The sequence below is a fragment of the Coptis chinensis genome, chromosome 4 (assembly GCF_015680905.1).
Source record: "Coptis chinensis isolate HL-2020 chromosome 4, ASM1568090v1, whole genome shotgun sequence".
NCBI lineage: Eukaryota > Viridiplantae > Streptophyta > Magnoliopsida > Ranunculales > Ranunculaceae > Coptis > Coptis chinensis.
In genome coordinates, this window is record NC_141459.1 from 57,469,089 (window position 1) to 57,540,523 (window position 71,435).

A 71,435-nucleotide genomic window follows, 5' to 3' on the forward strand; every position below is an offset into this window, starting at 1 on the left:
GATTAACCATTAGTTTAGTATTTTTTTGTATCAAGAATGTCAAGTTCTTCATTGTGAGTGTCTAGAGATAGAGCTCATAATGGAGAACTAGAGTTTAGAGTCACCACCAAAGAGTTTGGTGGTGACTCTAAACTCTCATGCTAGTGAAGCCTTGATCTGAGAGGACTTGGTGTTCACTAGGGATTAACACAAGCAATTCGATATTAACTAATAGTCAATTGAATCGCGTGGCGGATTAAACCCCTTCTAATATCTTTCCTTTTCATTTAATTCACTGTTTATCTACTATTTTCATATCATATTACTTTCACTAGTAAAAACACAAGTCTAATCTAAACTTGCATTCAACTAATGTACAACTAGAGTGGTACGAACACAACTACTCTCCTCTTTATCACATGATTTAGAGAATTTCATATCTTGATAATTACTGTTCCTCCACATTCAATCTACTGTTTTCTAATCAATTAAAGATATTTATTATCAATAAGCCCTACAAAATACAAGTCTCAAAATACAACGCAAAACAAACAAGTCACCCTTTAAGAGTACATTTAGTCAGTGAATCTATAGTATGTAGTATCCGGCAAATCCCATCTTCAAAGCCAATGGGGCCTTCCTTCCTCTAACTCCGTTATCATCTCTGTCGCACTAGCTCCATGTTTAACAGCACACTCTGTAGCCATATTCACTTCCCTCCAAGTTGAGGTGAGATAAATTTGTTGAATCTTAGATTTACACTTGTTCCACCTAGGAGTGACGAATTAAACCAAGGCAGCCTATTATGTTCGAGAGCATGTACAACAGCTGTGGAATCAGATTCTAACCAAAGTATATACTAACCCCTTTGTACTGCTAGTTCAATGCACTTTATGATGGCAAACACCTCAGCCATGAAGTTGGTCTGGTTTCCAATGTTTCTACTCATCACCAACTTAAATTGACCCATATAGTCTCTGTATATAACTCCCACACCCTCTTGACCTAGATTACCTCTTGAAGAGCCATCCACATTTGCCTTAATCATCCCTTGGTCTGGTAAGAACCATTTGCAACTTTGCACTTTGGGTGCCATCCTGGGCTTGGGCTGAAGACCCCAGCTTCTTAGAATGCTTTCATCGGTTAAGCTCGACATAGACTTTGTGGACAGTTTATATGCCATATGAATGTTGGCAGTTAGCATTTTCTGACATGTTTGTGAAGTTGGCCTGCAATCATCATGATACACCATATTTCTATGTTTCCATAGAACCACAATGCCGCTAACCAACGCCGTGTGCCATAATTGCTTAATGATACCATTCTTAGAAGTTGTTGCTGCTCTCCCTTCTTGAAGAGAAGAGAAATTTGTAGTAATACCAAATTTTTGAGCCACCCATCCCCACAAGTGTTTGGCGATATCACATTCCCATAGAATATGATGGAGAGATTCTTCTTTTGCACACCCACAATAGCATTTAGAAGCCTATTTAACACCTCTTAGCTTAACTGCATCATCTGTAGCTGCACCTTTAGAGCATAGTTTCCAAGTCGTGGCAGAGATGTTACGATGGATAGTAGGATCCCAGACCATAGAAGCCCAATTGACTTGAGGTTTCTTTGTCCTGATTAATTCAAATGCTGAGACAACACTAAAGTGTCCTTCGGAATCCGACATCCACACTCTTGAATCTTGTACTGAAACATCTTGCACATGCAAGTGATCCAAGTCGATTCCAGCTTGCACAAAAACATGCTGAATAGGAATTGGAATTTTCCACTCACCTTCTCTTATTACCTGGTCAAGTCTTGCATTGCATCCTTTAATCAGGACTAGTCAGTCCCAATTCTTGCATTATACTTGAATTTCCCGACCAATTATGTCTCCATACATCAATTTTTTAACCATCTCCAATATTCCATTGGCAATTCTGCTCTATATGTTCTAAAGCCCACTTAATACCTGACTAGATAGAGGATCGGGCGCTGTATTTAATACGGTCTTCATCTCGGGAAAAGTACTTGTGCCTCATGAACTGGGCAAAGTCATCATCTACTGTAAGAACATGCCAAGCTAATTTCATAAGTAATGCAAGATTCATCTCTTTCAGTCTTCGAGTACCAAGTCCCCCTTCACTAATGAGTTTGCAACACCTATCCCATGCCACCACCACTTTCTTCCTGATAGCTGGATTACCACTCCAAAGAAAATTTCTTAAGAGAGTTTCTGCTTCATGAATAAGTCATTTTGGCCATCTATATATAGCCATATAATGTAATGGAATGCTCGAGAGAATAGACTTGACTAGTATCAATCTTCCTTGGAATGACAAGAGTTTGCCTTTCCACCTTGAAATTTTGCCTTTAATCTTATCAAGCAGAGACCTCACATTAGCTCTAGTTACCCTACCTTGAAGTAGAGGGACTCCAATGTATTTTTCAGGTAAGCCACCAACTTGAAACCCCAACTCTTCTTCAATGTTTTGCAACCTCTCTTGGTTAATACGCCCCACAAACATCTGGCTCTTAGCTTTATTTATCTCTTGACCTGAAGTCATTTGATATCTATGTAAGAGTGCAACAATATTTGACACAGAGTTCATTGTACCATCACTAAAAATCATCACATCTTCGGCAAACAACAAGTGTGAAGGGCCATGGAATCCTTTAACAGTCACCATAGGCTTGGTTAGCCCCCAACTCCTGCAATTTATTAATGCCCCTGCTTAGTGCATACTCTGCCAAAGCAAATAAGAGTGGTGATAAGAGGTAGCCTTGCTGAAGGCCCCTACTAGCTGTGAAGAAACCACACGGGCCACCATTAACTAAGATAGAGATACGAGTTGATTTGATTAAGACCTCCACTCTTTGAACCCAAAGATCAGAGAAACCAAATTTTTTAAGGACGGCCACCAAGAACTCCATACTTAGAGTATCATAAGCTTGTGAAATATCCACTTTAACAGCTATATTACCTCCAAACTTTTTCTTCTTGAGCTCATTGATCATCTCTGAAGCCAACCCAATACTAGCTTGAGGCAACCTCCCTTGAATGAAACCTACTTGTTCCTTAGACACCAACTTACAAATAATGTTATTCAATCTAACTTGTAAGATTTTTGAGAAAATTTTAATCAAAAAATTACCCATGCATATTGGCCTATACTGAGAGATTTTGGTTGCATTCTTGACCTTAGGAATGAGAGAAATGAAGTTTGAATTCACTCCACAATGGCTTCTCTAAAAAAAAAAGTCCACTACATTGATGAGGTCCTCCTTGATAACAGTCCAACAAGCTTGATAGAAGTAGCCATGAAAACCATCAGGTCCGAGGGCACTATCTTGACTAATTGCGAACACCACCTATCTAATTTCATTCCTTGTCGGCATAACATCCAACATAAGATTGTCTTCATGAGTGACTATGTTCGGGATTAGTTGCAACAAATCTTCATCCAGCTACACTTCTTTATACTAGAATTTATGTTCATAATATATACAATATGCTCCTGTACAAGCCTTGGCTCAGAGATATTGTTATCTTGTTCTTCATGAAGTTTGATGATAAAAGCATATCCTTGCTTGATATTTCACATCTTGTGAAAGAATGAATTGTTCCTTGAATCATCAACTTCCCAGTTTGTTATGCTTTTTTGTTTTCAAAATTTGCCTTTGTTATTCATTGCTTGATCCAGGTTCAGCTCCTTCTCAAACATCTGTAACTCTAGCTGATCATTGAAAGGGTCATCATCAACTAGCTGTTGAAGGAAAATTAGTTCCTTTTGAGCATCAATCACATTACTATCCACATTCCCATATGTATGCTTGTTCCAATCCTTCAGTGCGTGTTTGAGCCTCTTTAACTTCTCTGAGAAGATATGTATCGGAGTGCCCACAACTTCCCAACCCCAAACCTGCTCAGCTAACCCCATAAAGGATTCATGTTCAATCCAACATTGATTGAATCTGAAAGGAGCATTATGAGGACTTGACACTACCATATTAGATCCCAAGAGTGGTGCATGATCTGATCCCTGTCTACTTAGTACCTTGTATTGCCTACCCGGATACTTATCAACCCAAAATTTGTTAAAAAAGGCCCTATCCAGTTTAGAGAGCACCTTCATGAACCCCTTCTGCTTGTTTGACCACGGAAACTTAATTTAAACACGAGTATGTACTCTCTTGAAGTTCACACAACAAGTTTACTGAATTATAGAACTCTTGCATAACAATCCTAATAGGTGGAAGTCTTCCCTTCTTTTCTTCATGCCTTAACACAACATAAAAATCTCTGATGACCAACCATGGCATATTAGTATTGAGAGCATTGAGTTCATCCCATAACATTCTTCTTTCCCTATGCACACATTTGGCATGCACCGCCATGACCATATTACCATCCATGAGAAAGGTAATTTGCTGCTACTTAATACAAACTAGAGTAACATCGAGGCCCCTTTTCCCCAGGATCCAAATATTGCCCAATTTATCAGCAGTGTCATTTTGAATAAAATTACAATCAAAATAAGATACAGCTAAGTTCCTTACAAGCAAGCAATTAGGCTTAATCTTAGGTTCTGCTACACACACAAGATCCGGCTTAAAGGAGAAAACCATATCTTTGAGTCTTTCAACTACATTCACTTTCCTTATCCCTCTAACGTTCCAAAAAAAGATCTTTATTTAAAAGATGTTTAGTGGTTTTTGTTACCTTTTGCTCTAGTGGCTGGTGGAGAGCCATCATTATAATAGTTTTTCTTTCCTTTGCCCTTCTTGACTGGAATAAACGAACTTTGATTACCCTCCTCCATGTCTCCCCATCTCCATGTGATGTGGAGTGCTTCATTTACTATTTGCTCCTGGCTTTGATTCACAGATTCATTGCCAACTGATGACTCTCCCATTAGTACTCCTTCAGTAAAAGGCACCTCTGGATTGTTAGAACTAGAAATCATATGTTGTTTAGAGATTTCACAAGGGCTATGCACATTCACAATAAGGTGGGGACAATTAGCACTTCCATTAAGGTTGTCAGGACCAACCAAATGGATATAGAATCCCCCATCAATGATGTTAACCTCATGTTGTTGCACGACATCCTTTACATTAGGAGAGTCTGCTAGTTCAATATCAATCTGTTCATCATGTTGTAACATACTCGGCTGAGTCCCACAACTTTCTTGAACTATCTTAACGACCATATCTTCAATACTTTGCCCCACTTGGGCTACCATCTCTGTTTGTAAATTCACAACTATGTCAACAATCGGCGTAGGTGTAATGATAAGAGAATTAAATTAGATGTAAAAACAGTGTTTCTACATACTAAAATTATGCAATCAATCAATATATTATACTCTCAATATCGTGTGATAAATAGGAGAGTAATCATTTTCGATCCACTCTTGTTTGCACGTACTTGTAACAAATCTAGAATAAACTACTATTAACTAATGACGAGAGTAATATAATAAAAACAATAAATTTATGATGCTAAAACAGTGAATTAAATTGATGAGAGAAGGATATATAGAGGGGTAATCTACCAGGCAATTCGATTGACAATTAGTTAGTTGTCGAATTACTTGTTTAATCCCTAGTGAATACCAAGTCATCTTTGATCAAGGTTTCTCTAGCAAGAGAGATTAGCACCCCACAAATCTTTTTGATAGGGTTTCTAATCTCTAGTTCTCCGTTATGAGTTCTATCTCTAGAAACTTACAACGAAGAATTTTAAGTGCTAATTACAAATCAATAACTAAACTACTAACAATCATCTTCATGTAGCTTCATAAACCCCCTCTAATGGGAGTGGCATCAGATTGAAACTAACTAAACAATAGAATAAATACATAATAAACTAAGACAATAATTTAATGGAATAAGAGTTAAAGCTTTTATTGAGAGGTTTTAATGGAGGCTACAAACCCTAACCCTAAACTATACTAAACTATACTAAAGAAAAGTGGAGAGAGAGAGACCTAAATTATCACTAAACTAATAAGGGAGTAGCCAAGTTAGGTTTAGCCTTAATACTCTTTATATAAGAGAGGATTAGGGTTACATTTTCGTACATAGACCGGAAGACTAGACTTTGGGTCTCTAATGTGAGCACAAAGTCCATTAGGTTAAGTCTAAAAGGACCAATTCTGCTAAAAATTACTTCAGTGCCCTTTTCGTCTACTTATACAGCTTTGATTAGGGCAAGAGCAAGTCCATTGAAAATCTTATTCTGAGCCAGTCGTTTTGACATAAAGTAGGCACAATCCTGAGGTCCGAATCCAAAGATACGCCCTTTTGAAGTTCTGATGGCTTTTTGTTCTTTTTCTACCTGAATTGACTTTGACTTCCCAGCTTTGACTAGGCTTGAAAATGCTTTTTCTTCTTGATTCTTGGCTTTAAAAATATAACTCTTCTAGCAATCATCTTGACTCATTTTCCATACAAAATGGCGTATTTAAGTACATAAACAGCTTCAAGATCTGAAATACATAAAAACACGTAAACAGTACTAACTTTTATTTATTATAAACATAATTGGCCTAAGTAAAATACTATTAAGGGGTTTAAACTACAATTTTGGGTGCTTATCACACCACCCACAAATAGTATTTTTCTTTTCCTCAAGCAAAGATGATAAATAAAAATAGATAAGTGGCAAAAAATGTGATCATAACTAATCTCATTTCGTAGAGTGCAATTGCATTTACCATATGCAATAAGGCCTTAAACCACTAGGAATTCCCTAGTGAACGAGTTATAGTCTCGTGAGAGTTTTCCAAAGAAGATACTCGCAAACTTCATTTATACTACGACGACTAAATAATAAAATTAATGTCCCCAAATTTATCTCAGATATCTATACACCTCACTAGCAGTTAAACAAGGATAGTCAATCTAACTCCTAAATTAATACATGCATAATAATCAAATCATCTTAAGATAAACAACTATACAATGAACTATGTTATAAAATGCAATGGTAGGTTTTTTTTTGAAATTTTTAGGTAGCGTGCTTAAGTAGGTTCTCACAAGGAATGTGTCAAGACACATATCACTCTAACTTTTTCTACTCAAGTTTTCTAACTCCAGTGTGCAGTGGGCATATATTTCCTCATAATATATCTTAATGACAATCCAAGGAAGTCGAGGTCGATCAAACACATCTACCACTTACTATCACACCAACCTATTCCTAATTGAGCTAGAGGTCTTTATTAGGTGATATGGGGCGTAGGTGTTGGTTAACGAAGGAAGGAAATGGATATTCAAAAAGGCAAGTCTGAGATAATAGGGTCTTCCAAATATGTAACTAAGAGAAAACCTTGTTCTTACTTTGCTTCTACACTTTGTTTTCATCCTTAGCCATTTTGTTTTGGCTTTTGACTCCTTTGATTCTGTTTTTGGAGTTCTAACTTTTATTTTATTTTTCTTTTCTTTATTTTATTTTTCTTTTTCTTTTTCTTTTGAAGCAACTAACTAATTTTTGTTTACATAGGTTTTTCTTTTCTCTTTTCTTCACTCATCCTATTTCTCAGACTTATCCAGATAGGTAGGCTGGTTTTATTTTTTATTTTGTTTCATTGGGTAAAGGATTTGTGGTTTGTGAAAAGGCTAATGGAAGGCTCAGTGGGGCGACTAGCGGAAAAATATACTTAGGTCAGAATTTCTAGCTATATCGATCCAAAAAGGGCCTAAATTATCGCTTAGGGTATGTTATGGTGATCGAGCAAGTGGATGTGTGATTTCTCTACTCGGATTTGACTTCTCCCTTATGTCATCACTCATATATTAATTCATATGGGCTTTTTGGGCTAGATGCTCACAGGATATATATTAAGTACTCTAACCTAGGTCTCAGAAAAATACTGCCAAGTACAATCATAAATGCTCATGCAAGATGTTCATGAAAAGATGAAATGACTATTACCTACATATTAATCTAAGTTTCAAAAATTAAATCATAATTCAAGTACTACGTGAGATTTCTAGACTAATATCATCATGGAGAAGGGAACAATATCATTATCACTAAGTGCATAGTATAAACTATTTTTATGATTTTTATACTTTTCTAATTTTTATACAACAAATAATACGTAATATACAACTTACTATGTGTTTAAACATTTATAACGTGTTTCTATACCACCCCCAAACAGAATCATGCTTTGTCCCCAAAGTATGGAATGCAAATAAATGATAGAGAGTACCATAGAATGAGATTGACTGGAATGCAAACAATGAGGGGCACACAATCAGCACTCAGGAGGAGATTGGAGAGTTCGTGGTTAAACAATATAAGGAGAAATTCAAAAAATCGGAGCATGAGATTGACTGGAGGCTAATTCAAAATATGCCTCAGGCAGTTTCAGATGAAGATAATGCAAAGATATCTTCCATCCCATCAGCACAAGAAGTGAGGGTAGCGGTTTTTCATCTTAAAGCCGGGCCGACTCCCAGCCCCTACGATGGTTTTCGAAGCTTTTTCTTTCAACAATGTTGGGACATTGTGGAAGATGATTTGGTCAGAGCTATAAGATATTTCTTCATCAAATCTCGGCTGCCTATGGGTGTTAACACGAACTTCATTGTGTTGATCCCTAAGGAAAAGAACACCAATCAGATTAGCAAATTTAGGCCTATTTGTCTCTCCAATTTTGTGTTCAAGATCATCACCAAGATTCTCGCCATAAGATTAAGACCAATTGCTGAAAGGATCATTAGCAAGGAGCAATATGGTTTCATACCAAACAGAAATTCTCAGCAAGCCATCGGGTTAGCCTCCGAGTTAATCAATGAGCTGCAAACACCTCGGCATGGAGGAAGTTTAGCAATCAAGCTCGACATTTCTCAAGCTTTTGATACAATGGATTGGGAATTTTTGTGGGCAGTCCTGCGGCATGTGGGATTCTGTGACATTTGGATTCAATGGCTACAAGGAGCCTTCTCTAGCAACTCAATGTCTATAATGATCAATGGTGGACCAAAAGGTCATTTTTCGGCGGAGAGAGGGCTGAAACAGGGGGATCCTCTCTCCCCAATGCTTTTTGCATTAGCAGAGGACTGTCTAAGCAGAAACATCAGCAAGCTTGTCCACGAGAAGAAGATTCGGCAAATGGTGGTTAATGGTAAATACTGCAGTCCATCACACCTAATGTTTGCAGATGATATTTTCTTGTTCAGTAATGCTAACATGAGATACATTAGACAGATTGTCAAGATTCTTAACAGATATCAAGACTCGTCGGGACAAATCATTAACAAGGACAAATGCAAGATTTTTCTTAGCCCAATGACAACCAGACGGAAGCAGAGTATATAGGAGACTCTGAAAATCAAGGAAGCTACCTTGCTTGAAAAGTACCTTGGGGTACCTCTAGTCATGGGGAGAGTAACGAAAGTAGCACTTGCTCCTTTGGTGGATAAGATCATAAGCAAAGCTTCGGGATGGGCCGGGAAATTACTATCTTTCCAAGGACGGGTAGTTCTTGCACGCGACCGCGTTCTAAACAAAGATCCCAAAGGCATAATATGGCTATCTACAAGTGGCGAGATCGTTGATAAAGGAATGTGAAGCTATTATCCGAAATTTCATTTGGAGCGGAAACCCAGCAGAACGGAAATCTATCACAGTATCATGGGAGAAAGCTTGCAAGCCTACAGAGGAAAGGGGACTGGGGTTAAGGAGATTACACGATATCAATCTCTCAATGCTTATGAAACAAGCATGGAGTCTTCTAACAGAGGATAGTGATTGGGCGTCATACATGAAAGTTAAATATACCAATCGAACAGGGGGATGGTCAAACTACAAAACCTCCACTGTTTGGAAAGGTATCAAATGGGCACTTAGTGAGATGAAGCATCTTCATGGCTAGATGGTGGGCAATGGAAACTCTATCAATCTTTGGAGAGAGAATTGGTTGTTGAATAAACCATTCTGCGATTTCTTTCAGGAAGAGAGCAAAAAGATTGTCAAATTTCAGTCAAAGCTCAGTGAGTGTATTTTGGGAGATACTTGAAATTTTTTGGTAAACATGTCTCAACTGCTGCAACAAATGGGCATAGAACTGGGCACTCTACAGTAGCCTAATAGTGCAAGAGAGGATACAAGGGTATGGTTAGGCAATTCTAATGGGAAATTCACAGTTTTAGAAGCGCATGAAGACATCCGAAAGAAATCAGCCAAACCAAAGATGGTGTAAATTCATATGGAACTCAAAGGTTCTACCAAAACTCAAGGAATTGCTTGAAAGGCGGGCGATGGCGCAACAAGAACGAGCGATCGACTCAAAAGGCGGAAAACGCAGTTGGCCTCTAGATGCTTTGCATCTGTCTCACTCGGCAAGAAACTCGGAGCATATACTCTTTCAATGTAATCGGCCAAAACAGTATGGAACTATGCTCGAGACATTTTCAAAGACTTACAAGAACCCTAATCATTTCGGGATGTGCGGCTGACAAGGTAAGCATTACAGCTCCCTCATTCTTGATATGTGGAAAGCTTGTTCTATCACTATGATGGTGAGTCTTTGGAAGAACGAGGACGAGTGCTCTACGACAATAAAGACTCAAGCTTATCGCATATTTGTTTTTTAGCTAGACGAGCAATCATTCGAGCTCACCACAGATCTGCGGGGCATATGGAGAACTTCGGTTCATGACTTAAAATTCTTAGAGTCTTCAATCTTCATCACAAGCTGAGAAAAGAGCACCGAAAATCATTGAATGCTTCCGGACTCTTCCTCCACCGAATAATAAAGGTAAATCTTGATGGGTGCTCGAGAGGGATCACCGGAGATAAGGTTGGGGAATAGTTATGAGAAACTATAAGGGTGAATTCTTAGGTGCAGCGGCAGGAGGTCTGGGGGTCAATACTAATTACATGGCGGAAACAGTGGAAGTTGTACACAAGGAGCTGGAAATGGGATGGAAGTATATATGGGTGGAGAGCGATTCGAAATCGGTAGTCCAAGCTTTTCAGGAGAATAAATTACATTGGAGAGTCAGGGAAAGGTGGCAAACTATGAAGGAGTAGGCAGAATGGATCAATGTCACAGTCACTTGGAGAGAGACCAACCTTGGTGCCGATAGCTGTTCTAAGCATGGGGCTAACTTGGTTCAAGGTGAAAGGAAATGGTGGGATAGTAGACCACTCTTCATGAAGAATCTAGAGAATCACTACACCACTTATTTTCGTTTTGTCCACTAGAGCATTGATGTTTTTAGGAAAGATACATATATGATGTAGCCTCCTATAAGCAGTTCTTAATATGTAACTCTCACTTTTGTAATCCTTATTCTTTATTAATCAATTACATTTAGCAAAAAAAGTACCATAGAAACATGCTTGTAAATGGGAGCACCTTAAAAAGAAGGTTAATCTATACTAATATAAAGAAATAAAAACATACCCAACTCCTATATGAGTTTCTCCCGTTATGGGGATAACATAAAATAATAAATAGCGCTTGGGACATAAGCAGACTCTAACATAAATAAAATAATACCACATGTTCCCATATCAAACATGTGCATATCGTGGCTCCTATAGGATTAGCTTCCGAAATTCCGCGAAATAATGGAATTTCACAAAATTAAGGTACCTAATTACATTATGCGTACCAATTAAATCAACAAGGCTCATGTGTTCTATATTTCAATATTTATACATACAATTTTAATACTTGAACGGACAATGTGCTAAAATATACCACCCCCAAATAATTTGGGAGAGGGGGGTTCATGAAATAATTCAATAACACAATTAAATTATGTAACTAACTAACCTATACTCTACTGGAGTAAACATGACAGGCAAATGGTGGCATAAAGTTTTGAAATGAAATACCAAAATATGCCACCCCCAACCAAAATTTGAAAACTTTTTTTAAGTTTGAAAAATTTTGTGGCATATACTCCATTAAGGTGGTATTTTACAAAAACTTTGGTCTTTTAAAGTCAGATTCCCTAGACTTACTAATCCATGCATGTTTATGTTTTTATTTTTATTTTTTTATTTTTTTAATGTTTGAGTTTTGGAAAAACAAAATTACAAGGAAAAAATGAAAATGAAACTCACTCTATAAAGAAACACTACTTAAATAACGAGAAAAACTGCAAAAGATGAATATGTGAGTTACATGAAATGTGGACCGAGGATCTGGCACTTACAACCACACACTCCGAAAGGAGGGTCCGATTACCTTAATGGTGCACTCATATAACATAAGATTGGAATTTAGTATAATGAAAAATAAAATGAGTCTTTTATAGTCAGATACTCGAGACTTTATCTAATATATATGTATTAACATACAGTTTACCATATATCAACAACCGAAAGAGTTGTGGGTCTTTCCATAAATAATTAACATAGAAAGCACCCCCAAACAAAATTAGGCACCAATATTTTCTACGATGTAGCTTAGTGGAATGAGAGTGAAGTCTGATGGACCTAGAACCTAGTCGAGCATGCAGTTTCTTCTTTTTGATCCAACAAAAGGGTCTCCAAGCAAATGATCGTGAGAAAATAGATGGTTGTGGAAGATACGTGGGATATGGATAAGTTTTCAAAGGAAGGAATGGAAAAATGAGAGCTTGGGTGCAACACAAAACTTATTCATGGTGTAGGTTTGAACTGTCTCATATTTGGAAATGAAGGTGTCAGGTGGCTCTTGCTTGGGTATTATGTCCTTACCAGATGGGTTTAGGAAGTCATGAAGCATAGGAGAAGCAAAAAGGTCAAGTGCAAACTCAAGGTTCCTTTAAAAAGGTGGAGGGAAGGGGAACATTGGTGATAGAAGGGGAATAAGTGATAGGATAATGTGAGGTGGGTGAATGGTGCTCAGCTAGTGTTCTTAGTTCTATATCATCAGAGGCCTTGAGATATGTAAAACATTCCTCAATAGGTGGGTTAGAAGAATCACTGGGATAGAGGGTGAATTTTTTTTCTCCTATCATGGTGTTAAGGGATGAATGGATGTTAATATGAGGGGACTCGCAAGGTGGTAAAGAAGGTTTGCAAAAGAGTTAAAGGAAATCTTCCTCGATTTCATCTATGTTTAGGGATTGAAATTATGATCTTTGTCTTCTTCCCTAAGAGAGGTATTTACTAGTGTGGGACGAAAGCATCGGCCTAGTACTTATGTGAGAGAAAAAACTCTCAAAGGACTTAACTTCTCCTTCTACAGGCAAACATAGTTGTCCCTGTTTGAGTCTAAACATGTTAACTTCCACAGAAAGATTTCCAAAGAAAAGAGTCATTGATCCATCCCAGCAATTGATTTGGGCATTGGTGGTTGCCAAGAAAGGACGCCCTAAGATGATAGGAATAGAGTCATGAACAACTTCTGTGTCAAGAATAACAAAATCAACCAGGTAGTAAAAATCCTAAACTTTAAAGAGAATATTTTCAACTACACCCTTGGGATACTTAATAGAACGATCGATTAACTGCAAAGTGATTTTGGTTTGTTTAAGTTCATGGAGACTAAGCTGTTTATATAAATAAAAAGGGAGTAAGTTAACACTTGCCCCTAGGTCTAATAGTGCAGTTATTATGAAGTAATCTCCCAAGGTGTATGGTACAGTAGGATGACTAGGGTCCTTGTACTTAACAATTCCGTTATGTTAAGATAAAGAGGGATATTGTTCAGTTAAGAAGGTTTATTTGGGTATGTTGGTTTTTCTCATTGTGGTGCATAACTCTTTTAGAAACTTAACGTGTCCAAATAGACTTTTTATAGCATTTAGAAAAGGTAGGTTTATAGTCAGTTTTTTAAACACTTCCCTAGTCTCATCAAAATTATCGTCTTTTTTAGACACAACTAGTCTCTGGGGAAACTGTGGTTTTTCTCTATACGTAGCATAAGGGTTAACAATATTATTAACCTTGTCTTTATCTTTAGCATGAGGGTGAACATATTTATGAACCGTTATTTTATCATTTGGTGGATTCCCTTTTGGTTGTAGTTTAACTGGTACTTTTACAGTTGTAGGGTCTTTAGTTTCTATGACAGTATGGGGTAAGGTTGTCCCTGTTGGTTGTGGGTGGACTGGAACTTCTACAGTTGTAGAGGTCGTCAGCTCCTATGACAGTATTAGATATGGTTTCTTTTTCAACTTCAATTTGTAGGCAATCTTCAGACATAGTTACTTTGTTATCAATTACTCTCCCTGAATGAAGGTTAGTAACTGCCTGTAGTTCCCCTTGGTTTATATTACCATTACACTTATGACTGTTTACTTCGAAGGCAGTGTTTGTTGACTTAGGATTAGGCACTACTTGACCTGAAAACACGCCTTTTTAGTTATTATTTTGGGTAGGAGACATACCAATAACCTTTTGGCACAAAGACTACTTCATTTACATCGTTTGTTGTAGCATGTTAGAGTTTTGATCATGCTGATCTTTCATAAATCTGGAGTTTTACTCATTTTGTTCCATCACCAAGTTGGAGTTTTGTTGCATAATTTGATTCTAATGTTGCAACAAAGTTACTACTACATCCTCTGTAAATTGTTTAAATGGTTGAGTGGTCATAGGAGGAGTGGCTAGAACTAAGGCTTGTTGAGTGTTCATGTCGTTTTGTTGATAGTTCTAGGTCATAGGCACTAAAATTCGATTCTGGTCACCTTGATGTCCTTTTCCTTGATGTTGATTAAAGTTTGTAGTGGGCCTAACATTTTGATTATTAAAACCTGGAGGTGTAACTTGTTGTTGTTGATTATAAATAGTCTTTTGCCTCCATTGTGTGTTAGGGTTGTTATTAAAAGCGCAGCCATTGTCTGGCTGTGGTGGTGGATGTGAGGACAGTTTTTCGTAGTTTTAATCTAAACACGCAATACGAAAACAAGCAAGATGGCAAGCGGTGCCATTTGATAAGAGAATTAATTGGATGTGAGGACAGTAGAGTAATGATATTAAAATAGTAGATTGAGATGGGAAAACAGTGATTTGAATGATATGAGAAAGGTAATAGAGAGGGGTAATCCACCACGCAATTTGATTGACTATTAGTTAGTTGTCGAATTGCTTGTTTAATCCCTAGTGAATACCAAGTCATCTCTGATCAAGGTTTCACTAGCATGAGAGATTAACACCCCCACAAATCTCTTTGATGGGGTTTCTAATCTCTAATTCTCCGTTATGAGTTCTATCTCTAGAAACTCACAACGAAGAACTTGAAGTGCTAATTACAAATCAATAACTAAACTACTAACAATCATCCTCATGTGGTTTCATAAAACCTCTCTAATGGGAGTTTAGACTTGTCTCATCGGATTGAAACAAACTAAATAATAGAATAAAGACATAATAAAGTAATACAAGAATTTAATTGAATAAGAACTAAAGCTTTTATTGAGAAGTTTTAATAGAGACTACAAACCCTAACCCTAAACTATACTAAACTATACTAAAGAAAGGGGGAGAGAGAGAGAGACCTAAATTATCACTAAACTAATGAGGAAGTAGCCAAGTTAGGTTTAGCCTTAATTCTTTTTATATAGGAGAGAATTAGGGTTACATTTTTTAGCATAGACTTGAAGGCTAGACTTTGGGCCTCTAATGTGAGCCCAAAGTCCATTAGGTTAAGTCTAAAAGGGCCAATTCTAGTGGAAATTACTTCAGTGCCCTTTTTGTCCACTTTTATAGCTTTGATTAGGGCAAGACTAGGTCTATTGGAAATCTTATTCTGGACCGGTCATTTTAACATAATGTAGGCCTAATTCTAAGGTATGAGTCCAAAGATACACCCTTTTGAAGTTCTGATGGCTTTTTATTCTTTTTCTACCCGAATTGACTTTGACTTCCCAGCTTTGACTGGGCTTGAAAATGTTTTTTCTTCTTGATTCTTGGGCTTTAAACATAGAACTCTTCTAGTAATCATCTTGACTCATTTTCCATGTAAAATGACGTCTTTAAGTATATAAACAGCTTCAAGACGTGAAATACACAAAAACACGTAAACAATATTATTTCTTATATATTTTAAACATAATTGGCCTAAGTAGAATACTATTAAGGGGTTTAAACTACAGTTTTGAGTGTTTATCATGTAACAGAGTCCACCTTATCACTTAATTGACCACCACCCTCTTCTTGAGCTTGTTGAACCACCAGATCCTCTTGAATCAATTTCTCAATCCTGACAACTCCTTGTGGTTCTGCTTGGTTCTTATTCTTCTTTCTTATTTTTTTTTTCTGGTTCTTAGAAAGGCTAGCAGCTATTACTTGTTATCCTGTCTTGTCACCTTCATTGTTTTGTTTGTCTTTACTCATCTCATTATTTTTCTCTAAATCCTCCTTCAAAAATTTGCATTGCCCCACCAAATGTCTTACACCTTTGCAATAACTATAAAAGTAAGGCATTTTACTTGTCGCAACCTTTTGCCAAAATGCAATTCCATGTTTCTTGGACTCGACTCAAATTTTGTCTGGAATAGGCTGTGAAAGATCAACATCAACCATGACACTGGCATAGAAACCTAGGTCTCTAGAAGTTGCTGTCTAATCAATATATAAGGGTCTTCCCAACACCCTACACATTGCCATTAAATTCCTCATTTCCCAGTATTCCAGACCAAGCCAAGGGAACCTAATCCAGATAGCAGCATGAGATTAAGCTTGCTTGTCAATGGAGAAGTTTGGAGTCCATTTGTTCAAGCGAAGCTGATGTAGACGTTGAAGTTGTTGTTGTCATTGTCAAGGCCATGCTAGTTCGAGTCCAAGCCCATGGTCGTGTTTTGTGTGTGCAATTAGGAATTCGTTAGTTATTATTTGCCACATGTCTATTTTATATTGGATTGCTTTGTTGTCAGGGTTAGTATAAATATGGGCTTATGGTTATGGTTTCAGGGAGTTGTTTTAGTTATGTTTATGTATGTTATGAATTATTGAGTGATTATAAATAAATGTGAGACTTTTAGAGTTTTATAAAGTGTAGATTTTGATTAGGTGTTGCTTCTGCAACTACAATCTACTTTATTTGGTATCAAAGTGTGTTGATTTTTGGGAGATTTGTGCAGAAATACTGTTCACGACAATGTTCACCGAACACTGATCACCCGGTTACTGCTCACCGCGAATCCAATTTTATTATTGTAGATCAAGATATGTCTACAATGTTAGAGATTGAGAAATCATGGAGAAATCATGGATTCATATTAACCCCTAGAGTTTGGGTTGCTCGATTAGAAGAGTGGAGAGAAGCCTTGATGCAAAACAGGTTTGATTGATTAGAAGAAGCGACTAGTCGACTTAGGGAGGCTATGGTGGAGCTTTTGCAGCCCAAACCCCCCATCGTTGGTGGAACTTCTATAGATAAAACACCGGTTGTTGTCGATGACGATAAAGAGATGGAAGTAATTTATAAAGTCGTTGTGTCATGTCTTGAGCATGATAACAAACAAAATCAGCAAGTTCATCACCTTCCTTTGCAACAAAGACGTCCTGCTGACCAGATCTATGAAGGTCTTATTCCTCCAATTCAGCAAGCACAAAGTGGTGATTATATTGATCATTTTCTAACCAATGTTGAGAAGGTTTTTGCTCGTAGCCACAAAGCACTTCAACACATACTTCGTGACTTTCAGTATCCGTTGTGTTTCAAAAAAGGAGTACTAGCAGCATTGTGGTGCCATGTTATCCGTTTGAGTCGATATTTGGACAAAATTCGCGGTCGAATTCCTCAGAACGATGGGAAGGTGACATATACAAGTTTTAAGTTTGGAGAGCTTTTGCATATTGGTGGGTTTTCATGTCAACAAGCTTGTGGACAAGCTTCTTCAACCTAGAGAGAATGATGTAAACGTTGAAGTTGTTGTTGTCAGTGTCAAGGGCGTGCACCCCTAGTTCAAGTCCAAGCCCATGGTCATGTTTTGTGTGTGCAATTAGGAGTCCATTAGTTATTATTTGCCACATATTTGTTTTATATTGGTTTGCTTTGTTGTTAGGGTTAGTATAAATAAGGGCTTATGGTTATGGTTTCAGGGAGTTGTTTTAGTTATGTTAATATGTGTTATGAATTATTGAGTGATTATCAATAAAGGTGAGACTTTTAGGGTTTTATAAAGTGTAGATTTTGATTAAGTGTTGCTTCCACCACTTCAATCTACATTAGAAGCACTTGGTTACTGATGAGCCAGGAACATTGTTCCCAAACCAGTTCAAAGTCGACTTCTAGCTCAAATCGGATCATGATATAACCTCGACCTAGTTGTGTGATTTTCATATTGCCTTTTGGTTTCCATAGATTAATTGCAAGTGAACGCAAAGTTTCAATCTTCAGTTTCATTAGATCTAAACGCCCCCACTAAGGAATACTTACAATACTCAAACCTTTATCTACTTCATCTTCTAGCAAGCATATCGTCGGATATTCCCTTTGCCATCCAGGTAGTGGCAACTTTGAAGTATCCACATTTCTTCCATACCGAGGTTTGACAGGAGCCGCATAGGACTTCTTCCTTACTCATTCACCATCAGTAACTGATAACTGTAAAAAAGAAGAATAGTTCTACTAATGAATAAAGCGATGAAACTCTAAACGTAAGTAAAACTAAACGATATTACGTTTCTAATTTATCAAAGTTTTCTACTCTCAATCCTATTGAGATATAGTGGAGTAGATGATTCGTTCCACTCCTAGTTCTTTCGCAAAGTAATGTTCTCTACATATAAATAATCTTAACTAAAGTCTAATGAGAGATTTACGAATTATAAGCTAGACTACGATGCAACTACCCACATGATGCAACTAGTCAACTAAATAAACAGCTATGAAAATACTACGTCGATTCTATGATAAGGAATTAGGGGGGGATTGATTCCACCTTAACTCAACTTAACTTACTAACGACGAATCGTCCTAATCTGAATTGAACTGCTACGCAGAACAATTGGTTCTTCCTAATCTTTAATTACACATGGCATTTCTACTAATTCATAACTAGCATGTGAATGATTAAACCCATTCTCATGGTGAACTAATTGTTTCTAGGGTGGAATAGAAATTACGACTATCCTACGCTAACACAAATCAAGCTTTCATCAAGGCTTCTCAACCCCCCTCTAATGGAGGTTTAGCCAAGAATCATTACGCAATCATTTCCGATTAAAATTAAACTAAACATACTATAAAGAATTGAAATTTACTAATCTAAATTAAACAATAATTAAAATCTAATTAATAATTAAGAAATGATATCAACAAGAATTTAAACTAGATCTATAAATATAATGACAGAAAAATGAATTGAATAAGAATCTACTAATTTATTTATCTAATCAATGAAGATCAATGATTTAAGAGTTTAATCTAAAACAAGAATTAGATTTGAAACTAAACTTAATTAAAAACAATTAAATCTAGATCTAGAAGCTATTCTAATGGTTACTTTCTATTCTAAGCTACTTTTATTTTCTAACCTAACTATCCATCATTTACCAAGAGTCAAGCTTTTGTTTTTATACTTTCAGATCCAAAAATCGTGCATGGGCTTGGAGCCATGTTTTGGGCTGGAAAATCGGGCCCAAAACCCAATTTTTTCAGTCCGAAAAGGGCATTTCAGTTGGATTTGGCTTCAATAGACTTTTCGTCCACTTTTGCTCCTCTGATTGGGTCAAGGCTTGGATCATTGGAAAGCTCTTTCCGAGCCGGTCGTTTTGACATAAGGTAGGCCTAATTCCGAGGTCTGAGTCCAAAGATTTGGTCTCATGGAAATTCTCACGACTTCGCGATCAAGTTTTCGCCCGTGTTGACTTTTTAGCTTTTGACCGGGCTTTACAAAGGCTTTATCTCCTTGAATCTTGGCATTTATTCACAGAACTCCTTAGCAACCGACCTTTTCTCCTTTATCTCGCTAAAGTGGCACATTTCTGCACATAATGGACTTTGAAGCCCTGAAATGCATAAAACACGTGTCGATTAACTCTTACTTATTATTCACATAATTGGTCTAAAAGTACGATTGTTAAGGGGTTAAAACTACAGTTTTGGGCTCTTATCAAACCACCCCTAAACAGCATTTTGCTTGTCCTCAAGCAAATATGATAAATTAGAATAAGTGACCAAAAATGGAGTTCTAACTACTCTCGTTTCGCTAAGTGCGATTTCATTTACTATATGCAATAAGGGCTTAAACCACTAGGAATTCCCTAGTGGACGAGTTCTAGCCTCATGAGAGTTTTCCAGTGAAGGTACTCACAAACTTCATCTATACTACAACGACTAAAAAATAAAACTATTGTTTCTTTATTCAGGTCTCAACTATCTATACATCTCACTAGCAAATGAATAAGAATAACCAAGTCAAAAACCTAAGCTAATATATGCATAATAATCAATCATCTATGATACAAATATATATACTATGAGTAATACTATGAAATGCCTAGCAGGTTCATTTTTGCAACTCGGAATAGAGTCCTTAAGTAGGTTCTCACAATAATAGTCAAGATACAACACTCTGATTTTTCCACTCAAGTTTCGCTACTCCAGTGCGCAGTGGGCACACTTTACCTTACAATCTCAATGACACACAAGGAAGCCGGAGTCGATCAAACACATCTGCCACTTACTATCACACTAAACTATTCCTAATTGAGCTAGAGGTCTTTATTAGGTGTTGCGGGGATTAGGAGATGGTTTAAGAAGGAAGGAAATGGATATTCAAAAGGACAAGTCCGAGATAATAAATCTTCATATTATGTAACTTAGAAAACCTTTGTTATTTTCTTTTGCTTCTATACTATGTTTCCATCCTTAGCCATATTTTTCTTTTTCTTTTCTTTGGCTTTTGACTCCCTTTTATTCTATTTTTGGAGTTTTTATTTTTATTTTTCTTTTTCTTTTCCTTGGATGGAAACTTCTTTTCTTTTTCTGAAGCAACTAACTAATTTTTGTTTACACAGGTTTTTCTCTTCTTCTTTCTTCACTCATTCTATTCTCAGACTTATTCTAGATTGGGTAAGTTGAATTTTTTATTTTGTTTTGTTTTTGTAACAGGGTAAAGGAATTGTGGTTTATGGAAGTCTAAAGAAAGGCTCAGAGGGGCGACTAGTAGAAAATAATTCATAGGTTTGAATTTATGGCTATATCGATCCAAAGAGGGCCTAAATTCTCGCTTAGGATATGGCATAGTATTCAAGCAAGTGGACGTGTGATTTCTCTATCCGGATTTTACTTCTCCCTTGTGTCATTTCTCAAATGTTTCGCTCATATAAGGCTTTAGGCTATATTCTCACAGGATTTGTAGAATAAGTACTCTAGCCTAGATTTCGAAACTTTATCGCTAACAATCATAGATACTCATGTAATATATTTATAGATAGATGCAAAGATTATTACCTACATATTAACCTAAGTTTCTAACAATTATTCTGATGCAAAAGCTACGTGAGGCTTCTAGATTGTTAAGAGCATAGAGAAAGAAAACAATACCAATATTCCTAAGTGTATAGCATAAACTTATTTATTTATATTTTTGAAATTTTTAACTTGAAAACAATTGCATATTATACATATCTATATCCTAACAGATGCCTTAATTACACGTGTTTCTATGCCCCCAAACAAGAAGCATGCTTTGTCCTCAAAGCATTTAAATAAAGAGGGTAGAAAAATACCATGGAAACGCGTGAAATTCTGGAACATTTGCAAAACAAGGTTAGAACATAGTAATATAGAAAATAATAACTGACACAACTTTGTAAGAGTTCCACCCATTATGGGGTTAACAAGAATAAAATTGCTTGGGACATAAGCAGACACTAACTGGAATTAAAAAAAAATTGACCTTATCTCCCGCTTTTATTCTTCACCCTCCCTCATCCTCTTCTTCTATAAAGAAGTGAGGTTCCTTCAATCTGCCATGCCATGATAATTTGCCGGGCTTCCCGCCATTTATCATCTATTATTGTTAACCTATTAAAGCCACTTGAATTACGAAGGGGTGTAGGGTGCAACCTGATGAGGTTGTATCCTCCACCCTTGCCAAGTCATTACACGAAAAGATCGAATAATACTATTGGTGGGTCGCACAATGTCGATCGTAATCCAATCCGTGAAACGTGTACAAAAAACAGGAATGAAACATAGCATAATACGGGAAATTAGAACAGGCATAAGAAGGTACTTATGCCTCATGCTATGGGCTCGAGCTAAACTAGACATCAAGGTTCTGGGAAGGTCATGGCACATACATCCCGTGGCTAAAGCAAGGAAGACGCTGCAAGTGGCATCATTCACAGAAGAAAAATGTCATTCCCCTAAAATATTTAGCATAATCCAAAACATAACAGTTCCTATGTTCATGGACAGGCTACCAAAGCCGACGTTATATTCTCCTTGGTCCTCGATACGGAAAATGTCTGCCCCATACGACTCATGCATAAACTCATAAGTGTAGACATGCATATTATCTACCCAATAGCACCATGGGTCTTGTATTTCATTCAAAGGGCATAGCAAGTCCAAGAACAAATGCTAGCAAGAACACGGTAATTTCCATTGGTTCATCATTAATGTTGATGGAGAACACTTGTTCTCCATCCGGTCTCTCAAAGAAAATACAATTATCATAAAAATAAGATGCAAGTCTTTGGAGAATAAAGTTCATCGAGTCTTACCATAAATTTCGGTTCCCAGCCTACGTATGTGATAAGCCTCATGAAACCAAAGCACCATAATTAGTGCTTTGGAACAAATCTTCGAAAGACTGTTCGGTATTATTGTAGGACATGTCATCTCAAAAGCGATGCTTTGGAACAACCGCAAATGATCCGGGAACAACCTCGCAGAAAACGAAATTTTTGTTTTTACGAGGTCGGTCGCAGCGTGCTTCCGCTCCATGATTTTGATTTTCGAAGTTCCAAGTGTTTGGAAGCGAAGTCGCTCACCTTGAAGCCTTCCCCAGCGCTTCGGTTGCAAAATTTCGACAGAGACTAGAAGCGCTAGTGCTTCCATCAAGCGGCCAGTGCGGCCCGAGGTGCCGATTTGTGAAAATGGTGAAGAACAACCGGAAACGGGGAGTGAAAGGTGAGTGATGGAAGTTAGGTGTAGTGTGGGTTGTGAGTGTAGAATGAATGAAGTTTTTATAGGTTTTAAGTTGCTAAAGCGGATCGGAAGTTGCCAAAAGTTTTACGACAATTTCGAAATACTAAAATTTTCAAACCCAAAGCGGAAACAACTCATATTCTTGATTCTAAAACAACCCTAGTATCTTTTAGGTTGAATTTAGGATAAAACTACCTAACTTATCGAGAATTTCATCCTAACCAATATTTATTCATAGATATGCCCATATCGGCAATATTCTCACCCTAACTCGAAATAACTTCTAAAAACGAGGGTCATCTAGAAATTATGATGGAATAGATAATACCACCCCAAAACAATTTGGGAAGGTGGGATCAATATTAAACAACCAAACGCATAATGAAAATAACCAAGATTATATTAAAGTTTTCATTCAAAGTATATTTCACTACAAAATTCAAATTACCCAATTAAAACCGACATTAAAATAACTAACAATAATAAAACTACAAATAAAAATCATCAAGCTATACTATCCCTAAACACTTCGATCTTTTAGGGTAGTGGAGGGCACACGCTCGGGGAGATGGCTCCCGAGCTCTCGATCAAGGCAAAAAGGACCATTTGTCTTTTCGGCGACGACGGCTCGCGTGCCTCGATGATGTATCCTCAAAAGGAGAATCCCGTGAGGTGGAAAACGTGCAAGCATATCGGCTCGAATCGGCGTTGAGCTTCTAGCTCGATCACCCATCTGTTCCCACCGCCATCCTCTCCCCGGTGCGAATCTCGGTTATAGTGGATAGTAGTCCGTCGAATCCGGAGGTCTTCGCAGATAGTATTGAGTGAACGCGATGCCACGATGAATCACGTAGCCATGTGTTCGCGCATCGACCAACACCTCTCAAGGCATCGGCATCAAAACATGTCAAGTCCTCCTCGTCCTCCCGAAATCATTCTCATTTCCGGCGTCCTCCTCGCGACTACCCCTATCCTCGAAACTTAGCAACCTCCAAACTTGTTGGATACACTCCTTATAAATCCGAGGATTTTGGTGTAGTATGAGGTAAATCCTATCGATGTCGGAGTCGCTCTCAACTTCAAAGATAATCTTGGTTATCAACCGGGGAGAGGTGCAATAGACTTCCTTACTCCCCTGATCATGTTAAGCAAAAACTCCAAGATCTGAAACTCATACTTCACGCTCTGGAGTATCCATAGAATGTGAAGGCGGTTCGGACCGATATCGGCCCGACCTTCTCCTTCCTATGACATTCCTACCAATCCATTATAATTATCTTTAGCTGCGGCCACCGGGGTTGGTTCTCGAGGGATGCACGGCGAACACAATGTGAGCTCACATTGTAGTTCCCCGATAACGAATACGCGTTCATCAACGGCTCGACCCGGTATATTGGGACTCCTGTAACGTGGCATCAAGATGGATTCTAGGTGGAATGCCTAGAATCTCAGCCAACAACCCAGTAGTTACTTCCTTCCTCCTCTTTGCCACCATAACAAAAATTTGATTCCCCTCCAACTCTCTCGTGTTGTAAAACCGTCGGACTAACTCTTCGTGGTAAAAGGCGTCGGTCGAGTACCACAAGCTATTCCAATCTCTACTAATCATTTCGTCACCGTAAAAAGGCGCGAAGTGGTCGCCAATAAATGCTTGATCTGGCAAAATCCGGCGTTGTTGAGCCATTGGAAGTTTTGATAAGGTTAGGGGGTTTGAATAAGGTAGGGGGAAGCAATGAGGGACAACCTCACTAAAAAAAACGATGGTGGTGGTGGTGTGGTGGCGCGGTAGCTCCAATATTTGGATTTTTCAGTGGTTTTTGGTTTTGTAAATTGATGGAGGTGGTGGTGGAAAGGTTTTTGAGAAGATTTGAAATTGATTTGGATGTTTGGCGTGGGTGTACTTAGGTTTCTTTTTAATTTTATTGTTTGTTAGGGTTTGAAGCTTGGAAGTTTGTCAATGGCGGTTTGGAAGATGAAAACGCATGACTGTTGGTGGAAACATAGGGGCACGCCTAGTTCTTCCGGGCGGTAATGTTCTGCCGGTCTAAAGTCTAATGGTCCAGCGAGTTAGACCCAAACTAAATAAATTTTATGAAAATACAATTTTTTTTTTGAATTTTTTAATGTCGATTTTTAAAAGCGACTTCAAACTAACATTGTCACTTCGTTACCGGTCCGATTTTTGCGAATGAGATATAGAAATGATCAGGAAAGAATTTCCAATCCAATGATCCATAAAACACTATATTCCGACCGTAGATGACATATAAGATAGTGGAAAATGCCTCGAAGTACGTGCATGATGTAAGTTATGCAAACGAATGAACTCTAAATTCATAGATTATGTCAACCCAAACGTAGGTGTGTGGAAAAAAGAATTTTTTATCTACTTTATTTATCTAATCAAAGATCAATGATTTATGCACCCCAAGAAAATTTTGAAACAGAATACAATTAAACGGCCTAAGCAACTCTAATGGGACATAAAACATTCTAGGAAAGAAACACGAACAGCCCACCCCCAAACAAATTTTTTACAACAAAGTTTAGAATTGTTTTTTTTTTTTTGTTTAACTCTTACTTATTATTCACATAATTGGTCTAAAAGTACGATTGTTAAGCGGTTAAAACTACAGTTTTGGGCCCTTATCAGTAACAGCAATAGAAGCATCAACAATTACTTCAACAACTTCTACAGTTAAGCTCACCTTAGCTGCATCAGCATATGATCATTGCTTCTGACCAACAACTTGAGTTTGTTATGTTGCTAACTCCTTCCTTGGTGCAGGAAGTAGTTCAAACTTAGATAAATCCATGTTCTTGATCGGAAATAGCTTTCCGATATACTTCAGATGCAAAAAAATACCCTCCATAAGGGAAGTTTTTATCTTCTTTCCTTCCAAGATGAACTTTAAAAGGATAAGATTTTACTAATTTTACTAATTAAAAGCAAAATTACATAGTTGCCCTTCGGTTTTCTATTTATTACTAGAGAAACCTGTCAGAGCAACCTTAAAGACAATTGATCCTAAGATATTACACTGTTATGACTATCTCATTTTCAAATTACTCAAAAACAACTTACCCATATCAGTATTAGTTTCAAGCTACAAAATGTAAGTCATAGTATCTAATCACTTCATGGCCAAGCATGCATCAAACTTAACGCCTATTCAACTACTAAAGAATCTATCTTTATACAACCACATACTCTTTATGGCTCCACAAATCTAGGGAATAAGTGTGATTCTGGTACATTGCTCTCCAACCATATGCAGTTTCATTCTTAATTCACTAAATACAGTGGAAAAGGAGAAATAACCTTGTATACATAGGCACAATACAACATGCACCAAAGAAAAAGTGAAATTGGAATGACATCAAGTCACATTGACTATCCCTACCTTTCTGCCAATATTGCAAATAAACATTTATTCTCCTATTGTGAAAGCAAAAATATTAGTTCCTCTATCAAAATTTTGAAAAAAAAACATCAATTTGTATCCGCGATGTCAATTGTGGCCCCAATTAATTTGGGACTCAAATTTGTGTCAACCAATATCTAGAATGGCTAGTAGTCTAGTCGATAGTTGCATAGTGCTAATTGTGATAATATTTTATAGTAACGACTCAACCTCATCTATTAAAGATCTCACTGACCAAAAGAGATTATATTGTAATGAGAACAATTAACCTTCTGGACTAAATACTAAGTCTAGCAGATTTTCAAAACATATTTCCTGCAACAGTATTGGTATTTGTGAATTTCAAATAAGAAAATTTTACTAAGTTTGTATTATTAGCTTTCCTTTTTCAAGACAGCTCAGTAACCCTATAATGAGATCTATATACAATTTAAAAGCCAAAGATGACTTCATTTGGTTCCTGATTATATCTTAATTGTTATGGAGTTAGCAACAAAAATTCACCTGCCATGTCATGCCCAACAAAGCTCGAGGCACATAAATAACACCTTTGCTTAGAATTATGTCACATAAATGTAATTGCTCGTCTTGCCTAAAAACATGGTGGTATTGTGCTATCTACAACATATAGTTAAGATTTAGTGAATTGTCTCTCAGTTATATAGATTGTCTTAGAGCCTATCCCTAGATCTTCTTGATTTCCTCGTTTCATTGGACAATGCATATAGAGATTATATCCAAGCCAGCAAGTGCATAGTAATTCATCAACTACAATTTTCTTCACTTGGACGAAACAATAGTTATAAGTATCATTCATTCCTAAAACTATAGATTTATGGTAAATAAAGCAATAATAATAACTGTGTGCATGGAAGTACTATTGAATGTAATCCTTTGTTGCACTGTTGCACTTTATCATTTACAGTATATGAAATCATACCCCAATCAACCCCCACACGCAGAGAAGAAGATACTAAAAATACATTTATATATATACTAAAACTAGGGTTTAGGACATGAAAAATATATATTCTCTATTCCTTTAGAACATGAAATATACAACACTTATCCGTCAGCAACAATCAAAGCAACATAGAAATGATGTACTTTCTTTCTATCGATTTTAGAAATTCAAAAACAAACATACAATTAAAAGTTTCTTACCTAAAATTGGCTATTGGACAGAGAATAGAAAAAGTACAGAATCACTTAATAGGGAATTAGATGGTGGTGGTTGTAAAATGTGGCTTATGCACTCATAGCCTCATACAACAACCAATATCACCTCTTCTGTAGATTAAAAAATTAATTTGGTAAATCATGACATGTTCCTGTAAACTTGAAGAAAACTTATCTTTTCTTGTTTAATTGATCGAATCATTGAACCATCATTATCGATCTTTATCGATGCATCGAAAGATAAGAGCCAATATCCTTATAGAATTTGGTGTAGTCATAAGTTTCTTATAGAATTTGATTTCAATTAAAAAATATTTGTTTTCTGCAATGAAGATAAGGGAGAGGGGTTGGATACGTGGGGAATCAATTGACGAATATTATGTATATGAAAACAGAGCATGAATATTGGAGTTGGAGGAAGGCTGCTTGAAAGTGAATAGGAAAAAGTTTGGAGTTTGGCGAAGGGTTGGTTTTGTTATTTATCAAGTTGTCTAAATATGGGTATTTTAGTATTCTAGTTTGAAGCAAGTCGAAGGGGGGGGGGTGTTTAATCAATTTGTCTGTTTTTATGATTCGTAGTTACATCACAAATCCTTTAAAAAAGTGGCGTGTAATTGTTTTCTCATAAATTTATGTATCTCAAAAAATCTAACCAATCTCAAGAACATCGTGCAGTTTATGCAATTCATAGTAGGGACCGACTCGCAAATAATCAATATACGGTCCTGTCTTGTAATTAACTTTGTGTCCTTACTTAAAAATACTGCTGACGTGGCTCTCTGAACTCCCTTATGAGCATTTTCGCCCACTGTTCAATAATAGATTTGCTGTGTGTTGCCTAGTGAAATCAACATGTGGCGCCCGATCGATAAAATAGTACGTGTACAAAGAAGAAAAGTTCAAAAGAGACATGATTGAATAGTTGGACACAATTTGCATGCTTATTTGTATACCATATAGTTGTAAAGATACATGGAATTAGCAAACGGCTAGATTGGAGTTTGACAAATAAACCTAGGACTCTTATATTGTACATCAAATAGCGAAGGGAAACATCATGACTCTGAAATGATATTGGCTTATTGCACAACAACCAGTCTATAACACCAACAAAATTTTGTAAAAGCTTACATGTCCTCATAGTGCTAAAATTCATTTCTAGCAACAAAATTTGTTTTTAAACTATTTGGGGTAGTTATTGAATGCTTTTGGGGAATGCAGAAACAATGAATCTAATTTTATTTCAAAGAACCTCAGTACATCTATAACAAAAAAAGTTACATATATTACGTAATCAATATTGGAAGCACAAAGACAGATACAAAGACATTCACAATATTGAAATTAAGATGTTAGTTCTAACTAGTATTTCACCTGTTTAGTGTAGTAATTTTCTAACATGCTAAAAAAAAACCTTATGAACGAAAGTGATGTGTCTTCATAGAGCAACTTCAAGTCGTAGCGGCCTATGGGATCTTTCATTGTTGTCAAAAATATGTAATCCTAGTCTACAATCCACTCTAAAATTCCCTATTTTACCGTGGTCTTTCAAGTAACTGAAAACCAACCCAAATTGGAAATATAATGTGAAAGACATACTAAACGTGTACGGAAGAACAACATCCAATTGCATGAACGTCAGATCATGAATACAATTTTCTTCAAGAGTCATCCAATTAAGACATACTTGATTTGTACTTTTAGACCAATAATTTCAAAAAATATAACACAAATATGCAACTTCAAGTCACATGCAGATACACCACTCAACTCGGTGTACCTGCACCCCTCTTGGTGCCTTTGATGTGACAAAAGTACCAATTGAAAAAACATAAAAATTGATGGAATAGTGAAAGAGAATTTAAATAAGTAAAAATATAGGAAAAGAACCAAAGAGAACGAACGTGAAAAGTATATCCTTTTAGGGATCGCACACCGTCTTTCCAAGTTTATGTTTACATTAATTTCAAAATTTCGAAATTCTTTATTTGTCTCCTATTTTTCTGTAATTACAAAAGAGTTTCAAAAATATTGGAGACTATGTAAAGGCTAAAAAAATAGATTGGTGAGGGTATAGCTATAATATATATCTAAGGATATCATTTTCAACTTTGGAGCATACAACTCAAAATCAATTGAGTGAGTGCCACAAGATTCCTGCGTTTTTAATGTTGTCCCCAAACTTATGTATGGGACTAAGTATGAATTTGTATTGAGTGACTGGAATAATTGCAAAAGTCATAATTACTCTGATGGTTGTTATTTTTATGGGAAATTACTGCAAACAATAATATTATTGAGAAAAAGGATGTACTCATTACTGAATATGTATAATTTATGTTGTCAAAGTTGCGTAAGTCAAGGAGAGTGTAATTTAGTTAAATTTTATACACGGGTGGGGGTATGTCTTACCCTAGCTTACTCTTAAAATATATATATATATATAAGGTAAGATCATACCCACAAAGTATTAGCCATTAATACAACTTATAAAAGAGTGTTGTGTAAAAAGTGTTGTATATGGATCCCTCCCCTATCTATATCTATATAATAAAACGTACAGCTTCGTCTTTAAGGGCTTTGTCTGAAGCCTACATTGGATGGCTAAAAGTTTATACAACCAATACATCTGACATCTGACGGTACAACACGATAATATCTACTTAACAAAATAGGGTTGTTTTTATACCCAACAGCTGGGATTCAATATGAAGGGGTATAAATCGAGGGTTGCCATACCTCCATGTTAGATTAGGAATTAATTAAGTATTTTAACTGTGAAAACCCTTCGTGTGCAAACCCTTGGTTCTCACTCTTGCCATTAAGACCTCCTTAGAAGAAACCCTTTCATTCTCCAAAAATAATAACCAAACATAATTGATTGTTTATGAACACCATTTCTCCAGCAAGAAATCCCTTCATTTTTTTTACTGTTTCAACTCTATCTCAAAAGTTCTTAATGGTTAATTAGCATCAGATCAAATATCATGATGAAACTCTGCCTCTTTGCAGCTTTGGAAATATTTTGTTTTTCATTCAAGAATAAATTGGGACGATTAGAATTCATTGAAAAAAATCGACAATCTATCGACCTTCAGAAACCGTTCTCCTTTCTTATCTATTTTGCCTATGACAATCTCTCACTCATCAAAACTCAAAACTCAACGTGAAGATAAAGAAAACTTTGTTGGAGAAATTGAAAGAAAACCAACTCTTATAGTCTCATTGATCGGAACTCTCGCAACCCTCATGTATGTTCCTCAATTTTACAATTTCTGATTTACTTCTTTGCTTCAATTCATTTTCATTATCTACTCTTGAGCAATGTAGTGTCACTTTGGTGGTCAACTTGAAAGTGTAGCAAGTATAGTTTAGATGAAGCGTGAATTCATACCTTAGCTTTTAAAGGCTTTCAACCAGGCTTATAGTTCATTTTTTTGTTGTGATCCCAAATTTTTCTTTCGAGGTTTGTTAGTTATTAACTTTTTATGTTTCAAAATTCATTTCACAAATCATATTTCGTCATGGTCTCAATTGGTGCGTTGATAATTATGCTTTTCGTAGGAGAAGGTGAACTTGCTGTTGGAGTTATCCCTCACATGAGGAGAGAAACTGGAGCTGGAGAAACAAAGCGAGTCGGCATTAGGTGTTCCAACTAGGGTGACCAGCTCAAAGTTTCTTCCAATAGCGACTTCAGCTCAGAGTGAAGCGCCAGCAGGCATAATTTTTGTGGGCCTTGCTAATTCATTCAAGGTTTTGGAAAACCTAACCAAAAACAAGTATTGGAATCCGGACTAAAACAAAGAGAGAGTACCTTTGACGAGATACAACCCTCAGAAAGAGATAAGAGTGATCTAGTAAGGTGAGACCTGTAGGGAGAGATTGTAATCTTCCTTCCCATTTTATTAAGAACCGGCTCTTGTGGAAGTAGGCATCATTGGCCGAACCACGGTAAATCTTTGTGTTGTGGTTTGCTTTTACTACTTTACATTATTATCTGTTGTTAATAGTTGTTTAGCGAGTTGGGCATGTTAGTATAGGTAGTTTGTGATATTTGAGATTTATCTGGAGTTGAAGTGTGTTCATACAAGTTATCTGTGTAGTGGGGAACCGATTGATATTGGTGTAATCCCCAACACTTGCTTCTCTACAGTTTAGGTGTTTCAACTTCTTCTTTCAAGGTTAGTATGATATCCAAGGATATTCACAAATTGTAATTAATATAGATAGTTCATGTTTCAAAATTTAGATTCTTGATTAGTATTAGTATGTGATTTGGTCATGGTATAGCATTGGACTCTTTGCCAAACTTCTACAGTGTTAATGAGCTCATTTCAGTCCTCCCTTCACTTTCGAGTTCTGCCTGCCTGCACCTATCCTTTCCTTAATGGCATGTTCACTTTATCCCTTTTTACTCAACTTAACAGGTACAATGCAAATGTTACTGCGTGACTATCAAGACCTGGATAAACTCCGAAATGGATCAGACCGCTATAAAGTTATTGGCCGCATAACAAGGCTGTGGGAATCAGTCAATCTGAGGAATAAGTACAACAGGGATGTACTTAGCTTGGAGTTTCTTCTTTTGGATCCAAAGGTAATAACAGTTCTCAAGCCCTCTGTTTGCACAAGGAATTATACAATAGACTGTCTAATTTACCTATAGAGTGTCTAATTTTTTTCTCATTATTACCAGGGTACCCATATTCATGTCATCTTATTGAAGAAATTTTTTGATGATTTCGAAGATATACTTAAAGGGGGTGTGTTGAGAGAAGGCAATATCTATGCACTAGAGAAATTTGACGTATGGTTCGCAAAAGATTATAGGCCTGTTGAGAATGATCACAAGATATTTTTCAAAAATGGCACATTGATCATGCCAATTACTGAAGGAGGTATTGACATTGAAAGGCACAAATTCAATTTCTCCCAATTCAACACCATTTCAAGTCAAGTTAAAAACAAAAACTTACCTTATAGGTAATATTTTTTCCCTAATTTAAGTTTCCTTTCTCATTTTTTCTTATAATTCCTCTCATATCTTCATTAACAACCTTACTCCTAACATTTATGTGCATAAACAAAAAATGTAGATGTTATTGGTCTACTTAAAAGGGTCGGTAACATAACCACCAGATTTGGAACAATTTTTCAGGAGATTGTAATCATCATTAAGAGGTGACTCTACACTTCATTAAATCTCAGAATGGCTACATATAAATTTTTTTCCTAGCAAACAAATGGTCTTATTTTTTTAGTTACGCTGAGTTGGCAATTACATAATATTAATTGGGTTATTTAACCGAAAACTTTACAACCGACATTTTTACACAACAAAATGTCGTCTTAATTATGACTTCACTTAATGCAAAAGATATTACAGGTAAATAAACTTCGCTTTTCTATTATATAACTTAGTATTATACTGCTCACTAAAAAGTCATTCGTATTTCATTTTTATTTATTGTTTTAGGGAAAAATTTCCTTTCATCACTGAGTGCAACAAAAGTCTACCTCAATTTGGATACAATGTTGTTACAGACTATAGAATCAGGTTAGCCTATCCTATTTTGAACACTGACTCATTCTATCATCATTCGGTTTCATCATATTGCCTCTTGGTCGTGTCATTCATTACAGTACTTTTTGTTGTTAATTATATAGTTTTGAGGGTGCCAACTTGCAAATAGATATTCAGAATTCATCGACTACGGAGGCCCTCTCTGACGAAGAACTACTTAGAAACTGTAGGGTTTCAATAGACAAATGAATGGAAATGGGATTCGATGCATCATACAAGGTGAGACCAAATATCTTTAAAGACCGTTGTGTTTTGCTTCCTGTTACATTAATCAACATAATTTCTGCTAATCAGGGTGCAACATTCACTTGCAAAGCAACTATAGGATATGTCTTCGACACAAATTGGTACTATAATTCTTGCAGCAACTATTGCAAAATCTTTCCTACCAGAGTCTACCCAGACAGTCAAGTTGAAAACTACCCGATTAAATACATTCAAAACATTCATCATTATTCTAATTTTGAAATGTACAATCTATCATATATTTATCTCTAACTCCCATACTCATATATTCTCCACCCTACTACATTTACTACATTCCTTACTTCCCCTATAAATATTTAGCCTCATTTCCCTTTCAAAATATAAACTTGCTATCTATTTCCCCTTACCTCACATATAAGCAAGACTACTCTGACCAAAACCACATCCACAGGTATGCTCCCCACCTGTTCTTCATTATTTTGTTATCTAATTTGTACATTGTCATCTATTTATGTGCCTAATATATTGTTATTCCACTGTATATTTTGCAGCAAATGGATAATTGATCAAACGAAGCTCTAAATAAAAGCAAGCCACTGACAACATCCTATGAAGACAAATTCCCAATTTATAAGCCTGATACCCCACGAGGAATAACAAGACTAAACGCAATGATGTATGTTTTTTTATCGTTTGACCGAGTCACACCTTAAATACCTAAAACCAAAACTCACAGTTGAGGACACGCCTGTCAAAACCACCGAGAAGCCTTTCAAAACAACTGTTGATAAATCATTCTATCCCAATTCCATGGACAACATAGATTAAGTTGTAATACATCACTAGTTCAACACAATCCTCAATTATATTGCCAACATTTCACCTTCAAGAATACTTTATTAAATATTTAGTTTTTCAATAACCAATGATTTCCCTTTTCAAAACATTAAATTATATTTAACTTTTTCCAAGTGCTAACTATTATTACTACCAAAATTTTAATCGATACCCTAATCGACATGTCTTAATATATTGTTTTATGCAACATCAACTCATCGACCCTGGAAATCATCATAATATAATGACTAGTTTTTGAACACATCCTATGAACAGGTGTCGTTATATTATATTATTATGAAAATTAATAGTAACTATGTGGAGCTATGAGATATGAATATTCTATTGGCTTTTACTAAATTTTTGATGTGGATGGTTCTTTGTCTTCTCCAGTTCAGTTGTGCAACTGTTATCCACATGTTCTATGTAGAGCTATAAGATATGAATATTATGTTGACTTGCACTAAATTTTTTATATGGACGGTTCTTTGTCTTTTCCAGTTTGGTTGTTTAATTGTTATCCACATGTTCTGCTTTATCATACAATTTCCCCGTTTGTGAAACATAAATAGTGTTTTGCAATGCCAAACGAAATTCTCATTCTTATACTGGGGAATACTTAGCATGAGCATGGTTTAAAGTCTAACGAATGGTTGTTAGTCTGAGAGATATGAATATTATATTGATCACTCATCTATATTTTATCCAACTTGAAATCCCTACTGTCCATAAAAAGAAAAAACTCTCATTTGATAAATCTCTCGGACTTATTTTTGTTGTTTAATAATAGAATTTTGATTGAAGTTATGTGAAAATGTTCAATGAAGCGAATATGATATTGCCACTATTTTCAATGCAAAACTATCCCGTTTATATCACTAACTAGGGTATGCCCGTGCCGTACGACACTGATAGAGTCGCCTGCGACGCTAACTTTGTAGAAGCAGCCTAAACTTGAACACACCCCCCTCCCCGTTTTGATTCTATTATACTGGATATTGTTCCATTTATGGTCAAGAATGATTATTAGGTTGAGAAACTCGACATCACACTAACTTGAACCACCTAAGGGGTAATTTGGATAAAACCTCCCCATTATTTTATGACTTTCCAATGTTTTGGATCATGTTAAAAGGCTGCAAAGACAATTCTCATTCAATAAATCCGGTAGTGATTTGCACAGATGTTCTAGACTCATTCATCTAAATGGACTTAAACATGGAAGAACACCAATTAAACCAAATGAAATAAGAACAATATGAGAAACATATAAATAATCAGACTCCCACAAGTGGTTTGAATGAGGACATCAAAACAGTACCAAAAAGAGCACCCACAAAAGTACGCCAAGTACAAAAAAAAGTAGCAAAAGTACAGATAACATTGTTGACAATCATAACTCTTCCAGAAACCCCATCCTCATTCGCCAATGTCAAGGTCATTATCATAAATCCCAAGCCTTAAGGAAACTTCATCGAAAAAGTATGTAATTATCTGTTTTAAATTCGTTAAATAGAGTGAGTAGGAAATACTATATATAATGAAGGGAAGAAGAAATTGACAATTTAGAAGTGAAACAATGAACGATTGTATTCACCTCTAGACTCTTTTTAAGTTTTGGAACAAGCAAATATGTAACGCCCCAAAACTCAAACAATTACAAACCTATGACACGTGGTTTTTATAGTAAAATTTTGGCAGCATCTCCTCTGTATTTTTGACATTTCATAAATATAAACCTGTCATAACCTGAAAATCACAATCATATATTTCTCATTGGTTAATCCAGTTACTTAACCGTCTCGACAGATGACAGAGCAGTCAAATAATTGGCTTACAAAAATGAGAGCACTTCAACATTATGACTTAGTACGCCAAAGTATTTGAATGTCCCGACTAATGCCAGATCATCAAAGCACCTCGTACAAAGTCATTACCGAAAACACAAGTAAAATACATACATTCAAGTCCCATAACTATCAAAAGGTCTACACACCCTTAACAAATGATATTTACAATGTATACATATACCATATTTCCTAAAGTTTCCATTGGGGTAGTTCCATAAACGCGACTTTCTGTAACAACACTAATAAATCAAAGAACAAACAATAGCCACCGAAATGCTACCTGCACTAAAAATACCTATAAAAGCGTGAAACCAAATCAAAGCTCAAATCAATCAAAACTAATACTTTTCGACAAACCCAAAACCAAAAAATAGAACCCTTAATAAATAAGCAAATAAATACCTGTAACAACACTAGAAGAAGCTCAGACTAAACCTTTACATAGAAGAAAACAAATAATTCATCTCTGGCTAAACGATTTTAAAACGAATGAATCTTTACATGGAAAATCAAAGAGATTGAGTTATAAGAGAAGAGATGTTACCTGTTTCACTTGACTTGAGAATCAGCAGAGATCACTAAGTTATAGTGGTTGGCCAAGGTCCCATCACCACGTTCACGGATGAAAAAATTAAACAACACAATAAGTAGAGAAAGACCAGGGAAGGAAAAATGAAAAAATGAAAAGGAACATACCTGAGAATCAGCAGAGATCACTAAGTTTGAAGATATGAGAATTGAAATTTCCTCGTTCAGCTAAATACCATATAAACAGACGTCACCATTTAGTAGGAATTGAAATAGATTTGTATAGACCTATATATTCAGGTGTTGTAAGATCAAAAAGAAGAAATTAGGGGGGAAAAAACTAACCAAGGTTCGCAAAAAGTTCTTCAACGCAATACTGACAAAATGTAATTACACACCAATTCGCAAAATTTGAACGAAGCAAATTAACCAAGTAAGTGCAAATACAAATGTATCAATTTGATGACTATAAATTCAATGAGTAACTACTCAACACGTGACTATAAATGAAAAGAACTTACGGATTATAGTAAGACTTCTGGGTAAACAAAGTTTGGGGTGTGACTTTCCGAATTTGGAGGGAGGAGAATCTTCGACTTCGTGCGAAGAAGTGCACCTTGATAGTGCGACATATAATTGACCGTGGCTGAAAACTTCCGTGCGAAGGTCAATCTCCACATACTTCACCGATTGTCCTTGTGACTTATTTATAGTCATTGCATAAGCAACACGCACAGGAAACTGTCTTCTTGTCATATAAAAAGGAAAATCAGAAGACGACGGTGACAAAGATATTCTTGGAATAAATGCATGATTGCCCGCTTTTTCACCAGTCAAAATTCTTGCGAAAAGAACGTGAGGTCGACAGTGGACCACCATCAATCGGGTTCCATTGCATAATCCATCTTTAGGAGCAATATTTCGCAACAACATTATAGGACAACCAACTTTTAGGTTGAGACGAAACGGTGGTAGACCAGCTGGATCAAGTGAGTTTAGGTACTCATTTGGGTATTGATTAATATTGGCTGGATTCGTTGCATCCTCGTCACAAATTTTGTCTGCGCAGCTAGAAAGAGAGTACTTTCCCCTGGGAACATATTTAAAGTTGTTGCATTAATATCATTGACATCATCATTGCGTGCAGATAGAATTGTGCGCTCAGTTAAATATTCTGGTGTAACTGTGGTAGGTTGATTTAGCTGAGGATATGTAGTAGAAATGAGATCCTGAAGATTTGCACATCGATGAATTGTTGATGGTAGTTCAACTGTCTCGCTTGGGTCACTTCCTATCTAATTAACCATAAAATAGTAATGAATATTAGTACGAATAAAAATAGTACAAAGAATGATGTAAATGAATATCAATATTAAGCAAAATAGTACAAAGAAAAATACACAGTTTGGTACCTCCATTAAGAAATTTGCGAACGCAATATTTGCAGAGTTTCCATTTTCCAATCGCATGTTTTGGGCAAGAGTTAGAACATGAATGTGACTCCAGAGGAAGGAAGACCGCAAGGGAAAGCACGCCTGAATCTGTTCTCGAACCCCTTTCGGTATAACTGGAAGGCATTGACGGAAGTCACCACCAAGTACAACTGTTAATCCACCAAAAGGTTTATTATTGTCGCGAGTATCCCGAAGTGTGCGATCAACTGCCTCCACACAAAACTTATTTTGCATTGGGACTTCATCCCAAATAATAAGTTTAGCTTCCCTGAATAATTCGGCATGCATTGAATTCTTACTAAACCCACAAACAGAGGTATCAAGAATATCTAGTGGGATCACGAAGGTCGAGTGAGCGATCGACCGCCAGCCAATAGTAATGAAGCTATTCCAGATGAAGCGACCATAATAACAATATGCCCCTCAGCACGACACATAGCAGCGATTGTGTTGTAAACAAAAGTTTTGCCTGTTCCTGCTGCTCCATTCAAAAAGAAGAGTTTCCCTACATTTTGGGAAACGGAATCTATCACTGTTTGATATGAAAAGCGGTGCTCTGCATTTAGGAGAACCCTGTTGCCATGTGCTTTTGCATTTTGAGGATCAAACTGAAATTGTCGCTGGTCCCATATGAGTCGGTTTGCAACAACTAAGTTCCATCTTGTAGTTAACAGAGGCAGCGGCATTAGAGGGAAATTAGCCAGTGATTTACCTGACTCTATCAAAATCTCATTTAAGAGAAATAAACCATAATCTTGCACTTCAGCAGGGGTAGGTTATGGAATGTTGAACATTGTGCGAAGCTTATGTGGAAGGTCATCACATATATTTTCCCAAAAATCATTCCACAATGTTTGGGGTTGCAAAGGATTGCACTCTGCGAGAATAACACAAAATAGTCGGCGAAGATGATATCCAGTCTGCATGACTGAAGCTTCCTGTAGACATTGCACCCATTCACCGTCATCTTCTAGAAGTCCACGTGCAACACATGCATCTTTAAAAGTTGGAAGGGGAGGACCATTACCAATCCTTTTCAGATCATCAAATGATTGAGGTCCTTTTACAACGGTTAGAAGTAAGCGTAGGTAAAATCGCTCACCGGAATTAGGACTAGCTAAATACATTCTACCAATAGCAAATTTTCCTCTCAGATCCTTCTTGTCCAAGTCCGAGATTGTTTGTTCCAGACATAGTATTCGGGGAACTCTTGATAAGTGAGGCTTCTTGCTCTTAAATCTGATGCACAACAATCAAAGAAGGCAGTCAAAGTTGACTTTTGGTGCTCCGCCCTTGATAGTATATCATGTATTGGTTCATCAGCTTTATAAACTACGCGGTGCATTCCAGGGAGATGAAGTGCCAAGCGCACAACTGTGGGAATCTCCTCATGTAGATGGAAACTTAATAATCTCCAAACTGCTTCCGGTGGGCCAATGTATCTTGCATCCAAATATTGTTGGATCTCATCCAACTCATTCAACACTATTGTTGTCATGTCATGCCCTTTAAATATATACTTGTGAATGTATTTAACACAACGGATCCCAGCACAAACTTCGACATTAATATGGCAGTTGAACATCTTAGAAAGATAAGGATTATAAGGAACAACATCCCTGTTATCAACTGTATGCCCCCTCACAATATATGACCTACCGTTGTCACGACGACGGTAGATAGGATATCCATCTTTATCCATGGTGGTAGCATCTGCAAAGTCCGGGGGGTAGTGATGCTTGCATCTACCATTTACCATGCACGGAGAGTTAGGATTATTTAGTCCACATGGACCATGAACCATACATGTGAGGACGGTCTGAAATAACTCAGGTTCGGTTTCTGGATCAGGAAACTCTGCACATACAATGCGATCAACTTGAGTAGGTATACGGATCTTGTCAGAATGTCGAAGATATATAAGTGCATGCATATGGGGCAACCCGTGTTTCTGGAACTCAATGGTGTAGACATGTGCAACGGCAGTACCAAGCACACCTTTCTTTTTAATTTCCTTCATCAAGGCCCTTCGCTTTAGTTCAAAGACACGGGCCACGACCTCTGGTCGATGAGTTGCAGTTTGGTGCTCAGACAATGCCTTGACAACTTCGTCCCAGTGCGGATTTGCAGTCATTGTGAGAAATATATCAGGATGCTTATTGTAATGTGTGATGGCCATTGAATCCTGAAAAATTTCGAACATGTGCCTAGGGCTGCCGACACAAGATGCTGGTAAAACCACTCGTCTTCCAATCTGGTTTAGGTCGAAAGCTTCAGCTGCAACATCAGTGATACCTTGATAAAGTTCAGCCCGAAGCTTGTCTTGCTGTAACCTATAATATCTCATTTTGTTCTGTTCAGTCACTGCCCATCCATCCACCAAAAACTCTTGAAACAGTTTGTGCCCGCGTAAGATTGCAGAATATTCTCCAGGGTGTTCAAATATCCGATAAGAGTAGAAATCCATCTGTGTCAATCGGTCATTAGTATTTGAACGCCTCATATCAGGTGACCACCCAAGCTCTCCGTAAGGAAACATTAGCACATAATGCAAAGGCAAGTAAGCTGGATGACATTCACTGATCTGCATGAATTCTTGCCCTCCTTTAAGATATATCACAATATCCCTCATATTATTACGCTCGATGCCATCCCCAGGTAAAATGACAGCAATCTCATCTGCGGTTGGCAAGTTGTAACGACGTCTGTCTCTAGTAGCACTGTAATGCAAATAAGTAGGTACATTGAAGTTCTCACCATGTTGAAGAGAGGCAGATCTAAGAACATCGTATGCATGGCGAAAAGTAGCAGAGAAACAATTATACTAGAGCATAGTTGCATGAATTATCTTCAAAACATCTGTGTTCAAATGGGGATTACGAAGTTGACGTATATCCAATGCAAAGCACTGGGATCATATATGTAAAGCTGAGAGTAAGTTGGCTGCTGCCCAGTGTTAGGAATTAGAGATCCAGTTCTATGATGCAACTGACCATGTATAGTAAAAGGTCTTGGACCTCGTCTAGTAAAGACATGCTCATTTCCTCCAAGGCTTGTAAATACGAAAGCTTGGTTGTATTGTCTCATGTACTTCCGAAATGACTTTGACTTGCTATCATTTACATCATATAAAGCTTTAAGGGCTGGAGGTAATGGCCGTAGTGGAGGCAATTTGACTTTCCCTTACAAACAACAAGTCCCTAATCGAGGGGCGGATAATGATGAATCTTTTAGTTGTTCATCCATCCAATGGAGTGCACTACAAAATGGACACTGAACATCCATTCTCCCCAAGGAGTGTCTTCCTTGTTCAATCAGATGGTTAGAAACAATATTGTCAACTTCGTCTTCATCATCACTTATGTCAGCATTATTAGCAGAAATTGGACGGTCAAAACCATTATTGTGAACCTCCTCACAATATTGTGCAAGATCCCCAAATGGTTGTTGTCTACAAGAGAAATAATTGTATATATTTAGACAAAGGTGCCATTTTTTTGGTATTCCAATTTCAATAAGTGTGAAGAAGTATACCGCAAATTTCGGTTAGTTGATGATGATGCAGAAGCTGCATTTGTCGAATGTGATATTGGATGGACAAAAGATGAGGTAGAAGACCTGCAGTTACGCGTACTGCGAAGAAACTTGTGATGTTAGATAGGATCTTATGGTAACCAAACCACAACGAACCAAGAGAAAGATGTAATAAACCACGTACTAACCTTGTATTTTGGTGAGACGGTGTTGGTACAAAGTTCTCATTGGTTGAATGTGGAATTGCATGAGGTAAGGATGAGGAAGCAGAAGAGATACATGTACTGCAATGAAACTTGCACAGGTGAGTTATATATATATTTTGATTAAGAAAAACTACTAAGTGAAGTACTCACGTGTTGTTTTGATCCGATGAATCAGCATGGGTACTTGATGTGACACGTTCTTCGGGGAGCGTAAATAGCCTTACGGGATTAAGGAATGATAAAGATTTCCGAAGAGACTCTGAAGAAGAAAGACGTCGGTATGGTGTTGCATGAGGTGTAACTGGACTATTATGTGTTTGATGCTTGTCAGCTTGAAGTGGAGTGTGTGGAAGTGAATGAGAACCATTCAATGTTGAACCTTGTGCACCTTGGATGGTGAAGTTTGTGCTGCCAATTAGTTTAGTGCTCCTTTCTCTTTCCCTTCGAGCACGCTGTCCTAGTATTCTATTTGTTATCTGCACCTACTTATAAGTATAATCAACCGAATAGAGTGGGAGAAAGAGGAATGCATGGATAATAGCAAAGATGGCAATTAGTATTAAAATTAGAAAACACGAAATGTAAAGATATGAAGAAAGTAGTGAAAGGTAATAAGTGATCGAAGACTCAAAGGCAAATTATAAATGAATAGATGGATGACCACATGCAACACAGTTGGTGGGTAAATATTATACATATAAGCAGGCATTAAATGGAAGTTATTAAATAGTAGTGAATTACAATTATAGTGTACAAAAACACCTTTTGGACAATGCATGAGCAATCATAGTATTATTTTAATTAAAGCTCATCTTACATGAGAACTGGATGGCGGGAGAAGTGTTTGAAGTGGAGTCTGTGGAAGTGAAGGAGAGCCATTCAATGTTGAACCCATTAGTTGGTGGTCAATGACATGACGTGTGACTACTTGTGCACCTTGGATGGTGAAGTTTGAGTTGCCAATTAGTTTAGTGCTCCTTTCTCTTTCCCTTCGAGCATGCTGTCCTAGCATTCTATTTGTTATATGCACCTAATTATAAGTATAATCAACCGAATAGCAAATATGGCAGTTAGTATTAGTGGAATGTAAATATATGAATAAAGTAGTCAAGGATAATAAGTGATCGAAGACCCAAAAACAAAAACAAAATATAAATGAATAGATGGATAACCACATGCAACACAGTTAGTGGGTAAATAGTATACATATAAGCAGGCATTAAATTGCAGTGAATTTACTACAATTATAGTGTACAAAAACACCTTTTGGACAATGCATGAGCAATTATAGCATTATATTTTAATTAAAGCTCATCTTACATGAGAACCGGATGGTGGGAGATGAGATAGAGAAACACTATCTGATGGGCGCTGCACATTTATAAAGCAAAAGAAGAAATAAGACAATGCAATATACATAAGCAACAGTGTAGAAAAATAAATAAGGCAATGCAACTTAGCATAAGACAATGCAAGCAAGAAATACCTGGAAGCCAAGAGGCGGTTGAAGATTGAGCCTATCTTGGGGGGCAACAAAGACATGTTTGTTTTGGTTTGAAGGTTCCTTAAAGGAGTCCATAGGGCGTTTTCCTTTGTCAAGAATTGGTTGCGTAGGAAGCTATAAATATTTGAAAGAGAGTTCAAAAACATGATGTGAAACCAATAAGAGTGTTAATATAATTTGGGTAACTCAAAGTATGTTAATAGAAGTTATCAATAACGTATATTGTTGATTGTAATACCTGGGAGCGAGCAGGTCGTTGAGGAATAGGTGGCTGAAGGTAGAGTCCATCTTGAACTGGAACATAATTATTGTTTTTCTTGCAAAGGTCCTTATAAGGGTCCATTGGACGTTTACCCTTATCTATGGGATCCTGTAGAAACAAATAAAAATAGCTAGATACTCAATAAAATCTGTAGAAACAAACATAAAAAGGATGGGTAGGGATAACATACCATTGAGAGGAAAATCTGCAACAAAAAATGGTGCCTAAAAAAAAGACAAAGCAGCAGTGATTATGTACTTGATCAGCTTAATCAAAACCTAAAGGCAACTTAAAAACACACTAAATCAGTAAATTGATTAGTACATGTTCTATCCGGAACAATCATAGATAAACGAAAAGAATTTTCTTGTTCATAACCATCATCTCTTATATTGCAATCGAATAGTGTTAACACCTATGTCTCCACCATGAGACACCCCCCAAGGAGTAGAGTGGAATTACTCAGGCCCCTATCCAAACCCACGGTCCACATCCTCCATAGGGTAAGCTTCTTAACTTATATAGAATAAAAGCACTGGACTCCACCGGTTGTAAGCTCAATTAATGTAGGCTAGTTGGCACTTGGGCTTAAGCCTAGGCAAATTTTTCAGGAAAAAGTCCATCAACATCCCATGTAAGTTACTTGCTTCATCATAACCTGACCCATTAGGAATTATCTGTTTCTCTCCCCGCTTTTTAAATTTCAATCATCACATCGCTTCGGTGGAAAATTTTCCTCCATAAGAAAGAAAGAGTTTTACTTAGATTAATTGAGTGACACCTAACCCCCTATATTTTAAAACAATAGAATTAACACATTTTAAAATAATGACTAAATTGAGTACTAAAAACATATAACTACACACCGACACTATTCGGGTGTCATCTCTCTTATTTTGCTTTTCTCCAACTCAAAGTTTCATTTTTTTTAACTAAAGACAAAAAAAATACATTTCAAACTTTAGGAGAACTAACATAAATGTTGACCGTTTAAAGGTTTCTAAAAGGTTTCCTTGCTTACCTTCCAACTCTAGCTCCTATACGCCCATGAGACTTTTTGGAGAACCGGTGAGTATAATGAGCTGAAGTCCCAAACTACAAAGGGTTGAACAGGTTTGATAAAAACAAAATAAATTAGGAAAACAAAATAATCACACATTACGCTAAAGAATATTTTTTGAATAATTATTAGTTGGAAGTCCACTCTATAAGGGATACATACATATTTAACATTGCCTTTAACATTTCAGCATACACATAGTAGAACTTTGATTACTATACTCAAAAGTCAATCCAATCTTCAAGCTAGACAAAAAATCATTGCCATTTGTTCGAGTGTAAAAGAAGGTGGACCCCAAAGAAGAGCATGTGGAAGACAATCCAATATCCTCATGCATTTTTGAAAGACAGAAGTTTCTCTAAAAATCTTGGTGATTTTTTAATCTTGTACAAGTCAACATTGTAAGTGGGAAGAGCCTAAAAGCCGAAAGGACCACATATCAAGGACCAAAATATCGATATCGGTTAATATATCAGTGTACCCAAAAACCGATATATATCGGATATATCTATTTTTTTTGTGACCAGTCCAAACCAAAGCCCAAAATATCGATATCGATAAATATATCGGTGTACCCAAAAACCGATATATATCGGATATATCCATTTTTTTGGTGATCAGTCCAAACTATTTAAAATATCAGAAATATAATATCGAAAATATCATAAATATATCGGAAATATATTGGAAATATCGGATTTATATTAAAAATTGGTCAAAAAGTCAACCGATATATATCATAAATATCGGACATATCGATTATATTGGCGATATAAAATTTTATATTGGAAATTCCGATATATATCGGAAAAAAGGATTCTATATTCGGTGGATATATGTCAGAAATATCGATATCGGTGTACCAAAATACCGATATATATCGGCGATATTTTGGTCCTTGGTCCAAAACTATTTAAAATGTCGGATATATCGGAAATATAATATCGGAAATATCATAAATATATTGGAAATATCGGATTTATATTAAAAAATGGTAAAAAAGTCAAACGATATATATCGTAAATATCGGATATATCAATTATCTCGACAATATAAAGTTTTATATCGGAAATTCTGATATATATCGGAAAAAAAGTTCTATATTTGGTAGATATATATTGGAAATATCGATATCGGTGTACCAAAATACCGATATATATCGGTGATATTTTGGTCCATGCCACATATATAAAAGTAGTAGGGTAGTGGAGGTCGTCTTCCCCATTCCCTGCCCCAACCCCAACTTTACACCAAAACAAAAAATGAAAAAACATAAGTGTTTTGAATTTGAGCAAAAGAAAAATGACACCAAAAAATATTAACCTTCAAGGGAAAATGGAACCAAGAGATCTCAGATTGAAAGTCAAAAACCTTTTCAAAGGGAGATTGAAAAAAAAAAAAAAGAGACCCATCCGATCCATTTGAAGGAAAAAGTCAAGAGTCCTTTTAACCACATCAACACTAACCATAAAACCCTACGACAATCTCTCCCATGTATATAAAATTGTATATAAAAGTAAAAGTGTATATAAACACATCAACACTAACCATAAAACACTAACCAATCTCTCCCAGTTAAAACAAGAAAAAACATAAATTGAGTAAACTCATACATTGAATTTTTTGGGTATGTTCTTGATCATGACACATGTATATAAAAGTAAAAGAAAGGAAAAAAAACATTTGCTTTAGCCTGAATAGCAAAATAAGAGCAGATGTATCCAAAAACATTTGGTAGACATTGACTTCGATAAAGTCTGGAAGGTATTCTTTGCTTTAGGCATTGAGAGTGAACTCTGAAAGAAAAAAAAAAAGGAGTGGCGCAATCAGGTAGAAACGGTATTTCGAGATCCCGTAGCTTTGTAGAGTTCACAAAGCTCTGGTCATCTACATTTATAATATTTGCTGAATAATAGGGGAACAATTATACATTCAGTCTTCTGCAAGAGGCGTACATAAAGAGGGAACTTACAGGTTATATTTACGGTATTATTAACACATGAACTGAACCGCTCCTTCAAAGAACAAACAATAGCCAGACCTCATTTTATTAGTGTACATAAAGAGGCGTACATATAATATTTGCTTTATTAGTGTACATAAAGCATTGTACATAAAGAATGAATCAAATGAAAACTGAAGTCAGAATGAATGAACAAAAGCATTGTACATAAATAACAAAATATTGATTAATAAATTAAAATGAAAACTGAAGTCAGACTTCATTTACCTGTGCTTCAGCTTCGTCATAATACAGGCAATCAATCTTTTGTTAAATGGAATTAAAGATGCACGGCCCAAAAATAGCCATGCATGTGTTGTCTGCAGAATGCTGATGAGTTCTTTCAATTCACAATATCTTATTCTGCAAAATAACCAATTAACTAACTTTAGTACATTCTTTTTTTTTTTCCAACTTCTGTAATAAATTTTGATATTGGAATACTTAGATAGGCGTAGCAGCGCAGGTGCGCAACCACCATCTTCATGAAAATAATAACCTAATACATCATTTCCCTTTTCCTAGACACTAAATTAATCAAGACTGGTTCTTAGAAAAAAAATTAAATGGTTAAACAATACTGTTGTTTGGATACGGCGAGAGAGAGGAGAGGACAGAACCAAATTATTGACTAACTATACATGCGACCCATATGATATGGACTTCAGACTATTGGCAGAGGATGTTTGGATTTCATTTTGCTCTATAGTGGACTACTTGTGGATCATTAATCCTATCCAATCATGAATCATCCAACAGAGTAAGCATCATTCATGTAACAAATCACAAACAAATTGGTCTGAACCATTAGTCTCCCATTCCATCGAACGATTATTACCAATCCGAGGGCAAATAGTTCAGGTTAATGAGAAAATATGATTACCAAGCATACATTCCAAATGCTAAACGCACTTCTATGTCAAAGCTCTTTGTTTAAATGGTACATGTTTTGATGTTTAGCACTCGCTCACAATGTAAAAACTGACTCATTATCTATTGATTATTGTTGATTACAGAATATGGCTTGGGAAGACACGCATCGCCGCAAGGAGATGTATTTAGTTACGGGGTTCTACTCTTAGAGTTGATAACAGGAAAACGCCCCTTGACATTCTGTTTGATCAAGGTTTGAGTTTGGGAGAATGGGTGAAGAGTCTCTATCCATACAATCTTGAGCCCCTAGTGAAACAAACTTTGCTAAGGTTTTCACCACCAGAACCCCCAGTGTACTCTGCCAAGACTTTGCAAGATGTTATCTTTGAGATGGTTGAGCTTGGTCTAATGTGCACACATCGATCTCCTACGATGAGACCAAGCATGCTTGATGTAGCTCATGAAATGGGTTGGTTAAAACAGTATCTTTCTAATCCTTCCACCCCGAACATTGAGGAAGCTTCTTCTTCAAAAGATGGTGCTTCATGTTAGTAAACGACATAAATGAAGTTGGCTAGTGCAGGGCTTGTTCTCCTTTCTGAATTTTAAATAGTCCTCGTTCATTTTTGGTTCTTCCAATATTTGTTAGTTTCAATTCATTGTAAGACTCTGCAATTCCTTTGTACACAATGTTTAAAGCATTCTTTGGTTATTCCAGTTTATATTTTAACACCAATCAATTGATAGAGATTTTGAGATTGATTAATAAAACAAAAGATTGATTAATAAATTAAAAAAATGAAAACTGAAGTCAGACCTCATTTACCTGTGCTTCAAGCTTCGTCATTTATCATTTACCTGTGTTGGTTGTGGTATTGTTTGAAGAATGAACTCTAGAGTGACGGCGGCAGGAAGAATGAATGCTAGGATAGGGCATACATAGTTTGTTTGAAGAATAAGATCCAATAGATCCCAGTGTTAGGGCATAAGGGAGCATACTCTTTGGGATTGGCTTATTTTGCCATGTCACAACTTAGAAAAGACAATGGTAACCACTGGATGGAGGCCCTGCGGGCCCTACACCATTGTGTTTTATTAGATAGATAGTAGAAATTGCCCAAAACTTGGTGGTGTTGATCAATATCATAAACGCATAAAAAAAACAAAGTAAACTTATACCAGAACTTAGCAATGGAAAATTTTCAAACAATCATGAAGGTGATCAGTCAAAATTTAAGCAATCGTAAACCAATCATGAAGCCATACATAAAACACCGTAAAGTTTCGTAAACAACAAATTGCTGTAAAAACACGATATCTATAAATAAAATCCTATAACCTCATGGTTTTTTTATCACAAAGCCCATGATCTTAAAAGAAAAGCCCAAATGTTGCGTGTGATTGGGCCTCATAGTTAGTTAATTAAAAGCCCAAATATAATACATAAATAACATGTGTTATCAAGTAAGATAGAATTTTGTTGATGTTTAACACGTATGTGAGTTGTTGAAGTGAGTAAACTAAATGGTCATCCTCTCTCTTCCTCATTTTCTGAAAATCAAATTTCAATAAAGCGAATATGATATTGCCACTAATTTCAATGCAAAACTATACTTGGCGAGAAATCCCTACTATGTTTATATCACTATAGCAGAAATTCCTAAAAACTTGGTGGTGTTGATGAATATCAGAAACACATAATAAAAACAAAGAAAACTTATACCATAACTTAGCAATGGAAAATTTTCAAACAATCATGAAGCTGCTGTAGGAACCGTTATTCAGAATGCAAAATTTCTACAAACCGCGAGAACCTACGCGCAGCGGAATCAATGGGTTCTCACGATTTTGAATAGAGAACATACCTTTTGAGAATCGGCTTAGATGTAATCTCTGAGAATCAAAGTTTTATCAAATCCAAAATCAACCCCTTGATCTTCTGTTGTATTCCTTTAGAACAGATTGGACGTTATGTGGGCAATGATCTACCAATCCCCTTCTTTCTCACAAAGTTAGATCCAATTTTGGATCTATCTTTCCTTGCCTCTTTTTCTAATCCAGTGAATAATTGATTTTTTGCTAGAGAGAGAGTATTCTATTTATAGGCTACAACAGGGACCATGAGGAGAAATTAGGGTTGGGCCTCCTGACGGGCATGGGCTTCCCATGTTCGCCCAGAACACAAGGCCCAAGTCCGTCAACAAATAGCTAATTCTATTAAAGGACATTGTTGCACTACCACCCTAATCCCAAATTACGTGTCAGCGTTTATGGGCTCCATATTATATGCCTGTTGATCTCCCCGTGTTTAAGATATCGAATGTCCGTTGATTAAGTCAAGTTACTGACAACTACATTAATCAACTTCTTACATCCTTGAGTAGTACCACTCAACCTCATTGTCATGTCGGAATAAATCCACTTGCAGGGTTTACATGACAATCTTTTTGAGCTCCTCAAGGGGACATCATCAACCCGACTTCTTGCGGGACACGGATTGCTTCTATAATCAACAACACACCTTACATACAATGTCATTACCCAATCCATCGAGTTTGTTGATTCACAAATGAATCTCACTCATTGATGATTTAAAGCAATGTATAATGCATGTAAGTGCCCATTATTATATCCGGATAAGGAGGACAAGCATCCATAATAATAGAGGTGTTTGTTCTCTTATATAGTCAGTATAAGGAGAAACAACCTCACTTGGTTCTGTTCAATACACACAAAGTGTACTAGTGTAATCCTATAGTCAAGATAGACTAATACCAGATTATATTACAACCGTACCAATGGTTTGTCCAAATCCATCTAGGTTGTGAACGATTACTTATACTTTATAAGGTACTGATGATATGATCTTCTATGTGTTCACACCATATTATCTACAACATAAAGTATTAGACACATGCATATAACTAATAACATATATAATATGCATAACATTTGACCATATGATTCTCATTCAAAATATAAAGAATTAGAGTTAATACAAAAGTAATGCTTTTAGTATATAACCCTATCAGCTACAAATAATAGTAGGGTATCTCAATCGACACGCGTTGTTAATTTAATGAGTTGCTAAATTTTTCCAGAATTTTGACTGCCATGTGTGTGGTTAATAATCGTAGAAAGTAATGACTACACTATTTTCTATATCATTGTTGGGAGTCTCTATTTTTGTCAGTTGTCAGTCACTCTCTCGATCTCTCTCAGGTACTATTCTTCATCTACTTTAGTGAAACAAACTAAAATGTGCTGTGATATGCATGTATCATGTATGTGTATGTTGCTTCATATTTGTTTCTCAAGAAATAATCTTTGATCTTGTTGTGTTCGTGACTTCATGTTCTTATTAAAAAGATCAAGCAGAAGAGGTGTTGTATACATTGTGGTGGCTCTAATAGTTATATATAATCTTGGTGTCCTACGAACATGTGCCGTTATATCATTATAAAATGGGCACTCAGCCAGAGTCCCTTGATCATACCACCCAATCGATTGGCATTGTGACTCCTGAAAATAAGTTTGATAAGCAAAAAATGATACCTAGGTTTATGTAATCATAACCAAGTACTGAGAGGCTAAGCTAGTAGACAACATTGCATCAGTTGTGAATCAAGTATGTAAGAACAAACCTAGAGAAAAAATGATGGCAATATCAAGAAAATAATAAATTTATTGGTAAATGCACCTATCCAATCTCCTTCCCATGGGTAGCGATCAGAGAAAGCGAGTGATCTCATCCTAGTTGTGCAGTTAAATCGCTACTTTGTCAATACTCATTTGAAGAGCAAGTAGCAATTAGGTTTATGCTAACTAAGAGTGTAAAAATGTTTTTCGTTACAGACGTCATTCTACTTATCTAAATTAGAAACGGATAACTATATAAAATAGAATTGCTTTTAGTATGGTAAAGGCCGGACCAATCCAAGTTTAATACGGTATTTACAGACTTCATTGGGGCAATAGGTTTAGGCATATGAATCTAAGAATCTTGCTTTCCGTCACAATCATCTATCATTACTATGAGACTTATTATTGATAGTAGAATTCTTTCCTAACCATAAGACTTCATTGAACGCCACAGAAAACTTTATTGAACACCCAAAGCTCCATCCGCATCCAACAGGTTGGCTTAAACCCCAAAAGCCCAATTGTCCAGTCTCTCGAGGTCGCCTTTTCCTCTAGGGTGAAAGTGTGAAACAGTTTGTTGCAGTGTCTTTTACCCTCTGCCATGCTAACTCAAGAAAGCTCTCAATCTCCAGAGAAGTTGCAACTTGCAGAAAATAACGCAAACAATTACCCAAGCTAGACCACAATAGTAGCAAAACCAAGGGGAGAAAAAACGACATTATGAATATAAAATGGGCACTCAGCCAGAGTCCCTTGATCATACCACCCAATCGATTGGCATTGTGACTCCTGAAAATAAGTTTGACATACTAGACTTTAAGAGATTGCGGGAGATGCAAAGACCATTGTAAAGCTTTACATAGCAACGAAGCTAAAGAGGTACAATCATGGGCCTCTTCAAAGGGAAGAAATTTGCCAAACCCAAGAACAAAGTATCTATTGGCATATAATTTAAACATGATTAGTTCACATATTAGTACCTAACAACTTTTGATAAGGAAAAAAACCCAAACCAACCCAAATTTGCAATGGGCCTCAAGGTTTTTTATCACAAAGCCCAAGATCTTAAAAGAAAAGCCCAAACGTTGCGTGTGATTGGGCCTCATAGTTAGTTAATAAAAAGCCCAAATATAATACATGAATAGCACGTGTCATCAAGTAAGCAGCTTTTTGTTGATGTTTAACACGTATGTGAGTTGTTGAAGTGAGTAAAGTAAATGGTCATCCTTTCTCTTCCTCATTTTCTGAAAATCAAATTGGTTAAGATATCACATTTTGTTTTTCTGAAGAACTCAATTACAATAGTTACAGGTATCCTTTCCTCTATTTTGAATTATTTCATTAAGAAATATAAATTTTGAACATACAATGGATACTTGTATGTACAGTTTTGAACTACAATAGAAATCTTAGACACTTGTGATAATGAGATGAGTGTAGGAAATGTTATATTTTTATCATTATTTTCATTTAATTGAGTTGGGCTACCAAATTTCTTATCCGAAAAAAAACATTATTTTCATATTGAAATTATATATCTAAAGCTAATATAGTTGATATGGTAATTCAATTGATTTGTATTTGTGTTTAATTTTTCTGTTTGTAAATATTTTTTTCTTGGTCTATTTCCACCTTTCTCAGTTGAGTTACATAGGCTAAATCGCCCGAATTTCTCATATCTTGGCTAAGGCATAGGTGTAGTCGCTTTTCCTATTGAGATACGGAACTAAATCAGTTGGAATCGAAGATCAGGCCAACTGGGAAGGGCCATTCATTATATCATTAGAGAAGAAAGGGAGTTATGATCTTGTAGAATTTGATTTCTATTAGCCATTTCTCCTTAGACGAATCCTTAGTTTTTGAGTGTATCCTCACCAACTCTCATTACTAATTATTATCATGGGAAGACCTTGCTAGGATGAGTTTTCAAATGTAAGTATATGATCCGTCAAATAAGGAAGTCATTGTTTAATGCACTATTTTAATTTTTTTCAGGTTATCTTGGAATTTTATCAAAATGGAAGTGTATGTTGAGTTATTTTTATATTAGTATCCGTTTATTTTTATGTTTAAATGTTTATTTTTTTTATGATTACTAATTTCTTTGTCTATTTTTTATGTTTTGTAGAGATTGTTCATGTAAATTTCGTAATTATTTTGGGTCTCCAAAAGACAAATGATTAGGCAGAAACATTTGTTCAATATAATTATGACTGCATTACTGTTTTCAGTTTTTTTGAATATCTGATTAAAAAAATCAAGCAAAAGAGGTGTTGTATACACCATGGTGTATGTAATGTTTATACAAATAGTGAAACTCAAAAGTCAGTTCTCAAGATAAGAAACCTATTAGATGACTAAGTTTTTTTTTTTTTTTTTAAATTTTTTTTGGCTTTTTTTGGAATCTAATTACTTATAATGTTATTAATTGTGTGTGTGTGTGTGTGTGTGTGTGTGTGTGTGTGTGTTTTGAAGTGTTCGTGTTCGTTCGTATACTATAAAGATGTTCTGGGTAAATAATGAAGTGGATAATTTAGTCGAGTATTATGAGAAAAACTTTGAAGGATTAACTTTCTTGAACTGTATGGAATTTTTGGTTGAAGTTCTTACGAAGTATATTAATTTGGATGAATCTGATGAAGAAGTTGTTTTTCCTTGTCTTAAAACGAAGAGCATTCAAGAACGAAGAGCATTCAAGAACTTTATGATGAAGGAAATTCAAGTGGTCGGAATGTGAATACTAAAAAAAGACAAAAAAGAAGTTAGCAATAAAAGTTGTTGATAGGTAATTGTTTTTTATCATTTCCTCTTTAATTGTATACCTTATGTGATTGCATTTATTTCTCTTGCAGAATTAAGGTTATTGTTACTACAATTTAGGTCTTATTTTTTTACTGTTTTGATTATGTCTTCTTACTTGAGCAATGTTATTTTCTTTCAAGCTTTGGTTGTGTTTGTCAGTTTACCTAAGTATATTCTAGGTTATCTTCTAGGCAATGTTTTCTTGCATTGGTCCCTTGTTTTATATTTTACATACCTGTTTTGATTAACTTCTTGAAGATGGTTAGAGTAGTTCTTCAAGTGATCCTTGGGTGGTGTTCTGATATGTGTGCATGAATGATCTTTATTAGTCGAAGGTTATTTATTTTTGTTTGTTGTTTAATTGACTTGTCATGCCCTGGGGTAGGTGTGATAGTTGGATTTTCTTACAAATACATTAGATAAGGGCATTGTATATCGATGACATGGCTTTAGGAAATTGGAAGGGATTATTGATCCATTCCCACTTCCAACAGGGAAATTGATTAAGTGTTTTGGCAATTGAACAGAAGTAATTAACATGTCTTTTGCTTATTTATTCTTTGTGCCCTTCCTATTTGTAGTGTGTGAGGATTTGTATAGAGTCTCTTCACATTCTTAGTGATACATACACATGTGCCATACACATCCGCTAGTAGTCATATCTAGGTCCATACAGTACTAAAATGTTTGTGTTACAGATTGGGTTGGTGATAGGCTTTCTTTCCCCTTGCAATTTCTCTATGCGTGTGTGTGTTGTTGTATTTCCCTCCAAACCACGTTCTTAGGTTATTCCCCTTATGTCACCTACTTGTCGTTTCTTCCTCTTTCTCCTAATTTCTGTTTTGGCTGAATTGAATATTTTATGTTTGATTTGACAGGTTTACTAGTAAACCTGCATGAGGAGTAATATGTCAGAGTATGGATGATTGGGAAGACAAATGTGTGGCTGTTGCAAACACAAAAATGGATAGGAAAGTCCAAGGCTGAAGCAATATGCTGGCTACTGAGCTAGCTGTGGATTTTGTTAAGACATATCAAATGCTGTTTTATTAGTTTTAGAAAGTTGGTGTTAGTGTTTTTGTTTTTGGAGGGCATTTTTTTTTTTTTTGAATTGTAATATGTCTTGATACTTTGCAAGTTTGTGTGCTTCAGTCAGTTAAATGATTTTCTAGCTTATGGTGATCACAGTGTAATGTTTAGTGTAATCTTTCCTGTCCTTTTTTCTCTCTTAGAATATTCACATCCCTTTATTAGACCTGCCAGACTCAGTGAATATTTTTTTTGTTTTGATACTGTTCTGTTGGTCACAGTGGAGAACGCCCATCTTAAATTGAATTTTAAAAATATATATATGCATTTATCTCTATTAGACCTGTCAGACTCAGAAGTGGCTTGACGCACAACAGTAAGTAAAAATAAGTCCCAAACAACAAATGCTTTCACACAGAAGAGTGTCAGAGTGTGTAAGCTTACCTGCCAAATGTTCTCAGCGTGATGTGCAGCTGGTTACTGTTGTTAGTTATAGGACTGCAGGAGCTAGAGACCATTAGTATAGCATACTGCATACCTTATCAGTACCTTAGGCCATGACAAATATTAAGTTGGGTTTGTTTAACACTCCTAAATGTTATGTGCAATAACGACAGTCCTCACAGGTGAGGCAACGGTGTGTCTGGATATGCATATTTGCTAAAACTTGAAGTGTGCACTGAAGTTTGTATGAGAGTGCAGACATTAGAACATTTTTTTTCCTTCTTTTAAATTGGATATAGCTTGGCTACTGGTAAAGTGTACGGAAAATGGTTTGCTCAAGATTTTTGAAGACGAAATAGAGAAAGGACCTGTAACAATGCACAAAGAAGACATTGTGACCTTTTCTTTCCACCTTTTCCACTCTTCACAATTGGTTTGTGCATAAAACAAAACAAAGTTATGATACGAATACCTACTCCAAAGGTGACAAATGACTTTTATTTTTTTCGATATCGAACACAATATAACTTGAAGTAGTCGAATTGGAAAAGTGAGAGTTTCGACTCATAACAAACCTCTTGAGCATTCACCACAACTGTGAATGCTTAATTGCCATGATACTTGTACATCACAATATGGTCTAGAAAGTCAAGCTAGGAAAGTGCTTAAAATCCTTTGATTGAAATTTTATGTTCACTCAAAATTTGTCATAGCTGATTATCTGGAAGTATTCCTGCAACTTTAGCATCCATATTTATTAATATTTAGCAGGTAGTGAGATTGGTGAATGGGCCAATATCTCTAAAAGGTTATTAATATTTAAGCTAATATTATAAATTTAAACTAAAAATTAAAGGACTTAATAGTGACAAACTTTCATAAATAAGAAGCATTAATTAAACCTCGACATTAATTGTGAAGATTTCCTTTTCTTCATTATCAAATATTTTTTCTCGTCTTTGCTGCTAATATCTTTCCAACTGTTTTTCTCCTTTTCCTTCATCTGTTTAATTATTTCCTTGAGCTCAAAGATCTTGTCTCTGTTTTCTTTGTCTTAAATCATACAATCTAGCATAAGGTTATTGAGGGTGTCAAGCTAATTTTGTTTTTCTTCAACTTCTTTTCTTTTCTTTAATAGATCTTTGAAATTGAAGTCTTCAATTTCTATTTCACGTTCATCTTTTATAAATTTTATTGCATTCAAAGCAGCGGAATCTTGTGCATTTTCTAAAGAATATGCAGAGCTTCCAAAGAATTCTTTAATTATGAGGTCTTCATTATTAAAGAATATGTCTTTTGGTACATGTAGTGTTACACTACTGATGAATCGTGCGTTCTCTATTTTTGTGTTGTACACGGGATCTTGTTGAACATCAAGAACTACTTCTAGAATTTCTTTTAGCAACTTAGTTTTACATAAGTTGTAATTTTCATACTCCATGACCCTGCAATAGAATTTTTTATATAGGAAAACACAATTAAATATATGAAACTCATAAGTATAGATATTTGGATTAAATTGAATTCTTTGCTATATAGGTACACAATATTGAGGAAGATATATAAGAAGAATTGTTTACCTTAACCGTTTGTTTACTATGCGTATGCTCTAGTTTCATTATGAATGAGTTTTATTTTTCCACATATATAGGTTTATTATGTAAATTGATTAGGCTTCCCTATGTGATTAGAAGTTTAGTTTGTGTATTATTCTAACTTCATGTATATCTATAATTGTTCTCTTTGGCTAAGGTCCCAAATATTGTTTTGTGTCCTTAACTTTAACTTGGGCTTCAAGCCCATTATATTTTTCTTGAATTGCACGTGTCTTCAAGTAAACACTGATGTGTCTTTACTTTTGACACTTTGACTAAAGTAAGTCAACTTCATTTCCTCCGAGTTATTACCCGCCAAATTGGAAATGAACTGGAAATGAACAATAAACCCCAATAAATAAGTCAAGTCATTGAAGTTGAAACCCCAATAAACCCCAATAAACTCGGATAGTCATTGAAGTTGAAAGAATAAAGTATCCGAGTCATTGAAGGTTTTGATTGATTACCCGCCAAAAAATCCTTTTGATTACAAATTCGTTTCCAATTTAGTTGTTTATCAATTGAGCTTTACGTTCAAGTGAACAATAAACCCCTACCTTTAGTCTTTTCTAGTGCCGTTCCATCCTCTTTCTCCTGGTTTATCTTTTGGAGCATTGCATTTAACATTGAAGGTGATGAACCTAAATTGATCATGAATGACGGCTTGGAATTTGTTATCTGACTAACAATTACAATAGTTATAGGTATACTTTTTTCTCTTCTCGTTATTAACCGTTTTGTATTGTGATTTTTTTATTGTTATATATATATATATATATATATATATATCAAATTTGTTTTTGATAAAGAGTCCATCAATCGGTAAATGATAGATCTAACAGGAAAAAACTAAAATGCAAGAGAAAAAAGATTAAAAACGATCATCACCATCATATCATATATATTCGCTCTCGTTCTCATTTTCTGCTTTGTTCTCCCTTACCATATTGGAAAGGCTTCAATTGATGAGGAGATTAACTAGTTAAGTACTTGGTGCTAATTCTTGGGACATCTAGTGGGCCCTAAATCACCAGTCAAGCTTTACTTTGACATCTAGTGGGATTGAAAAGTTCACTTTGCATTTTGATAATTTACATATTGATTGGATCCTCCAACTTTTAATAATTTTTATATGGTAACCTCCTATTTTGTTATCTTTGAATTTGATGAATGTTAGTGTAACATATTCTTCAGCTGATCTTTTATTTCTCTTTGACAGAGGGCAAGCTCATCCAGTTAGAAGTTCCACACCATATTTTGGACCTTCTCGAAATCTAGATTTTGAGCTTTGGAGGTGTCATTTTAGATGCTAAAATCTAAATTAATTAGAGTTATTTCTCTCATCAACAACTAGGGATATTCAGGCAAGGGAATATGTACCTCTTGGGGCTTTCATTGGAAAAAGCTTTGGTAAGCCATAAACTTCCATGGCTTGTTAAACACATTGAGTTCAATATACCGCAAAATTGTCGCTGCAAAGTTTTACTATTCTGTGTTTCTAATAAAGGATTTGTGTTCTTCTGTTTACTGTTCTGCATTTCCATTCATTAATTTTGACAACCATAGCCTATTTTGTGTTCTTGGATGTTTTCAGGAACAACAATATCCCCTTGTTGCTATTTTTCTACCATTAACAACGTGTAGTTGCCTTACCCAATGCTAACCACCTGCTTAGGACATATTAGCAAACAAAGAATTACTACACATCCAATTATTTTTCTTTGCATGCATTGAAGATAATAAGCGATCCAATGCTAACCACCTACTTAGTACAGATTAGCAAACAAAGAATTACTGCACATCCAATTAATTTTCTTTACATGCACTAAAGACAATAAGCTTGTAGAGTTTCTAAATGAAGGAAAGGGTCACAATTCAACACCCACAGTCCCACACCGTAACTGTAAAAAAAACAAATATTAGTAGAATCAATTGCATTATTAACACAATAACATCAAATGATTTCATGAAAAAAAAGGAGAAGAATAGATATTAATGTTCCAAAAACTAAGTTGAATTTTTGTTTCTAAAACCGAAGTTCGGATTTACAGCTTTGAGATGAAGTGGGAACCTGATTTTGTTTGAATTTGTGTAGCTTACCACATTGTCTTCTTATTGTAGTCTTTGTAGGTAATACTAGAGAACAGGAAAGTTTAAAATCAATAACCATGCATGTTGTCTAAGAAGCCACAGGTGTGTGTGTATTGGTGGTTTTTACGAACCTAGGATGTAGGAAGTTGCTCTATTGAGTTGTCACACCTCGATACTGCTTGGTTGCATTGTGTTTTAATTTTGTAATTTATAATTTTTCCCCAGTTCATCATCAATCCAGCAAGCTCTTCCTTGCCTTCTGAATTTATTGACGCACAATCATAAGAGAAGTATTGAGAAAGAACCTTGTTGAACCATCTCCAACATCATAGCTGGAAATAAAGAACAGATATAGGTTTACTACATTCCTTGTCTTGAATGTCATTTCTTTGGCCTCTTTGGATCTTGTCACTGATTACTTGCCTAGTGCATGGAAGGTGTCAAAGAGGTCTTTATCTTTAGGAATAAGCACGTCCTTGTGACAGATCTATTAAATCATTAAGTATAAATGGATAAAAGAAATTAACTCACTTGATATAGAAGCATGTTAAAAATTCAAGGAACGTTTTCAATTACCACCGTTGATGTACTTACTAATCTTTGCAGGTTGTGCCGCTTACTGTAGTATATGGATTGATCATGAGATTAATCTCTACCTTCTAATTTGTGCAAGTTGTGATTGCGGCTGATATTATTAGACCTCTTGTCCATCTTCTGCAAACTGCTGAGTTTGATATCAAGAAAGAAGCTGCTTAGGCAGTCTCAAATTCTAATTCTGGTGGCGATAATGAGCAAACTAAGTATGATTCTTTTCATTTTCATTTTCCTCTTTAATTATTATAATTAAAATGTGCATTTAGTTGTTTGTCGTCCTGGATGTTAGGTACCTTGTGAGCCAAGGTTTTATAAGACCATTATGTGATATACTTGTCTGCCCTGATCCAAGAATAGTTACTGTTTGTCTAGAAGGGCTTGAGAATATTTTGAAGGTTGGAGAAGCTGATAAGAACACATGCCACACTGAAGGCATGAATATCTTTGCTTAACTTATTGATGAGGTAGAGGGCTTGGAGAAGATTGAGAACCTCCAAAGCCATGACAACACTGATATTTATGAGAAAGCAGTGAAGATCCTTGAGACTTATTGGTTGGAGGATGATGAGGAGGCAGCAGCAGATCCTCTTGGTGGAGTTGCACAACCTGGCTTCAACTTTGGAGGAAGTGAGCATCCAGTCCCTTCTGGGGGATTCAACTTTGGTTGAAGGTAAGATTATTAGCTACTCTGTGGATTGTATGCTCTCTTTATTTAGTTCTTTTGCAAAACAAAATGTTTTCTTTAATCTTCCTTTACTGGTGCTAGTATTACTGGTTGGACATCGTTTAACTTAAACCAGAAAAAGTAGTCCTGAACCAATTTCAGTCTAAATTTTCATATAACCATTATCAATGCATGAAATTTTGCTTTTTATTTGAGCATGATTTTGCTGCTATAGATATTTTCTTGACTGCTTGGTGAACCATAAACTTCCATGGCTCGTTAAGTTTTAATTGCTGTAAAGATGATTTGAAGAAACTTGAAAAAATTTCTATTACCTTGAGAGGTATTTCAGGAGGGATTAATTTGTAGATTCATTTAGAACTTCTGTAAGTAGAGTGTTTAAAGCAATTTCCAGCTCTTATAGGTTTTCTGTTGTTTGGAATTAGGTTTTTTTGTTTGTCGTACTTTTTCTTGGAGTGAACTAATATAGTAAGACACAATGTTACTTCTCACATCGTCTCTTTGTATTTGAGACTCCTTACAGGATGTCATTGTAGACTCTATAAGCTCGGTATTGCAAATATTTTTATAGTTTTTGGTTGATGTACTTGGTTTCTAATTGATCATGTATACAATTAGGTGTTTTGTGTTTCTGACTGCTGATGTGTTTCTTGGCAGCAAAGTAAAATGGTATTTTCTGCTTCTGAAGTTTACAAAGTCGATGATATTTTCTTCATTGGACGTCATATGGCGAGGGCTGGGATCCCGGGGCCTTTCATTGTGCTTCATGCTGGACCTCAACCCTTCGACAGCTTTCCATATCTTTTAGTCTCTTTGTTGGCTCGCACCCAGAGATCATCAGTTTGTCTTCCCTAAAGCGAAGTTGGACAGTGGTAAATTGGTGTTGAAGGTGAGTGTAATTGCCTTAGTTTCCTTGAGCAATCTGAATCCCCTGGTCATTCTCTATTACTAATGAAGTCTGTATATCGACCGAACAGGACCTTTTAGGTGGCCAATATTTTTTGAAGCTCAATTTTGACAATATTTTGGAAGAAGCTCAACTTCCTCAAGTAGGAGTTCGATTCTATTTCATTACAATTTGGTTCAGTTAGTATTGGGGGTTGCCATTTCTTGTCCGTTTTTAGGATCCTTTCAATAAGAAGCAAAATGGAACTACGGTTTCAGAATTTTAGTGATTGACAAATCTCTATTTTTGTAAGTTACAATTCATGACTTCACTAATTTAACTGAACTATAACCCGTTTCAATCTGTATACACTTATCTATCTTTCCATCTTCCAGCAGATGCATACAAATTAGATAGAGCTATAAAGTTTTCACACCTAGATACAGTGTCAACCATTCCACTTTCTTCTTGCAACTGGAGGAGATGTTTCCCCACCTTTTTGCCTATGGCAGAGTTTCCATGAATCTTGCACACAACTAAAAGACTTCTCCACAGGATTTAACTGGTTGAAGTGGCATTTCAATTATGAAGTTATATGCGCCTTGTTGCATCATATCCACTTCAGATGAAGTCTTACCTTGGTTCTGGGAATTTTTTACTTCTTCCTCTTTATTTTGAACACAGACATTTTCTTATTGGTTAGAAACTTGCCATCGAGGGAACGATTGATTTGCTGTAAAATTATTTTCATGGGGCAAAAATCCTAGATTTTCAAATGCAAATTATATTATAGTTCGTGCGTGAAAGCTTATTTTGTAACACTACACTTTGCAGGAGCCTCAACTGTTGCCATATCTTGCTGAAAAGAACTCTAAAAACTATGACATTTCTTTGGAGGTAGTATATTCTTTGGTTTTTTTTTATAGTGCTTCATGTTTCTCTATAGGCAGTTGTATCATTTTTTAGCTTCCCTTCTGTTTCCTTCCAGTGTTATCTCTTAATCCAATCATTGGAGCTATTGCAGCTGGAAATGTAGTGGTTCTTAAACCATAAGAAATTGCTCCTGCGTCATTTTCATTACTTGCAAGATTCGTAGAAAAATACCTAGATACTTCTTCCATAAGAGTTGTTGAGGGTGTTGTTCCTAAAATAGCTGTATTGCTAGAACAAAAGTGGGACAAAATAGTCTACACATGTTTTAATCCTATATATTTTCTAGTTGGATAACTGCAATCTAGGATTTTGATTTTCATATATAACAATCAAAATCTGCAAGGCGGCTTTAAAATTCTCTATAAATCTTAAATACTACGACACAGTCTTAGTATCAATTCCTTGTCATAATTATAGTTTAGAAAGGAACATAGTTGTAAATCATATATGAAATTTAAGATAGTATTATAAATTTAAACTAAAAATTAAATATGGATTCAATAGTGACAAACTTTCATAAATAAGAAGTGTTGGAAAAGAAAAAGAACCTGCTAGTGGAGGATGAACTCCTAGAGATAGGACAGGAGCATAAGGATGTAGAGAAGTTTATTGATTCATATTTTATTATTGTTTTTCTTTAATAACTTGATTGGTACAGGTGCACATTGTCCAGAGAGGAGTTGTCCGCCCTCTTGTTAAGATGCTTCAATCTCCAGATACACAGCTTAGGGAAATGTGAGCCTCTAAATTGGGAAGATTGGCACAGGTATGTAATGATTGGTTGCTTTTGTTTGATTCTTTTTCATCAAGTATTGTGCTTTTATTTGGAACTTATGTGTTCTATTTGATGTAGTCTCTTGATGCTAAGAAATGTATGTTATTTATTTATTAGGTAGTGGTTAATCTTATGTGTTTTTTATTGCAAGGAGTGTGCGGTCTTCTGGCAGGTGAAGATACTATAGGTCTTGTGCATAATTTCCCAATTAGTCTTAATCTCTAGTCAAGCACTACTGTGACATCTAGTCATCTTGTTAGATTGAAAAGTTCATTTTGCAGATTAAGTGTATTGATCTTTAATTTTAACCCATCCATCTATCTGTGTGCCCAGATTCTCCGCTTTTAATTACTTTGGTTTCTGTATCGCAATATATTCTCTGTTTTGACTTCTTTTTTTAGTTTTTTGGTGAGATATCTCCGTTGTATATTAAGTTTTATTTGGCTGCATGGAGAAATAATGAGATACTCAAACAAAGTAGAGAGAATCATAACAACGACATAGTCCCATAAGATAAATTAAATATCCACTAATACTTAGAAGATAACTATCTTAATTCTACCATTCCCTCTTTAAAATTGCCTTTAGATAATCAATATCTTCTTTCAGACTCTGAATTTCTTCTTCCTGAATTTGTATGCACTGATTTCTAAGCGTGTCATTCTTTTCTGCAATCTCAAGTTTGTTGCAAATTTCTTCTATTTATTCATAGTTATAATCTACTACTTCAAAGCCTATCTCACTGCGTAGAAAATCAATTGCTTTCTTTGATGTTGAATTTTCTGAATCTTCTCGAGTTGTTGAATTTCCTTCGAATTGGTGATTGTCTTTGATGTTAAAGATTGGAACATCAATTGATATTTGACATTTGTATTGATTTTCTCCCAATATTTCCTTGCAAAATTCTGGGTCATCTATCTTTAATATTTTGGTGCAGTGCATCAGCATATCTTTGAATTTTAGAGGGATAAGTTTTTGAAATTGAATCCGCTACATCAATTTATAGATCAATTTATTGTTAGTAAAACACTTAAAAATTACAATTAACCAAAAAAAATATGAATGTTAAATTTGTTTACCTTTTTATTGAATTTGTTGAGACTCGAGTACCGTTCTTTATTCTCCTTGATCATGAGTTTGGTATTGTCTAAAATAATACTTCTAATACCTGTACTAGATATTCCGCGACGTGCTTCAATTCTTCCAACCTAAAATTTAAAAAGTTAGTGATATATAACATATGAAAAATCATATTAAATAAAAAAAACTTGCCTCTGTTCGTTGTTTGATATTCATTGATTTCTCGAGGAATTTGATTCTTTCTTGTTGTTCTTTGAAGAACTTTCGCTTGATTTTCAACTCCTTAAAGTTGTAGTCAACAACTTCGAATTCATTAACTTTTTGTGTAAATTCAATTGTCCGTCTTGTTGCAGTGTTTTCAGTCTCTTCAATGGATTTTGATGGTACTCCTTCAAAACTTATGATTTCAGATGCACCTTCCACACCAACTATATCATTTCTCACCCTGACGCTTGCATTGTACATTCCGTTATGTATTGAACTTTCGTAAAAAGGTTGATCCAGATTTAGATCTTTCATTATTTCTTCCAGCATGGGTTTGAATGACACTTCAATCCCTCTTGAATATTGCTCTGTTCTCATCTCCATAGTGATCCTTTTCTGTTTTTTTATATAAGATAGCCAAGAAAAAGTGTTATGTTCACACTGTAGTAAGTAGAAGATTATTTTTTTAATTGAAATAACTAAATGTAGCAATACACATTCAGAAAAAAAAAAATACTTGTTTTAAAAAAATCGTACCTTTTATGCTTCTTGTAGATCCATATTGAGAACAGTATATCAACTTATTAGACATGATATGGAAGAATTAAAAAAATTTGATAGGCAATATTGGAAAACTTTATTTGATTCATGTATTGGTAAAACTACTTTGCCTTATGGATGTGGCATTTGGAGTAAAAATGAATGGGTGACCATATTGTTAGTGCCTTTGAAGCTAATTCTAATTTGTTTTGGGCTGAAAGGTATGCAAAGAAACATTGGGTATGAATGCTTTATTGGTTAAATATTGTGGGATTAGTGATACACCTAGTTTAAAGATTTGGGTATGACTGTTTTATTTTATGCTTATTGCGCTGTCATTGGTATTCCTACCATTGTGTTTTTACCTATGGATAGAATATCGATGGTGCAATTGGTTCAACCTATTGCGAATGGTGCTTTTGTTTTGAGTCTTGATAGGAGATTACGGCTGAGTTGCCTATTTATCTTGCGAATTCTTTGAATTATTTGAGGCTGGAATGGCAAAATATAGGTGCGATGGAAATTTTGCAGCAGTTTGATTGGGAAGTACCGGATTGGGTTCATCTGTAAGGAATTATGACTTGTTGATAGGATGCTTAGGCTTGTGGTTGTTAGTTCTGGTCATGGGCTGAAATTCACAGTCTAAAGCATACAACTATTTGTTCGAATATTTATGCTGAATTCATGGATTAAAATAACACATGTTAACTAATATTATTAAAAAATCTAATAAGATTGAAAAAAAATTTATTGTAATGTGTACCTTTTCTCTGTAGTAGCTCTAAATCCTTGTCTATGATGATAAGTTTTCTTAAAATTATTTTACTTGAGGCATTGTTGTGGTGTATTTATAGGTTTAAATTGATTAGGCTTCCCTATTTGATTAGAAGTTTAGTTTGTGTATTATTCTAACTTCATGTATATCTATAATTGTACAATTCGGCTAATGTCGCAAATATGGTTTTGTGTCCTTAACTTGGGCTTAAGCCCAGTATATTTTTAACGAATTGACTTAAGGATTTTCTTTTCTTTTTCATGTTTGAGATCGGTTATTTCAACATACCACTTGATTTCACGTCTGAATCTCTTAATTTCGTTTTCTTCATGTGTTAACATTTGGGCTATATTTCATCACATTTCTTTACTTGTTTTAACATTTCCCACACTTCTTGTTCCTTGTGAGGCAGGCTAATAGAGGCTTAACATGTTTTTCAATCAAATAGACTTTAAAACAACCCCAATTACCATCAAAATCGTTATGTTGGAATCAGAATTTGTAATTTTATAGTTTATTATGAGAAGGCTTTTGTGCATGTCAGTCGGTGTGATTGGGAATTTGGTCCACTCATCCCCAAACATAAAGAAAGATGTTCTAGTTGCCGGAGCTTTACAACCTGTAATTGGATTACTAAGGTACTTCTTCATTATAGGCCTTGAAATCTTTATTATATGTTCTTATAGCAGTTTAGTAGAACAGAAAGTTTTCATTGGATGTTTTATGTTTCAGTTCCTGCTGTTCAAAAAGGCAATGGGAGGCAGCTTTGTTACTTGGGCAATTTGCTGGTACAGATTCAAATTGCATACTTAAAGAACAATAGCAGTTATTTTTAATGTTAATAGTATTGTTGTGAGTAGAAGTGTTTGTGTTGTTGCGATGCTTCAATCTCCAGATACACAGCTTAGGAAAATGTCAGCCTCTGCATTGGGGAGATTGGCACAGGTATGTAATGATTGGTGGGTTTTGTTTGATTCTTTTGCATCAAGTATTGTGGTTTTATTTGGAACTTATGTGTTCTATTTGATGTAGGTCTTGTGCATAATCTCCCAAATGGTTTGAATCCCCAGTCAAGCATTACTTTGACATCTAGTCATCTTGTTGGATTGAAAAGTTCACTTTGCCGAGTAAGTGTATTGCTCTTTAATTTTTACCCATCCGTCTGTCTTTCTGCCCGTATTCTCCGCTTTTAATTACTCTTGTTTCTGTATGGCAATATATTCTGCGTTTTGACTTTATATTTTTATTTTTCTTGTGAGATTTCTCTGCTGTATATTAAGTTTTCTTTGGCTGCATGGAGAAATGGACATTATTTTGATGCCTTATTGCTTCGACATCAAGTTGGATTGAAAACTTCACTTGGCCGAGTAACTTTATTGACCTTTAATTTTTATCTGTCTGTGTGTTTGCCCGGATTCTCCGCTTTTAATTACTCTGATTTCTGTATGGCAATATATTCTCCGTTTTGACTTTTTATTTTTCTTGTGAGATCTCCGTTGTATATTAAGTTTTCTTTGGCTGCATGGAGAAATGGACATGATTTTGATGCCTTATTACTTTGACATCAAGTTGGATTGAAAACTTCACTTCGTCGAGTAAGTTTATTGACCTTTAAGTTTTACCCGTCTGTCTGTTTGCTCGGATTCTCCGCTTTTAATTACTCTAATTTCTGTATGGCAATATATTCTCCGTTTTGACTTTTCTTTTTATTTTTCTTTTAAGATATCTCCGTTGTATATTAAGTTTTCTTTGGCTACATGAAGAAATTGACGTTGTTATTTGGAGGTCTTATTATTTTGACATCTAGTGGGAGTGAAAAGTTTAACTCCCCTGAGTAAGTGTACTAGCCTTTAATTTTTACCCTTCTTTGTCTTCCCGGATTCTCCAATCTTAATTACTCTGCTTTCTGTATGGCTATTTATCTTTTCCTTGTGTTTTTGTTGAGATATCTCCGCTGTACATTTGGCTGCATTGGAGAAATGGACAAAAGTGAACGTTAGCTAGATACCTCATCATATGAATTTCAATTGAAATTTAAGTGTATTGATGCCTTCCGTTCCAAACCAATCTGTTTGGCAATTTTGGTTGTCCATAAGACAAATGGTTAGCAGAATCTTTTGTTCAATATAATTATGACTGCATTACTATTTCAGTTTTTTTGAATATCTGATTAAAAAAATCAAGCAGAAGAGGTGTTGTATACACCGTCGTGTAAGTAATGTTTATGCAAATAGTGAAACTCAAAAGTCGGTTTTCAAGATGAGAAACCTATTAGATAAGTAAGTTTTTTTTTTATTTATATATTTTTTGGTTTTTTTGGTTTTTTGCATTTAATTACTTATAATGTTATTTATTGTGTGTGTGTGTGTGTGTTTTGAAGTGTTCGTGTTCGTTCATATGCTATAAAGATATTCTGGGTAAATGATGAAGTGGATAATTTATTTGATTATTATGAGAAAAACGTTGAAGGATTAACTTTCTTTTCAACTGTATGGAATTTTTGGTTGAAGTTCTTACAAAGCATATTAATTTGGATGAATCTAATGAAGAGGTTGTTTTTCCTTGTCTTAAATCGAAGAGCATTCAAGAACTTTATGATGAAGGAAATTCAAGTGGTCGGAATGTGAATACTAAAAAAAGACAAAGAAAAATTTAGAAGTAAAATTTTTTGATAGATAATTGTTTTTTATCATTTCCTCTTTAATTGTATACCTTATATGATTGCATTTATTTCTCTTGCGGAATTAAGGTTGTTGTTACTACAATTTATGTCTTATTTTTTTACTGTTTTGATTATGTCTTGTTGCTTGAGCAGTTTTATTTTTTTTCAAGCTTTGGTTCTGTTTGTCAGTTTATTATTATTATTATTTTATTATAAAATAAAAACCTGGACTAACAATTAATGATAGTCAAACCTAATTGACCGACATCAAGCGTCAAAGTAGGGGGGGTAGGATGTCTAGTTGTCTTCTAGGCAATGTTTTCTAGCATTGGTCCCTTGTTTTATATTTTAGATGCCTATTTTGATTAACTTCTTGAAGATGGTTAGAGTAGTTCCTCAAGTGATCCTTGGGTGGTGTTCTAATATGTGTGTATGCATGATCTTTATTAGCCGAAGGTTATTTATTTTTGTTTGTTGTTTAATTTACTTGTCATGCCCTGGGGTAGGTGTGATAGTTGGATTTGCTTACAAATGCATTAGATAAGGGCATTGTATATCGATCACATGGCTTTATGTTATTCCTCTTATATCACCTACTTGCCGTTTCTTCCTCTTTTTCCTAATTTTTGTTTTGGCTGAATTGAATAAATTGGAAATGAACAATAAACCCCAATAAAGTACAAAGTATCTGAGTTATAGAAGTTGAAAGGATGAAGTATCCGAGTCATTGAGTGTTTTGATCGATTATCCGCCAAAACATCCGTTTGATTACGAATTGCCTGGAATTTGTTATCTGACTAACAATTACAACAGTTACAGGTATTATTTCTTCTCTTATCATTATTAACCTTTTTTATATTTTATTTTTTATTGTTATATAGATATCAAAATTTACAATTTCATGAATTCGTCCCGGCCCATCTATCTGTTGGCATATCTAATCTTAACAATAAGTGAATCTTTCTTCGAATCTTATTCCACCCAGTCTTTTTTCTTGAACTGCTTAGTTTGGATGGGGATTCCAAGGCGCTGGATTGGTTCCTTAGATTAAAAAATGAGCTTGCCAAACTTTATAGTTTCCTCTGAGTTGTGGGATAAAAGCTTGCGTTGCAGTTTCTTATTGATTTTGACCGCTTTACAGGAAAAGGTTTACAACCTAAAGAATCTAGCCCTCCCAGTTTCTCTTCTTCCATGATAATTATGTTATCCACGTAGTTTTCTATTCAACGGTTGTGGTTAATTGCTTGAACATTTCACACCTCTTGATTGGCCTAGGCTTATACCCTTGTTCAGATACTTTCTTATATAATCTGTGATAAAAATGAATGCCTCTAACAACATAGGAAGGATTCCTTCAATTTTTGGGACTTGAGTGTATATTATTTTGTTTGTGTATATAGGCCAGGCTATATTGACACCCCTATATGACTTCCTGAGTTGAATTCTTACACTGAAGCATACGACACAATATACAATTTTTTCCCACATATTTTAAGGAGTTTCTCTTAATCAATTTTGCGAGCTGATCATTTCCTCTATATTACCAGGATGAAGAAAATGTGAAGGCCATTGATCGCTTGTTTGCTGATATGGGTGATTCTTACGTTGAGTTTATTGCAACTGGTACTTTATTACATGTTGCATTATACTTCTCTTAGACAACTTGACATGGTTTTGGTGTCACCTATCTGGGAGCTTTTTAAGCTGCATTGACTGCTATCAAAGTTGATGTACTTGCTTTGTATCTCATGATGTAGTATATTTTACTCTGCAAGTTGGAATATTATTTTAACTTAGATCTGAAAAAGTAGTCCTAAACCAATTTCACTCAAAATTTTCATATAACCACTATCAAGGCATGAAATGTTGCTGCTGTAGATATTTTCTTGACTGCTTGGTGAGCCATAAATTTCTATGCCTCATTAAACACATTGAGCTCACTATAACACAAAATTACCACTGCCAAGTTTGACTATTCTGCGTTTCTAATAAAGGATTTGTGCTCTTCTGTTTACTGTTTTGCATTTCCATTCATTAATTTTGACAACCATAGCCTATTTTGTGCTCTTTGATGTTTTCAGGAACTTAATGATTTGGGCTAGGCGTATAGCCCTTCCGGCGTAACTGTTTAATGAAAGTTCCTTTGGGATTAAGGTATGACTTAAAATAAAGGCTTAAAATAAAGATTTTGGATGGCGTTACCAAAGAAACTCAGACATTGCAAGATTGTGTGAGTTGGATCTTTGGAAGAGTTACATTAGTTGAATAGGAAGAACCGCAGAACAATATCAAGAAGGGCAACCTAACAAGGTTACAGAAAGTATCATCAAAAGCTAAGATATATTTCTGGTGTAAGAATGTAGTATGATGTTGTTTAGGGAGAGTGATATACATATACAGTTCCTCCGTGTCATCCCTAATACTTGGAAAGACTTGTATAGCACATGCGCATATTTGCAACTAATTTCAAATATCTTTTGTCTGTGTTTTCTCAATCCAAGTTTATTAAGTATCTTTCAGTTTTGGTCAAAGCTATTATAATAAGGATGCTTTCTAACTTAAACCTTTTTTCATCTGATGCAGCTAGCTGTTCTAGCAGGAGATTTCCTGCTTTCTAGAGCTTATGTAACACTTGCTTCATTGAAAAATATAGAGGCAAGGTTTTTTCTCTTCCTAACATATCTATTTACATTCTTAATAGTTTTCAAATCCTTCCCATGTTACCGATTTACCGGTATGAATTCTTTGCGCTTACAAAAATTTCTAAATGGTCTGTCACACATAGTTGGTCCAGATAGGGGACATCCTGTTGAAGGCTCCAATAATACAACCGTTTTTATGATTAATTTTTTTCTATTTAAACGATTTGCGACATCCTGTTGAAGACTCCTAGTCTTGTCTAATGGGCATGCATTGACTGCTTAAGGAGGGGTGAGCTACCACCACTATTGTAGCTCACTGTTTAATCATATTCAAGAATCAAGACCATTTTGAGTGGGGAATAATTATACTCTTCGAACCCACTGTGCCCTGCCTCTATTTCACTTCAGTTTTGACTTTGAAGAGCTCTTAAGAGGTTTAGTGATAGACTACACTCTAATATTCTTATCTGGGAAAAAAACATTATTTTGATATTGAAATTATATAT

General features: G+C 35.6%; 1 protein-coding gene, 3 long non-coding RNA genes and 1 pseudogene across 5 annotated transcripts; 1 reads left to right on the forward strand and 4 right to left on the reverse strand.

The window, feature by feature from the left end:
- Window positions 1-2,646: 2,646 nt before the first annotated feature.
- On the reverse strand, window positions 2,647-3,129 carry LOC147504143 (secreted RxLR effector protein 78-like). The gene has a single exon (XM_086605074.1). The coding sequence runs from the start codon at window positions 3,127-3,129 to the stop codon at window positions 2,647-2,649; it is 483 nt and encodes a 160-aa protein (XP_086461200.1).
- Window positions 3,130-35,510: 32,381 nt separating this feature from the next.
- LOC147504144 (uncharacterized) lies at window positions 35,511-48,417 on the reverse strand. Its single transcript, XR_015220350.1, has 7 exons — window positions 46,906-48,417; window positions 44,637-44,710; window positions 43,806-43,839; window positions 43,592-43,723; window positions 43,336-43,467; window positions 35,943-36,026; window positions 35,511-35,771 (listed from the first exon to the last, which is right to left on the reverse strand). It is a non-coding gene; the product is annotated as an uncharacterized LOC147504144 (long non-coding RNA).
- LOC147504145 (uncharacterized) lies at window positions 36,670-37,065 on the reverse strand. The gene is made up of 3 exons (XR_015220347.1): window positions 37,001-37,065; window positions 36,824-36,883; window positions 36,670-36,705 (listed from the first exon to the last, which is right to left on the reverse strand). It is a non-coding gene; the product is annotated as an uncharacterized LOC147504145 (long non-coding RNA).
- On the reverse strand, window positions 41,832-42,870 carry LOC147504146 (uncharacterized). Of its 2 annotated transcripts, none has more exons than XR_015220349.1 (3): window positions 42,667-42,870; window positions 42,000-42,325; window positions 41,832-41,927 (listed from the first exon to the last, which is right to left on the reverse strand). It is a non-coding gene; the product is annotated as an uncharacterized LOC147504146 (long non-coding RNA). The 2 variants fall into 2 exon arrangements; XR_015220348.1 differs by having other exon boundaries at window positions 42,000-42,331.
- Window positions 48,418-53,695: 5,278 nt separating the features above from the next.
- On the forward strand, window positions 53,696-60,415 carry LOC147504147 (importin subunit alpha-1-like; annotated as a pseudogene).
- Window positions 60,416-71,435: the final 11,020 nt, after the last annotated feature.

What these genes read in the sequence shown, in the direction of transcription:
- LOC147504143 (XM_086605074.1), bottom strand. Translation starts at nt 3,129, where the DNA reads ATGGGTAATTTTTTGATTAAAATTTTCTCAAAAATCTTACAAGTTAGA.